The sequence below is a fragment of the Dermacentor variabilis genome, chromosome 9, assembly GCF_050947875.1.
Source record: "Dermacentor variabilis isolate Ectoservices chromosome 9, ASM5094787v1, whole genome shotgun sequence".
In the NCBI taxonomy this organism is placed as follows: Eukaryota; Metazoa; Arthropoda; class Arachnida; order Ixodida; family Ixodidae; genus Dermacentor; species Dermacentor variabilis.
Genome location: NC_134576.1, coordinates 16,527,887 through 16,599,975, shown reverse-complemented (window position 1 = coordinate 16,599,975; position 72,089 = coordinate 16,527,887). Strand labels below are relative to the sequence as shown.

Genomic DNA, 72,089 nt, shown 5'->3' with positions numbered 1-72,089 from the left:
GTTGCTGATGGTAATGTCTTATTGGCATCGGCATTGAAATTTGGAAAAAGGGCGGTGACAACTAGCCGCCTAGCCTGCTTGAGGTCAGCGATTCCAACGACATGCAACGTACAACTGCTACATGTGGCGACACCTAGTACAATACATTGCAAATGCAACGCGAAATTTTCAGGTAAGAGAGCAGCAGAACAAGCAAATCATATTGCGTGAAATATGGCGCGATCCCATACTGATGATGTTGCTGCTGATGATAATGGCTTACTGGCATTGCCTTTGAAACATATCCACATGGCTTACAAAAAATTATCTAAAATAAAATGCATATAAGACAAAAGCCGTAATTTTTATACGAACGGCACAGATTGCACATTGACACGCCTTAGAGATGAACAAAGTGACCATAGAATAGTGAATAAAGTTAAAATATTAGGTACATGCTTTTCTAGTGCCCTACACTGTAATCCACGTGCAGAATCTGTAGAAAAAAGATTAGCCGCATCACACGAATGCTAAACAAGAACAGATATTTTCTACCAATATCTGTAAAAATAATTATTTACGACTCATTATTTGCATTACACATAAATTATACACACCTTTTTTGGGGCACAACAACTGAATCTAACCTCAGGAAAATACACTTACTACAGCAAAAGATGATACGTATCATGGCAAACATACCTTATCACAGCCACAGAAAGCGCGTCTTTAAACACTACAACATACCCACAGTCTTCTCTCTATACAACCTCTCTCTCCTTCTTATATGGCACTGAAATTCAAACTCTGAAAAGCGCGTTGCCTGTGAAAAATGGAAATAAGGCAGTGACAACTAATCACCGAGCCTGCTTGAGTTAGCCTAGTCTTTGCTACATGTGGGGACACTAAGTAAAACACTTAGGCGTATTTAGTGAGAATGCTTGTCTGCAAAAAAAAAAAAAAAATGCACCTACCTATCTATATTACCCGTCACGAAGAATATTGGTCTGTAACCCCTTCAATAACCACCTGTGGCTTGGAAATGACTAAAAACAATTTACCCAGACTGCTTAATTCATATCATGACGCCGGCATTGACATCGCTAACAAGGCCACAACTGTTATCACTTATCAGAAACTTCTCCTAATTAATTAATTCAGCCTAATTTATTTTTTCACCTGTAATAACATATTCGTCTTTTTCAATGTTTGTAAGGACATAGTTTTCACTCATCCTTTTCTTTCTCCTAATCAAAGCAATATTAATCGAGCACCATTTCTTATCACCTTTAGTTATGCATCCTCAAGTGCATGCGATTTTCACTTTTATTTTCGTATAGCCCAGTGTATGTAATGTTGTAGTGTGTACTATCTGCATTCTTTTTACTAGCATTATCTAATTTCTTTGTCCGCTATTGAAAATTTTCTTGAATTGATTAATAATTGTACTTAAGATTTATATGTAATGTTTACTGCATGCGGTTGATTGCGCGACTCACTGCAACCATTTAACACGAGGGCTAACGGCACTTCAAGCTGCCCCACTACAGCTTTTATCATAGCCCCCACAATTGTATTTTTAGCAAAAGAAAGAAAGAAAGAAAGAAAGAAAGAAAGAAAGAAAGAAAGAAAGAAAGAAAGAAAGAAAGAAAGAAAGAAAGTCCCGCTACATGCAAGTTGCAACTGCTACATGTGGGGACTCGAAGTCTTATACAGCGCCACTGCAAAGCTAAGTTTGCACGGATCCGTGATGCGCCGAGCGCATGTCACATCGTATGATCGGTGGCGCAATTCGATGCTGCTGATGTTGCTGCTGATGATTATGGCTTATTGGCGTCTCTATTGAAATGTGAAAATAATGCGGTGACAACTAGTCACCTAGCCTCCTTGAGTTAAACAGGTCCAGCTACACGCAACTGCTACATGTGTGGATACTTCGTACAATACAACGCAAGTTCAACGCGAAGTTTGCACGTATCGGCGCTGCGGGGCACGCCTGTCATATTCCGTGAAAGGTGGCGCAATTCAATACTCTTGATGTTGCTGCTGATGATAATGGCTGCTTGGCGTATCCTCTTAAATGCGGAAGTAAGGTGGGGACAACTAGTCACCTAGCCTGCTTGAGTTAACGGAGTGCAGCTGCATGCAACGTGCAATTGTTACGTGTAGGGACACTAAGTATATTACAACGCCACTGGAAGTCGAAGTTTGCACGTATCAGCGATGTGCGGCGCGCATGTCACATCGGGTGATAGGTGGCGCGATTCAATGCTGATGATGTTGCTGCTGATGATGAAGGTTTATTAGAGTCTCTTTAGAAATGTCAAAATTGGGCGATGAATACTGGTCACCTATAGTCTGCATTAGTTAACCAAGTCCCGCTACATGCAACTACTACATGTGGGACACCTTGTATCATACAGCGCAAGTGCAAATCGACGTTGCGCTTACCGGTGGAGCACGTCACGCAGGTCCCAACGCGTGAAAATTGGCACGAGTTGATGCTGAGGATGATGTTGCTGGCGACAATGGTTGATTGGTGTCCCTGTTGAAATGTGCAAAAAGCGCTGTGACAACTAGTTACCTAGCCTACTTGCGTTACCCGAGTCCAGCTGCATGCAATGTGCAACTGCTACATAAGGAGACACTAAGTATTATAAAATGCAACTTCAAAGCGAAGTTCCCACATATCCGCGATGCGCTGCGCGCATGTCACATTAGGTGACAGGTGGCGTAATTCGATACTGATGATGCTGAGCTGACGATAATGGCTTCCTCGTGTTTCTTTTCAAATGAGAAAATAGGGCGATGACAGCCAATTATCTAGCCTGCTTGAGTTAACCAGGTCCAGCTACTCGCAACTGCTACATGTGAGGACATTTAGTATTATACAACGCAAGTGCAACGCGAAGTTTGCACATATCGGGGCTGCCGGGCACGCATGTCAAATTGCGTGAAAGGAGGCTCGATTCGATACTGATGTTGCTGCTGCTGAGAATCGCTCATTGGAGTCCTGTTTGAAAAGTGGAAATAGGACGATGTATATTGACCTAGGCTGCTTGTGTTAACCGAGACAAGCTGCATGGAACATGCAACTGCTACATCTGGGGACACTAAGTATAATACAATGCAACTGCAAAGCGAAGTTTGCACGCATCCACAATGGGGGCCGCACATGTCAAATCGAGTGACAGGTGGCCCAATTCGGTACTGATGATTTTGCTACATATAATAAGAGCTTATTAGATGTGTTTTTTCCCATGATCTATAGCTGTTTTGACAAATCATTTCCACTCAAGAAAATCGTGGTTCGTAGAAATAAAAAATGGAGAAAGCCTTGCATAAACAATAGTCTATATCAACGAATAAAGGATAAGTATAATTTATACCACGAATTCCTCAGTTGCCGGGATCCTGAAGTGTTTTGCAGACACAACACATTCCGAAATTATCTGAACATTGATTTAAGAAAAGCTAAACATAATTACTGCACTGCATGATTTGAGAACATTTAAGACAACCCTAAGTAGGTGTGGGAAATGGTAAATGCATTAACTAATAGAAAGAAACAGTTTGGTGATATAAAAGAAATGACTATAAGTGGTAGAACTACTTGTGGTGAGGATCTGGCTAACTCAATGAATGCCCATTTCATAAATGCAGGATGTTATGAAGAGCCTAATGCCACTGATTGTGAGACTAATATTAGGGCTATATCCATGTTAGAACAAACAATATTCATGCAACCAACATCTCCTACCGAAGTGGAAGCGTCCATAAAGCTGCGGAAAAGTAACGTCGCCCCTGGAATTGAAGAAATTGGCTCAAAAAAATTAAAACAAATGTATCACCTTGTTTCGTGGACAATTGCTCAGATGATCAATCTCATGCTAACAGCCGGTGTTTTCCTACATAAACTTAAGGTATCACGAGTAAGAGCTCTATTAAGAGGAGGCGATAGAAATTATTTATCAAATTACCGACCGATATCGGTGCTCCCCATTTTATCGAAATTCTTTGAAAGTGTGATTAACCAAAGGCTGATTTCTTTTTTTTTGATAAACACAAAATCTTGTCTAGTAGTCAATATGGATTTAAAGAAAACAGATCAACTGAAGAAGCGTTGTGCTGTATTAAAGATAGTTACTTACAAACATTGCCAGTAAAAAGGTAACTCTTGGTTTATTTCTAGACTTAAACAGAACATTTGACTCAACAAAGTACGATATCCTACTGCACAAACTGTCTAGATATGGTGTGCGGGGAGTTGTACTAGAGCTAATGAAAAACTATTTGAGTGACCGGTATCAAATCCTGCAAATAAAAGGCACCACATCATCACAGCTAAAGTTAACACAAGGAGTTCCACAGGTGTCAATAATAGGAGCGTTTTTATTTCTTGTTTGCATTAATGACATTGTCACTATACCCAACTCACCTGAACTTGTTATGTATGCCGGTGATACTAACATCTTTTTCAAGTCCACAGATCTAACAGATTTAGAATAAAGGGCCAACGCATACCTTGCGTCACTCGCGGCCTGGCTCCTGGAAAACAGGTTGCAGCTTAACACAGCAAAAACAAAGTACATAATACTTCGTGCAATTAACAAACCACTAAGTAGGGAAATAGTTTTAACTTTAGAAGGGCAACACATAACCAGGGTTAAGGAACAAAGTTTCTTGGTGTTTGGTTCCAAGAACACCTTTCATGGAATGTACACATTAATAATTTAGCTACCGAACTCTCCTGATCTGTTGGATGCTTGTATAAAATTGCACACTTAATACCTATCTGGCGGAAACAAAACTTACATACTTCACTGTTCTACTGCAGATTATCGTACGGCGTATTGGTATGGGGTACCACAACAAAACACTAAATACGACAGGCTCATTATTCTACAAAACAAAATATTGCGCATTTTTGAAAATTATCACGGACCATGTTATGAACTAAGCACGCTACCATTATTTTTTAAATACCGAATGCTTCAGGCTAACGACGTTTATGATTTTGAACTGCTACAGTATATATATATATATATATATATATATATATATATATATATATATATATATATATATATAAGAATGCACTACATACACACAATAACATTAACGAAGTTCCTTACGATATGCGACTAAGAAGAAAACGGACCCTAAACACAAGGACCAATTATGGTAAAAAAACAACTAGGTACCAAGTACTAACAATCCTAAATAACCTTGAAGATAACGTTGATTTCAGTATGACTGGAAACGCCTTCAAAAACCATGTGAAGAAATTGTTACTAACACAGTGTTTGAGAAGGTGATTGTTGGAACATAAATATATTATACCCGCTTTTTTCCTTTTTTCTGTTTTACGTGCATACATACGTGCTTACAGTTATATGCTGCACTTTAGTGTATTATGGTAATTTACATGTACAGCCTGTACTTTACTGCTTGTGGACCGGGAGAGGAAAGCGGACGAGGGGTTAAGGGGAACATTTTTATTTCACGGTGAATATTAGTAAACAAACTGTAACCCAATAATTTTGTCAATTCCGTCCTCAGTTTGTGTAAACTCGTGTACAATGTGTTAACATATTTAACGTTGTGCGTGTCCGCTCACTGCCAATGAACTACCACTAAATAATGTATAATAAAAGATTATATTGCGGGTACAGGGACAGGCGTTGTGCTCCTTTTGTCCGCTTGTGTCAGGCGCTGTGCTCCTTTGGCCTCTGCAGGTTTCTTGAAGATGTACTCAAGATGGAACAAACAATTAATTCATTCATTTATTCATTCGTTGCCATCCCGTTTGAAATGTGCAAATAGGGCGGTGACAACTAGTCACCTAGGCTGCTTGAGTTACCCGAGTCCAGCTACTCGCAACGTGCAACTGCTACATGTGGCGAGACTAAGTACGATACAACGCAAGTGCAAAGCGAAGTTTCTATGTATCGGTGATGTGCGGCGCGCATGTCACATCGCATGAGGTGGCGCGATTCGATGCTGTTGATGTTGCTGCTGATAATAAAGGCTTATTACCGTCCCTTTTGAAATGTGAAAATAGGGCGGTGACAACTAGTCACCTAGCCTGCTTGAGTTATCCAGGTCATGCTACGCGCCACCGCTACACCTGGAGGCACCTAGTATTATACAAGGTAACTGCAATGCGTAGTTTGCACGTATTTGCGATGTGCGCCGCGCATGTCACATCGCTTGAAAGCTGGCGTGATTCGATGCAGACAACGTTGCTGCTCAAGATAATGGCGTGCTGGCGTCCACTTCTAAATATGCAAATTGGGGGGCGACAACTAGTCAGCTAGTCTCTTTGAGTTAACCAGGTCGAGCTACACTGAACTGCTACATTTGGAGACACCTAGTATAATATAACGCAAGCGCAAAACGAAGTTTGCACGTATCCGCACTGCGCTGCACGCATGTGACATCGCGTGACAGATGAAACGATTCGATACTGATGATGTTGCTGCTGATGATTATGGGCGATGGGCGTCCCCTTAGAAATGTGGAAATAGGGCGGTGACAACTAGTCACCTAGCCTATTTGAGTTACTCTAGTCCAGCTACATGCAACATGCAACGGCCAGATCTGGGGACACTATCATGCAACGCAACTTCAAAGCCAAGTTTGCACGTATCCGCAATGTGCGGCGCGCGTGTCAAATCGCGTGACATGTGGCCCGATTCCGTACTGAGGATGTTGCTGCTGATTATAGTGGCCTATTGGCGTCCGCATTAATATGTGCGAAAAGGGCGGTGACAGCTATTTAACTAGACTGCTTGAGTTAAGGAGGTCCAGGAGCACGCAATTGCTACAACTGGGGCGCCTAGTATAATTCAAGGCAAGCGCAAAACGAAATATGCACGTATCCGCGCGGCACGGCGCGCGTGCGACATCATGTTACAGATGGCATGATTCGATACTGATGATGTTGCTGCTGATGATAATGAGTTATTGGCGTCGCCTTTGAAATGGGGAAATACAGCGGTGACAGCTAGCCACTTAGCCAGCTTGTGTTAACGGATCCCAAGGACTTGCAACCTGCAACTGCTACATGTGGGGCTAGCAATATATTACAACGCAACTGCAAAGCGAAGTGTGCAGGTATCCGCGATGCGTGGCTGGCTTGTGACATCGCCTGACAGAAGGCACGATTCGATACTGATGACGCTGCAGCGGATGATAATGGCTCATTGGCGTCCCATTTGAAATCTGGAAGGAGGGCGGTGACTGCGAGTCACCTACCCTGCTTGAGTGAACCGAGTGCAGCGTGCACTCGGTGCAGCGGGCAACTACATGCAGCGTGCAACTGCTGCATGTGGGGACACTCTAGAATACAGCGCCACTGCAACAAGAAGTTTCTACATATGGGGGCCGCGTGTCCCGCATGACACATCGCGTGAATGGTGGTGCGATTCGGTACTATTTATGTTGCCGCTGATGATAATGGCTGACTGGCGCAACCTCTAAAATGTAGAAATGTGGCGGTGACAATGAGTAACCAAGCATGGTTGAGTTATGATCTACGCGCACCTTGCAACTGCTATATGCGGGGACACTAAGTATAATACAACGCAACTCCAGAGAGAAGATCGCACGTATCCGCAATGCTCGGCACGCATGTCACATCGCGTGATGGTTGCTTGAGTCAATGCTGATGATGCTGCTGTTGATGATAATGGCATGCTGGTGTCCCCTTTGAAATGTAAAAGTAGGGCGGTGACAACCAGTCATCAAGCCTGCATTGGTTAATCAGGTCATGCGACACTCGACTGTTACATGTGGGGTCAACTATTATAACACAGTGCAAGTGCAACGCGATTTTTGCACCTATCGGTGCTGCGGTGCAAGCATGCCATATTGCGTGAAAGGTGGCGTGATTCAATACTGATGATGTTGCTGCTGATGGTAATGGCTTATAGGTGTCCCCTTTGAAATGTAGAAATAGGGCGGTGAGTAGTCGCATTGCCTGCGTCAGTTAACCAACTCCAGCTTCATGGAACATGCAGCTTCTCAATGTGTGGACACAAAGTATAGTACATCATCATCATTGTCATCATCATCATCATCATCATCATCATCATCATCATCATCATCAGCCTGGTTTATGTCCACTGCTGGTGGAAGGCCTCTCCGTGCGATCGCCAATTACCCCTGTCCTGCGCCAACCGATTCCAACTAGCGCCCGCGAATTTCCTAATTTCATCGCTCCACCTACACTTTTGTCATCCACGATGGCGTTTTCCTTCTCTTGGAACTCATTCTGTAACCCTAATGGTCCGGCGGTTATCTAACCGGCACATTGCATGACCAGCCCAGCTCCATTTTCTTCCTCTTGATGTCAATTAGGAAATCGTGTGCACACGTTTGCTCTCTGATCCAAACCGCTCTCTGTCTCTTAACGTTATGCCTAGCAATCTTGGTTCCATCGCACTTCGCGCGATCCTTAATTTGTTCTCAAGCTTCTTTGTCAATCTCCATGTTGCTGCCCCACATGTCAGCACTGGTAAAATGGACTGATTGTACACCTTCTTTTTCAATGCTAATGGTAAGCTTCCAGTCAGGCGCTGGCATTGTCTGCCGTATGCGATCCAACCCATTTTTATTCTTCTGTGAATTGCCTTCTCAAGATCAGGGTTCCCTGTGATTATTTCACCTAGGTAAACGCACTCCTTCACAGACTCTACAGGCTGTCGTAGCGGCGCCCGCCGCTATCAGTGCGTGATCGACGAAAGACCGGAGACAACTGTAGTCCAACAGGTTAACGACGCCAGGAAGGGCTGCCAGGATTTCAGACATCCTTGTTTTTTTTTCTTCTTTTTTACTTGCTCAGATTCAGATTCAGATTTATTGGTTCCAAAAAAAAGAGGTAATTACATGACAAATATACAGACGAGGGTCCCAAAGTGAAAGAACTGTAGTGGGACCCTCGGTTAATAATAACAACATTGATGGTGATATCAATAGTCAGCAAGTTAGAGTATTATAAACAACATCTACATATCAAATACATCATTATACATGTCATTTACAATCAAACACAAAAAAGCACGTTATAAAAGAAAGTTGCAAAAAAGCATGGATGAATTACAATAAATTAAATGTGAGATAAAAGTCAAAGGTACACCGCCAGATCGTAGTTAAGTTAACGCAGGAAATCATACTTAAGGTGATTTTTAAACATTGAAAGAGATGCACAGTATTTTATTGTTGATGCTAATTCATTCCAAAGAGAAATTGCAGCGAAGGAAGATGTTTTTTTGCCATAATCGGTATGAACCATGGGTAACAAGAATTTGTTGTTAGCCGCAAATCTGGTCATATTTTTATACTGCAAAAGGTCAGTTGCAATGAACGGGAACGTAAGGTTATTATGAAGCAACTTGTGGAGTAAGACGAGTATGTTAAACTGGAAGAAATTATTAATAGGCAAGATATTATACGCGCGAAGTAACAAAGAGGCATTGGATTGCATGGAGCTAGAAGTGATAATGCGTATTGACTGATTATGGATATGTTGAATTGATGATAAGTGACCAGCGTACGTGTTGCCCCATGAAACAAAGCCGTAATTATTGTGACTATGAAGGAATGCATAATACAACGCTAGCAGAGCCTCACGAGAAAAAAAAGGGCGAGCTTTCATTAATGCACGTATACCAAACGCAGTCTTGTGCTTGAGATGTTGGAAGTGAGAGCGAAATGTAAGGTTAGGGTCAAGATGTATGCCAAGAAAAGTGACATCGGTGCTAACGGGAATGAAAATACTCTGGAGCTGATGTAATCACGAATGGCAAGCTAGTGAAACAGTACCGCCCTAACGGTGTAATAAACGTGGTCGGCTCTTTTGCGGCCTTGCTAAGTCGCACCTGATGGAAGCAGGAATTTGCGTCCAATTTCGAAAGCCATATTGCACCGGCAACAGAGCCCAGTGTTTCGTCGACAGTAGGCAATGTGCATCTTTCTCTTAAGACAAACTTGTTCAATTGTGTAAGGTCTACACAGATCCTTACATCTCCCGAGTGCTTGTGTACAGGCACAATGCCGGCACACCACTCTGTTGGCTCTTCGACTTTACGAATGACGCCCATTTGTTCCAACTTCAAGAGTTCTCGGTTTACAGGCTCCTGAAGCGGTATAGGAATCCTGCGTAGTGTGCTTATTGCAAATGGAACATCATCTGGTTTAAGCCTTATTGTATACTCCCCGGGCATAGTGCCTAAGTTGTTGAAAATCTGAGGGCACAAAACTTCGTTGTTGGGTTCCTTGTGAGCCACAGAGTCAACGAACTTGACGACTCCCAAAGCTTCGAGAGCCGGCAAACCCAGCAGTACATGGCGCAAAGGACCTACGACCTAACATGTTTGGCGAGAAGTTTGTCCTCTCCAAAATATATACGCCTGAAACTTGCCAAGAACATTTAGGCGGTGACTGCTAGCGCCAGTCAAGACCTCGTCGGCGTTTTCCAAACTCGTGGGAGGTCCCGGAAACGATGCTGGAATTACGGACACTTCTGCGCCTGAGTCGACCTTTGCAATAACAGGCACGGAGTTAAGTAATACCTAAACGTAACGCGCTTTGGCGCGAGGCGCCTCGACCGTGCCCCAAAAAAACGTCCCTCGTGTCCTTTTGTGCAGATGACACTCGTACCTTTCTCTGGTAGCCTGGAGAAGTGCTTTTGAGGCACACATTGCAGAAGTGTCCCTTAAAGATGGAGTAGAAGCACCTCTGGTCTCTCGCTGGGCAGGCTGTCCTTCGGTGCGAATTGCCTCCGCGGAAGATGCACGGTCCCCCGGAACGAGCTGATGTCGGTCGGGTTTCCTTGCTGCGTTGCGGTTTCCTGCGGTAGCCCACTGCGTCGACATTGACGTCCTCACATGGCTTGCACGGTGTGTATTCGTGGACTTCTTTCGTTCCAGTTTCGAAGCTCTTCTTGCTGCTGCTGAACGGTCTCTTTTAGGCGGGCCCTCGCTAGAGCTGTTGCGAGAGAAAGCTTGGGATCCATTTGGAGCGACTCGGAAAGTTTTTCATCCCGCAGGCCCACGACGAACAGGTCCCTCATGAGGCGCTGCTTGAATTCTCCGAGGTCGCATTTGTCCGCCAAGACGTGTAGAGCAGTCATAAACTGGTCAATTGACTCGCCAGGCATCTGGTGCCGCTTGTGAAAGCAAGCGCTCTCGTATACAACGTTGCCCTCCTTGATGAAGTAATCGTCGAACTTGTTCTTGACCAGGTCAAATTTCCTAGAATCTTCTGCAGAAACATTGAACGTGGCGAAGATGTCTCTCGCTTGTCGACCCATGGTGTAGAGCAGAGTGCGTACTTGTGCCTCTTCCGAGTGCTCATTCAGGCCCGACGCTTAGCGATAGTCGTCGAAGTGCAGTATCCATACCGGCTACTCTGAGGTAGTGTCGAAGTCCAGCGGAGGCGGCTGCTGAAAGCCCGGCGGCGATGCAGTGGCGAATGCAGCTTCCTTTTCTGATGACGTCTCGATGCTCTTTTTACAATCACTTGGGTGGAAAAGTGGGTGCATCGCATCACTTCTGACACCATGTCGTAGCGGCGCCCGCCGCTATCAGTGCGTGATCAACGAAAGACCGGAGACGACTGGAGTCCAAACCACCGGCAAGCGGAAAAAGCCACGTCCTTATTTTCACAGCAGTTTAAGTATAACCAGCATGACGTCAGCGACAGCGACACGTGGTTCGATGCATGCGTCAGGTACCATGACTCGGCGCGTCATGCGGGAGCGTGCTTTCAACAGCAAAGATATACATTGCAACACAGAGGCCGACTGGCGATTCTGAACTCTTGTTCATTTGTCCTGCTATTTTTCATTATCTTCGTCTTTTGCATAATAATCTTCAACCCCACTCTCAAACTCTCCGTGTTAAGGTCCACAATCATTTGTTGTAACTCGTCTGCACTGTTGCTGAATAGAACAATTTCTTCGGCAAACCGAAGGTTGCTGAGATATTTGCCGTCGATCTTCACTCCTAAGCATTCCCAGTGTTACGTTTCGCCTCCGACGTGCGGTATAGCCGGCGCGGATGCAACGGACGCCGGGGCTTCGTTCACAGCGGCGGACCTTTTGGCCAGTTCAGCGCTGTCCCAACGCCTCCTGCCAAGCGCGTCCAGGAATGTTTCAATGCCGCGTGTCTTCGTGTGTGTGTGTGTGTGTTTGTGTGCATGTTGGTGCCCACGCTTGTCAAAGCGCGCAGCCGGTGAGAGGAGCTCCCCAACTGTGAAGCGAGGAGGTCTGACCGGCGCCGGCCTGGCGGAGACTTGTCGCAACGTGTTCCGTGCGCCGCCGTCACGTGCGCCTCTTCCGAGCCGTTCCTTCTTGCCCTCGACTGCGAGAGTATAAAAGCAGCTGACCCCGGACGCCAAGAGAGAAGCTTCGATTTATTCAGTCGAGTAATGTGGTCTCCCGTTTCTCCACTTTGGTCGACCTGACCGGCCGCTCTTTTGCGATGCTTGAATAAACAAGTTGTTCTGTTAGCAGTCGACTCATCCTTTGCCAGGACCTTCGGATGCTTCCAGGGGTGCCCCAGGCCGCCAGGCCAGCGCTACCCTTGGGGCTTGCGACCAATTTGCTACAACTGGTTGCCAGCGGTGAGATCGCGACAACGGAGGCCAGCAGCGAAGATATGCGGTCGACTGTATGCTGAGCAGCACAACGACCATCCGGGAGCAGTGCAACGAGCCCTGTGTGATGAGTGGTTGCCTGCAGCGGAACGACTGCGCTGAATTCTTGGCTGTGAGGTTTGGTGAGTGCGGAACTTTCATCTTCTGAGTTTTACCATGCTTTTGTTAGTGTCAGAAACAGCTGGTAATTGTGGTTGTCGTTGCTGCCTGGTTGGTTTGCGGCAAGGCAATAGTAGGCATTAGAAAAAGCAGCATTCAGAGCAGCCTGCATTTGAAGTCGTTGCGCAAACCGAAATTGCTGGAGCTTGCAAGAGAGTTGTGTCTGGATGTCTCAGACAAACTCAGAAAACCAGAACTGCTAAGGGCTATTCTTGAGTAAGAAGCTGAGGATGACGAGCTGTCGGAATGCCTTTAGACCATCGAGGACAAGGAGACGGCAAAAAGACAGGAGCGCGAACGTAAAGAGCTAAAAGAGAAAGAGGAGCGCAACCGTCAATACGCTTTGGAAATGAAGCGTCTCGATGTAGAAATGGAACGCGCTCGTAATGGAAGTTGGGCACACGGTGCAGGAGAACGAATATCGTTCAAAATGACTGACCTGATGCGGCCGTTTAAGCTTGGAGAGGACATTGGTTTGTTCCTGCTTAACTTTGAGCGAACGTGCGAGAAGCAGGGGTTCTCTCGGGAATCGTGGCCACAGCGCTTGCTCACTTTGTTACCCGGCGAGGCGGCCGACGTAGTCGCTCGCTTGAAGAGAGAGGAGGCAGAGGATTTCGACCAAGTGAAATCGAGTCTGCCAAAAAAGTACAGGCTGTCAGCGGAGGCGTTCTGTCGGAAGTTTCGGGAAAATGAGAAAGGCAGAAGTGAGTCATATACAGAGTTTGCCTACAGGCTTATGTCAAACATGCAGGAGTGGCTCAAAGAAGAGAAAGCGTTTGGTGACCACGAGAAAGTTCTGCAGCGTTTCCGGTTGGAACAGTTACCTGAGAACGTGCGGTACTTAGTCTTGGATAGGCCAGCCAGTGGCTAAAACCGCCGAGCTAGCCGAGGAGGTTGTGACGCGTCGGGCTCGCGGAGCGAAGGACGGTCAAAAGGGTGAATTTGGCTCCAAGTATGAGAGGCCGAAGTTCGCACCCATGAGAGCAAGGGGGGACACTCGTAGTGCGGATGCGAGTGAAAGCATTCCGACCGAACGTAAGCAGACGGCGGCAGCCGAAGCCGAACGCAGAAAGCGGTTCGAGAGGAGGCAAGCGCGCGTGTGTTATACGTGCCAGAAGCCGGGTCACATTTCGGCGCAGTGTCGCGAAACAAAAACAAAAGTCGTGTTTTTGTCATTATGCAGCACTGACGAGAACATGAAGCTTCTCGAGGCTTACATGTGAGACCTCCTCGTGAACGGGAAAGAGTGCCGATTGCTTCGTGAAACGTAGAACCCGATATGTTCACGGGTGAGTGCGCATGGATCAAGCAAGCCGTGGAAGCTCATAGCGTGTGTCTGCCCGTAGCAAAAGTGCTTATTGAAGGACCTTTCGGAGCACTTGAGACGGAGGCCGCAGTGTCATCTATGCTGCCCCCCCAGTACCCGTACCTATTTTCCAACAGGTCCGATCACCTCCTGCGCGAGAAGGGGCTTTTGTTTGGTGAGGCTAGCGTTCACGCCTTAACCAGTTCGATAGTTCGGCTGCTCGCTGCAAAGGTGGTAGTTGCGGGGCCGACGTTGTTGAACAATGAGAAAGGGTCGGAGGCGCAGCAAGCTGATATTCAGAGCACGTCCGAACTGAATAAAATTGAGCCTGTAGCGTTGAAGGCACCAGGTACTGGAGAGGAAATGCCCGACACGGGAAAGTTAGAAGAGCTATCTGCAGATTTGCTCATCGCGCCTACGTCAAATGGACTTAATAGGTTGCTAAAAGTCAGCCGGTCGTCTTTGATTGCCGAGCAAAATAAACGATGGCAACCTAGAAAACATGCGCTGCAATTTCAAGGAAGGTATCGCCAAGAAAAATACTCGTTTTGTTGCAAGAACTGGGGTCCTGTACCGGAAAAGTGTAGACCGCAGGGGAGTGGAGTTCGATCAGCTGATCGTGCCTCAGTGCTACCGTCAGGATCTGTTGCGCTTGTCGCATGGAGGTTCGTGGTCCGGACACCTAGGAGTTAAGAAGACTAAGCACCGTCTCTTGCAAGAGTACTATTGGCCAGGGTGTTTTCGTGACGCCGAGCACTTTGTGAGGACATGTGACACCTGTCAGAGGGTGGGCAAACCAGGGGACAAATCGAGGGCGCCGTTGAAGTTGGTACCTATCATTACGGAGCCTTTTAGTCGGCTCGTTATGGATACAGTGGGACCGCTGCCGGTAACAACCACGGGGTACAGACACATATTGACAGTGATCTGTCCAGCGACAAAGTTCCCTGAAGCAGTGCCGCTTAAAGAACTCAGCTCAGTTGAGATAGTCAGTGCACTACTGTCCATATTTGCGCGAGTTGCTTTTCCTGCGGAAATCCAGTCAGATCAGGGCACAGTGTTTACTAGCGCTTTGACGACAGCCTTTCTCGAAAGGTGTGGGGTAAAGCTGTTACACAGCTCTGTGTACCACCCACAGTCGAATTCCGTTGAAAAGCTCCACTCCATCATGAAGCGCGTGTTGAGAGCATTGCGTTTTGAACAACAAGCTGACTGGGAGCTGTGTCTGCCTGGGGTGTTGTTTACATTAAGGACCGCGCCGCACGCGGCTACGGGGTTTTCGCCAGCTGAGCTGGTGTACGGTAGCTCGCTGCAGTCTCCGCTTCGCATGCTTTGAGACCGTGGGAAGGCAGAGGCGACGACCCAGTAGTGGTGGAGTGCGTGCTTAGGCTCCTAGAACGCTTAAGAAGGGCACAGGAGTTGTCAGGTGAAGCAATGGCAAAGGCCCAGCAGAGGACCAAGGTTTATTATGATCGGACAGCCAGGGCCCGTCGTTTTGAAGTGGGCGATGAGGTACTGATATTGCGCACATCACTAAAAAACAAACTCGACGTGCAGTGGGAGGGCCCAGCACTGGTTGTTCAAAAACTGTCGGACGTTAACTACGTGGTGAGTCTGCCAGGAAAACGGAAAGCACAGCAAGTTTACCACTGTAATCTGCTAAAACACTATAGACAACGGGAAGCAGTGGTGTGTATGATGGTAAACGTTCCCGAAGAGCTTCCGGGACTAGGCTCAGTGACGAACAGGGAAGACACCGATCGAGTCATTAGTGACTTAATCAGTAAAGCACCGCTGTCGCCTGAGCAGAAAACCGAACTGCAGCAGCACTTACAATAGTTTCAAGGTCAGTTCTCTGAGAGGCCTGGTAGGACTTCTGTCCTTACTCATGAAATAGAACTTACCTCCCCAGAGCCAGTACGATCCAAGGCGTACCGGGTGCCACCCCGCCAGCGCGATATTATGGAGGCTGAGGTAAAGAAAATGCTACAGCTTGGTGTTATTGGGGCGGGTGAGAGTGATTATACCTCCCCTTTGATTTTAGTTGAGGTACCGGGCAAAGAACTTCGTCCTTGCGTCGACTACCGCAGGCTTAATTCCATCACTAAGGATCAAATTTATCCGATCCCTAACATCGAGGAGCGCCTTGAGAAAGTTAGTAGCGCTCAGTTTATTTCCACTCTAGATCTTGTCAGGGGTGATTGGCAGGTTCCACTTACAGAAGAGGCTAGTAGGTATGCGGCGTTCATTTCACCAATGGGAACATTCCGTCCTAAAGTTTTGAGTTTTGGTTTGAAGAACGCACCATACTGCGTTTCAAGCCTCATGGACAAAGTGTTGCGGGGACAGGAAGAACTCGCTTTACCAAATTTAGACGACGTAGCGATATTCTCCGCATCCTGGTCTGAGCATATGACACACTTGCGGGCAGTGCTAACCCGCGTGCGCGAAGCAGGCTTGACAGTCAAGGCTCCCAAGTGCCAGTTAGCACAGGCCGAGGTTGTCTACCTGGGTCAAGTGATTGGACGGAGTCGTCGCCGTCCCTCTGAAATAAAGGTGGCCGCTGTGCGAGACTTCCCGCAACCGCGCACGAAGACCGATATTCGGTCGTTCTTAGGTGTCGCCAGCTAGTATCAGAGGTACATCCTCAGGTAATCTGATATCGCGGCTCCCCTGACGGATGCTCTAAGAAAAACAGAGCTCCAAACAGTCGTCTGGGACGAGACAAGGGAAAGAGCTTTTAGCGCCCTAAAGAGCGCCCTAACAAGCCAACCTGTGCTAGGATCGCCAGACTACACAAAAGGGTTCGTTGTTCAGTGCGATGCTAGTGAGCGAGGCATGGGCGTTGTACTGTGCCAACGGGAAAATGGAGAAGTGGAACACCCCGTCCTGTATGCTAGTCGTAAGCTGACCAGTCGTGAGCAGGCGTAATAGCGCCACCGAGAAAGAGTGTGCGTGTCTCGTGTGAGCCGTTCAGAAATTGTCATGCTACCTAGCCGGCTCGAGGTTTATCATTGAGACGGATCACTGCCCTCTCCAATGGCTGCAGACCATCTCTTCCAAAAATGGCCGCCTCCAGCGCTGGAGCCTCGCTTTGCAACAATATTCCATTGAGGTGCGTTACAAACAGGGGAGTCTCAACGGTAACGCCGATGGCCTAAGTCGAGGCCCCTAACGTAGGAATCATCCTCAAAGTTGTTCGTTACTGATGTTTTCCTTCCTGAGGCAGGATTTTTAACATATTGCTTTTCTTTAGTGTTTTAAAGTCATGACGTGCTTTCTAGTGCAATTTTCCCATTTGTGGACGCGTTCTGAGTGCTGCTAGACTACTGTAAGGAACTAGGCAGTAGTATAAAAGGGCAAAGAGCCTGACATGACTTAGTGAGGGTTGTGTCGTGCTTGCTGACTTAGCGGTTGAGTTTCGGCGTAGTTCTAACGCTTGCTAGGAACGAGAAAAAAAAAGGCAACTCTCCCAAAGTCACTTTGCAGTGTCCTGTGTGAACCTGAACGTGAGAACGAGGCCTTCTCGGTGCGCTGGGCTTAAGAAACGCTGAGGGACGACCGACTTCGGTTATGAGCGTCATCGAGCGACATCCCTCCGGACAGGGGATGCAGTCCCCTGACCATCGGGATCTCCTTCTCCCGGCAGGGCGGTCTGCCGTGTTACGTTTCTCCTCCGACGTGCGGTATAGCCGGCGCGGATGCAACGAACGCGGAGGCTTCGTTCACAGCGGCGGACATTTTGGCCAGTTTATCGCTGTCCCAACGCCTCCTGCCAAGCACGTCCAGGTGTGTGTGTGTGTGTGTGTGTGTGTGCGCGCGCAGCCGGTGAGAGGAGCTCCCCAACTGTGAAGCGAGGAGGTCTGACGGCGCCGGCCCGGCGGATACTTGTCGCGACGTGTTCCGTGCGCCGCCGTCACGTGCGCCTCTTCCGAGCCGTTCCTTCTTGCCGTCGACTGCGAGAGTATAAAAGCAGCAGCCCCCGGACGCCAAGAGAGAAGCTTCGATTTATTCAGTAGAGTAACGTGGTCTCCTGTTTCTCCACTTCGGTCTACCTGACAGGCCGCTCTTTTGCGATGCTAGAATAAACAAGTTGTTGTGTTAGCAGTCGACTCATCCTTTGCCACGACCTTCGGATGTTTCCAGCTGTGCCCCAGGCCGCCTGGCCCACGCTACCCTTGGGGCTTGCGACCCATTTGCAACACCAGTTTATTAGTTCAGGACAACATTCATTCGGGCTAGATGGTGCACACTTGAATTAGGAAGGAACAGTGCCAACTAAGATGATCACAAATGTGGAGAACGATGGCGCTTGTCCTGTGTCGTTCTCCCCACTTGTGATCGTCTTAGTTGGTGCTGTTCCTTCCTAAATCCCAGTTTATTAGCTTGAATACTTCTAAGCACGCAGGGAATAACATTCGATAGATTGTGTCTTCCCTGCCTGATCCCTTTCTGTATATAGGTATCATCCTACTTTACTTGTGTACAATTAAGGTAGCTGTAGAACGTCTGCAGATGTTTTCCATGGTATTTACGTAAGCGTTCTGTACTCCCTGATTACGTAATGCTGTTATGGCTCCTGGTGTCTCTACTGAGTCAAATGCCTTTTCGTAATCCATGAAAGCTATATAGAGAGACTTATTGTACACTGCGGATTTCTCGATAACTTGATTGATGACATGGAAGTGATCCATTGTAGAGTATCCTTTCCTGAAACCAGCTTGTTCTCTTGATTGACTAAAGTCCAGTGTTTCCCTTGTTCTATTGGAGATTATTTTGGTAAGTATGTTATATAATACTGGGAGTAAGCATATGGGCCGATAAGTTTTTCAATTCTTTAACGTCTCCCTTTTTGTGGATTAGTATAATGTTTGCATTCTTCTAGTTTTCTGGGACCCTTCCCGTCGATAGACACTTCATATAAACTGCGCCTGTTTTTCAAACATTATGTCTCCTCCATCTTTGATTAAATCCACTAATATTCCATCTTCTCCTGCCGCTCTTCCTGGTATCGTGTCTTGCCAGGCCTTTTTGACCTCATCGTTAGTTAGAGCAGGAGTTCCTGCATCCTGTTCATTACTGTTTCTAATTGAGGTATCATGACTCCTCGGGGTACTGTACAGGTCAGTATAGAATTCTTCCGCTGCCTTTACTATATCTTCGAGATTGCTGATGATGTTACCCTGCTTATCTATCAGTGCACACATCTTCGTTTGTTGAATGTCAAGTTTCCTTCCCACCGATTTCAGGATGAGTCCATTTTTTACGGCTTCTTCAGTCTGTCTCACGTTATAGTTTCGAATATGCCTTATTTTCGCCGTGTAGATCAGTTTTGACACTTCCGCGAATTCTATCCTATCTCTTCAGTTGGACACTTTCATTTTTTGTTGTTTCTTTATTAGGTCGTTTGTTACTTCGGAGAGCTTGCCTAGTGGTTGCCTTGATGCCTTGCCTCCCACTTCAAGTGCTGCCTCTGAAGCCAGCCTGGTTGCGGCTTCATTCACTAGCTCTATGTCATCATCATCTCTATGTCTAAGGTAACATATTTGTTTGCAAGTACCAGCCTGAATTTGTCTGCTTTTACCCTTACTGTCTCTAGGTTGACCTGTTTCTTCTTGGCCAATTTAGCTCTTTCTTCAAATTGAGGTGAATTCTAGCCCTCCTTAACCTATGATCGCTGCCCTTTACCCTGCCAATCACTTCTACATCCTGCACAATGCTGGGATTAGCAGAAAGTATGAAATCAATTTAATTTCTTGTTTCACCAATAGGGTTTTTCCAGGTCAACTTTCTGTTGCTACGCTTGCTGAAATATGTGTTCATTATTCGAAGCTTATTACTTTCGGCCAATTTTACCAGCATCTCTTCTCTAGCGTTCCTGGAATCGATGCCGCAGTTGCTAATTGCTTGTTCACCAGCCTGATTTTCCCCCACTTTTGCATTGAAGTCGCCCATTACTACAGTATATTGAGTTTGCACTTTTCGCAAGGCTAGTTCAACATCTTCATAAAGCTAATCTACTGCCTCATCATTGTGACTGTATGTTGGAGCGTAGGCTTGTACTACCTTTAATATATACCTCTTATTAAGTTTGATTACTGCAGCTACCCTGTCATTAATGCTGTAGAATTCGTCAAGTTGCCCGCTATGTCCTTATGGATTAGGAATCGTACCCCGTATTGATTCTTATATAGCAGACCTCTATAGCACAGGACAGGTCCGTTATTCAGCTATGTATAAGCCTGACCAGTTCTTCTAATCTGACTAAGGCCGATGATAACCCGAACAATGTCTGATATTTCCTCAAAGAGTCCTGCTAAGCTAGCCTCACTGGAGAGCGTTCTGGTGGTAAACTTTGTAAGGATCCGTTTCCTTTGGCGACTTACCCCGATCCAGAGATTCTTAGCACCCAATGCTGCGTTGCAGGTCCGACCGCCGCTTTGGTCAGGTGCTCCGCAGCTGCTGAGGACTGAGGGACGTCGGGTAATTCAGTTAGTCATATTGGAGGGGGTGGCCGAATACTGCACCAGGCAGGCCAATTCCTGATCTGGTGAGGGAGTGTCTTCTTGAAGCTTTGAGGGCCTTCCTAATTTGGTTGTACCTGGATTAGTATAGCCCCACTCACTCTCGGCTTCTTGCGCCGGTGACAGGCGTCACTCCAAGCCTGCAGAAGTTGTGCACTGGGGGAGGTGAATTTCATGCTCACCAGCATAAAAAAAAACTTATAGAGGGATTCGAACTTCCGGCTATGGCAACCGAGCATTCGCCATAGTTCAGTCAGATAATCCCGGAGGCGGGGTGGCTACCTTATCGCCGATAAGTACAGCCCAGTGGGCTCTAAATGCCTAAAAACCTATTTGATTTGTCTGCGATACCCTATTGAAAAATTTGCATGAGAAATTGAACGAGATGTATGCATGTCGTACAGATTTGACGAGAAATTGAACGATATGTATGCATGTCGCACAGATTTGACGAGAAATGAACGATATGAAATGCGTATTGAACGAACTCTCATAGAAAACGAGCGAGATCTGTATGATGTGCTACGCAGACTTTTACGAAGTGCACGAGATTTATGCGATGTGCGATAAGAATGCGTAGAGCTTGTATGACATGTGTGCGATGAGTTGCGTAGACCTGACGAGATTATGTATGACGTTTGTGAGGTGGCGTGTGATGTGTACGCACTGTAGTCGTATGAGCAACTTGATCTTTGAGGATGACTATGAATTGCATACAAAGTGTGTGTACTCAAGTCGTAGTGCATACAAAAGCTCATTAATGACAGTGAGATTTATGATGAGTTGTTTGTAGTACATGCAAGAGCGTGATCAATGTGCTGTATGATCACATTGAACCATTGTGACACATATATACCAGCATAAACTACAGAGCAAATAAGATGTTCAGAGTTCAACTTCTGGAATTTCATGCAACGAACACATATACTTCCCCATCAAAGCTGGTGTCGGTACTTCTGATGCAATGATTTTCACTTGGGGACATATTCTCGGATGACCACTTATGGCGATACTACTGCCTTTGCATGACGCATTCCTCGACCAGCCAATAGGCACTTGATAGCACCATGATATTGTCGAAAGCTATCATCAGAGAATGAATCCTTTGTTCAGAGCAGATCTGCCTAAGATTTTATTGCAATATAGGAGTCAGGCACCATCAAAGTTTCATAATAAAATGCTATATGTTTGTTTGTGCATGCAATAAAATAATATGGCAATGTGATTATAGCACATTGGAAACACTTCAAACAAGGACGAGTTGGCAAAGTTTATTGCAGGAAGTTTGATCAGTGACAAATTATGCATGCACTTTGCCACATCCTAATAATATTGCTTTGCATCAGAGATATCAGTCAGAGGTAGTAATGGGCGAACTTGAACCTGCGTATTTTCCAAATAGCCAAGTGCGTCAACCACAATACTGTCAAATACAAATCTGCTAAGAGCATGTTAGTGCCTGTTTATGTCAAATTGTAGAAGGTAGGCATGGGATTGGCCATGCATGCCCACATATAAAAATAAAAAGCACAACCACAAAACAGTGTAATAGGTTGGTGAACAGATAGCCAAAATAGCAGTCAAAATCCATCGCACTTTGTCACAAATAAATAAAAAATATGGTAATAACAATAACAATCCCTAAATATGTCATGTGATCAATTGTGGTCATGATCACAGTTACGGCTGTGAAAAATTATTTGCACTAAGTGTTTCACAACTTGCTAAGAGAGCTTGACCTAGTAAAAAATCCTCATATGTGCACAGCAGTGGCAAAAAACGAGATGAGCGTCGCAACTTGGTGACCATTATCTGCCTACATACAACACAAAACTGAATTTGAATTTAAAGGAGAAATGACGAAGCAGTTCGTGTGCCAATGATGGTTAAGCGCACTACAATGCCTTGCCATGTGTTGAAAGCTGACCTCCAAGCAACCAAAATATAAGTGACCCTACACTGAAGCAGGGTCTTTAAATGACGAACGTGTATCACATCCTGGCGTTCGCGGACGCAGTCACCAAATGAAAAACACCTTTGCAAATCGCAATAACGACGAATGTCACGCGCGCGCACACAGACAGAATGCGAGCAGTTTCCGAAAGCACTCACGAAAGACTGTACGGACGTTCCAACGCATTCGACGCATATCAGAAGCGCGCGCGCACACACACACACACACACACACACACACACACACACACACACACACACACACACACACACACACACACACACACACACGCACACACACGCACACACGCAAACACGCACACACACACACACACAAACACGCACAAAAGGCGAGCAGTTTCCGAAAGCACTCGCCAAAGACGGCACGGATGTTTTCACAAAAAGCAAATCCCGCCGGCGTGGCACCATTTTCCGAAGCACAAACAACACCACTCATTAACAGTACACATCCGTAGAACGGCGCACAACAAGCCCGAACAAAGTGTACACCACTCGACGCCAAATCTGTCGTCGATTACGCCGCTGAGAAACACGAACACCTAACATTCACAAACCAAACCACGATGTGCTGCGAACTTCAAACAGATTTTACGGCCCTGTCCGGTTGATAGGGCTGTCCACAGGCTGTCCTCGCTGTTGAAAGCAATGTCAGCAAAGTTGTTGAAAAAGGTAGCCTAAAACATGCAAGAACATTGAAATAATACGCCTGTACCACGGAGCAAGAAATATCTAGAAGTGGAAACTCCGCTGTTTGCGGCGACCAGTAAAGGTCACAAGCCCGCGGATATATTTTCATGCTGGCGGCACCTGGCGGCATGGGAAGAAATTACCGCCGTTTTGGTTGCCAGGGCAACCGGTTGAGCGTGTTGCTCCGTTCGGCCGCGCGCGCCTGACTTCTACCACGGAGTGGTCGGAGCTGCCGGAGCCGCCGGGCCGCCTGTCGGGCGCTGCTTTTTTTTTTTTCCGCTGCGGCTTCTACGACGCGTCGCATGGTGCCGCCACTGCATACGGTAGCGTCGGCGCATGCAACAATTGTGACTTTATCTGGTCGCCCGCGCTCGCTCGCGCTGACGGGAGTTTCACCTCCTATATGTCTTACTCCGTGGCCTGTACTACCCACGCTACCCATGCGATCACGGTTACCGGAACCACAGACGGCGAAGTAAACAAAAGACGCCATTTCCCCTCATTTCGGACCGAGACTTATAGTTACTTTCTCAGTGGCACGACTCTTCCTTTCGAGCAAGGCGCGACTAGTTCCTGGGACTATGAGGGCGCTGCGGTCGAGCTCTGCACCAAGTGAGCGGTGCTGCTCTGCTGACATGTGCACGTTAGTTGCGGGTGTTTGCGCTTCTTGTGCTGTAGCCGATTTTATTTTCTCACTGCGTGTGCCTTGTTACTGTCCTCGTGCACGTGGCTGGCGGTCGGGGTCTTTTGCGTCCGGTCCAAGTTTTGAGCTCACGGAGACTTCAGTACCGGCGAAGTGTGGGTCACCGAGCGTTAACATTGCGTGCGCACTTTGGTTTGTAGACCCACTTTTTTAGAGCGCAGCTCTTTGGCGTCCGTTCCTGGGTTTCGCGTCGTCGTCGGCGTTGTCGTCGGCCTCGTAACCAGCTCCGCCCCCCTTTCATCCCCCCAGCGCTAGCAGCGACCGACTGATACCGCTGGATGCCGCTGACGCCGCTAGAGAGTCAAGATAACGTGACTGCATAGAACACCGTCGCCGCCATGCAGAAAGAGGAGGAAAGGGTCCCCCCCCCTGTTCTTGTGTGGCGGATAGGGTGCTCTTCAGTTGCCGACGCGCCGGTTATTTCACGTAGGCCCCGGCACGTCGACGAATACGTGACCACCTTCCCACGGCTAGACCTGGTTCTTAGCGCTGCGGAAGCGAGGGTATCATATTGTTTGTGTCGGCATCGGCGGCGTTGTCCCTGAAACCAACTCCGCAGCTGGGGTTGACTCACTATCGGCGTCAGCGGCATCAGTCAGTCGCTGCTATCTCTTCCCTCCTCCCTTTATCGTGTTGTCCGCTTGCTGCGCGCGCTTCTGCCCCCATCGTTTGCCGCTGGGTGTACACGCCGCCCCCCTCCCCCCTCTTCCTGCGAGTCTCCGGTTGTCAAAGCGCCGGCTCGAACTTAATTCCTTTCTTCGCTCCTCCTCCAATGCAACCCCTGTGCGGTGGCAATCAGAGAGCCGGATCGGTGGCGGCGGATCTGTATATGTGCACCGCCCGAGCCGAAATTGCCGCTGCCGTTCGCCCTGTGCGGTGGCAATCAGAGAGCCAGATCGGTGGCGGCGGATCTGTATATGTGCACCGCCCGAGCCGAAATTGCCGCTGGCGTTCGCCACTGCGAAATTATCTGCCAGTTCTTTCTGAGCCATGAGCGAGACGACCGATGGAAGTCCTCCGTCTGCTGCTGCTGCTGCTGCTGCTGCTGCTGCTGCTGCTGCTAAACGAGCTGCCAGAGCAGAGGCCCAGCGCCGTCGCCTTCAGAATCCAGAGGTGCGTGCCGCCGAAGCAGAAGCTTACCGTCGCCGCCGTCGAGATGATCCAGGAGTACGGGAAATATAAAAAAAAAATTCTGTGATAGCGCATACATGTGTTGCTCGATTTCTTTGCCTCAATCTATCGAAAAGGTGAAACAGCTTATTTGCTGCGCTCAAATTTCGCATTAGGAAGTAACGTAATCGTCGGTAATTTTTTTTTCATCTCATTCCTTTCTTCGGACCTGCACCCCTAGGTATGGTGTCTTTAAAATATTATACTTCAGCTTAAACAACAACAGCAAGAAATAACGGCTGCTTTATTCAGCGAGCGCCATGTAAATGCTGAGTGCCGCAGCAAACGCCCATAATCGTGCCAGGCTATAGCAGACGACGCTCGGACGCTTGGCGCGGAGGTCGATGGCAGCGCTGCGGTGGCGGGAACGCCAGCGGGCTAAATGGTGCGCATAGGCTAGGAGTTGGGGCACTTAAAGAGATCTATAAACGTTATTGCGGCGGACCGGGCGGTCGATGTGGTACTGATCGTTTGATCATATTTACGCGGTGCTTAGAGAACATGTGCTCCTTTTTTGTGTGAATTAACGATCACTAAGCCCTGGGTCCTGTGCAATGCTATTAGCTCGCTGTATGTTTCTTGCGGTGCGCCGTTGTTGGTTATCGTAGTGCGGTCCACACGCGCTTTCTTTGTGCCCGGCTCATGAGAAGCTGGTGTACTCTCGCCGCTCCCGCCTCGGCTCACAGTGCACGGAAGAATGTGTTGATAGTTGTGCTATCGCGTGCTGTAGTTCACCGCAATTCAACACTACGCTGGACGGACTGTTGGTGCAGTCGATGCGGCGTGAACGGACACGAAGGACCACTCGCCTCAGAAGGTAAGTCCGGCGCCTAGCGCATTCTTATGGTTCATGTAGTGTACTATCGGCCAAAAAAAATTACCGACGATTACGTTACTTCCTAATGCGAAATTTGAGCGCAGCAAATAAGCTGTTTCACCTTTTCGATAGATTGAGGCAAGGAAATCGAGCAACACATGTATGCGCTATCACAGAATTTTTTTTTTATATTTCCCGTACTCCTGGATCATCTCGACGGCGGCGACGGTAAGCTTCTGCTTCGGCGGCACGCACCTCTGGATTCTGACGGCGACGGCGCTGGGCCTCTGCTCTGGCAGCTCGTTTAGCAGCAGCAGCAGCAGCAGCAGCAGGCGGAGGACTTCCATCGGTCGTCTCGCTCATGGCTCAGAAAGAACTGGCAGATAATTTCGCAGTGGCGAACGGCAGCGGCAATTTCGGCTCGGGCGGTGCACATATACAGATCCGCCGCCACCGATCTGGCTCTCTGATTGCCACCGCACCGGGCGAACGGCAGCGGCAATTTCGGCTCGGGCGGTGCACATATACAGATCCGCCGCCACCGATCTGGCTCTCTGATTGCCACCGCACAGGGGTTGCATTGGAGGAGGAGCGAAGAAAAGAATTAAGTTCGAGCCGGCGCTTTGACAACCGGAGACTCGCAGGAAGAGGGGGGAGGGGGGCGGCGTGTACACCCAGCGGCAAACGATGGGGGCAGAAGCGCGCGCAGCAAGCGGACAACACGATAAAGGGAGGAGGGAAGAGATAGCAGCGACTGACTGATGCCGCTGACGCCGATAGTGAGTCAACCCCAGCTGCGGAGTTGGTTTCAGGGACAACGCCGCCGATGCCGACACAAACAATATGATACCCTCGCTTCCGCAGCGCTAAGAACCAGGTCTAGCCGTGGGAAGGTGGTCAAGTATTCGTCGACGTGCCGGGGCCTACGTGAAATAACCGGCGCGTCGGCAACTGAGGAGCACCCTATCCGCCACACAAGAACAGGGGGGGGGACCCTTTCCTCCTCTTTCTGCATGGCGGCGACGGTGTTCTATGCAGTCACGTTATCTTGACTCTCTAGCGGCGTCAGCGGCATCCAGCGGTATCAGTCGGTCGCTGCTAGCGCTGGGGGGATGAAAGGGGGGCGGAGCTGGTTACGAGGCCGACGACAACGCCGACGACGACGCGAAACCCAGGAACGGACGCCAAAGAGCTGCGCTCTAAAAAGTACACGGACCACGGCACCGCTGGCCGGAGCGGCTGCGGGGCCGCACCGGGGCGCTGCTATCTCGCTCCGCGCGCTGACGGCGAGAGTGCCCCGAGTGACGCCAGACTTCGCCCTCTCTCTCTTACGGATCCTTGTCACGCTTGATAAATTTCTAGTGCGCCGTTCGGTTGCTCTGCTGCTGACGGTCGCGACGAAGGGGACTGTGCATCGCCGGTAGTTTAGCACATGGCGCTGACGAACAGTAGTGGACGGCCGCGGGGCGTCAAACCGCGCCACTGAGAAGGAACGAAGACTCGTTCTTAATGTTGTTTTGCTTATATTCACCATACCTCTCATATGAGTGCATTTCGCTGGCGTCCACCGCTGCTCGATTTTAGACAACACAACGAAAGCTGCCGCAGCGGCGGCTACGGTGGCGCACGCTTGCAGGTGCCAAGCTTTACTGCCGGCGCGGGTTCTCTGTCGATATTACTTTTCCGGCATTGTCTCCAGCAGTGGGTTTATTACCTATAGTAGTGCGCCTCTTCACACTGCTTTAGTTCGCTACTACAATACACAGTCCGTTATGAAACTTTCTTTACAAAAGTACCGTCAGAAAGAGATGATTGGAAAGACTAATCGGAAAGACAAGTCTCTCGTGAAAGTTTATTCACGGAAGAAAATAAAAATTGGGGTTCCATGCGTGAAGAGGTCCTCAATGGGATGAAAATTCGCCGTCGTCCGCGATTCCTTGGCCTACTCGCCTTGGCATCGAGTCATAGAGCGCGGCCACTAGCTCCGGACGTCCGCGTAGTGCTTCCCACCCTTCTTTCGCGGTATGATGCAGCTGATCCGCGGTGCCATAGCAAAGGGGCCAATAGGACACCGGCGTTCAATATTTCCTTTTTATTCTCTGGAACGGTGTCGGCGACGCGCTTTGTAGTGCGCGCTGCTATCCAGATATGGTTGTGTCCAGCCATTGGACACTGGAAGACTAGGAAATGTTTAAAAACGAGAACGGTCGCATTCGTATCGTCGCAAAAATGCCATCCCGGGTGCCGATCGAGGAGAGAAGGCGCATCGTGCGGCTTAGCATAGAAGGTGTCCCTCAGCGTGAAACCTGCCGCCGCACCAGGAGGAGCAGAACATCGGTGAACCGCACTATTCAAGCCTATAGGGATGAATATGGTAGAATTGCTGATGCTCAGCGCAGTGGGCGGCCAAGGCTTACAACACTGGAAGAGGACCAACGGATAGTTGCTGCCGCTGTTGTTGACCCCTTTCTGAACGCCAGGGAAATTCGCGACGCACTGGACCTCAGTTGCTGCAGCGAGACTATCAGGAGCAGACTGCGAGAGGCAGGTCTCATGAACTGCGTTGCCGCTCAGAAGCCGCACCTGACGACGAAGCAGAGGGAAGAGCGACTGAATTTTGCCCGAGCGTTCGAGCAATGGACTGCAGAGGAGTGGCGGGAGGTCATCTTCACGGATGAGTCAACGTTCAGCACACGCTGGGACCAACAGCAGCGTCTGTGGCGTCCGTTGAACAGCAGGTACGACCTGTCATCCTTGCAGCTGAGGGAAGTTGCGGGTAAAGTTTGCATAGCTAGTCAGTGCTAAAAAATAGGGATTGTTTGCAACGCATACTAGCCTTAAGAATGCTGTACAGCCTCATTTCTCGTCTTACTGCATGACTACACGTAGGCGCAGTATTGACTACGAAGTGTTTCTTTTGCGTCATTGCATATCAGCGAGCTGAATGTTAGACAGGGTATGATTTAAGCCTTCATTATTTTCTTTTCTACAGCAGAGTGAGGTGGCTGCGCGTTAAGTTTTGTACCCGACATATGTTAATGACTGCTCTCTCATATGCCCAGATATGAGCCCGGCCACATCCACAGCGTGCTCAGCAGCGGCCGCTGCTCGGTTAGTGTTTGGGGCGCCATCAGTAAGGACGGCCTTGGCCCACTCGTGCGGATTGAGGGCTCGTTCACCAGGTCGAAGTACTGCGAACTCCTCGTCAAGCACTTGATTCCATACGTTCTGGACGGGCCATTCCGGGACAGGTGCTACATGTTCCAGCATGACCGCAGCCCTGTGCACAAAGCCCGCGCTTTGAGTGCACTTCTGGAGAGCTACGCCGTGCGTCAGCTTCCGTGGCCGCCTAACGGGGCTGATCTTGACCCCATCGAGAACATTTGGGCAATGTTGAAGAAGACTCTTGCCTCACGGCGCCTGTGTGGTGGCACAGCGGATCAGCTTTGGCATGCCGTGAAGGAAGAGTGGGAAGCACTACGCGGACGTCCGGAGCTAGTGGCCGCGCTCTATGACTCGATGCCAAGGCGAGTAGGCCAAGTAATCGCGGACGACGGCGAATTTTCATCCCATTGAGGACCTCTTCAACGCGTGGAACCCCAATTTTTATTTTCTTCCGTGAATAAACTTTCACGAGAGACTTGTCTTTCCGATTAGTCTTTCCAATCATCTCTTTCTGACGGTACTTTTGTAAAGAAAGTTTCATAACGGACTGTGTATTGTAGTAGCGAACTAAAGCAGTGTGGAGAGGCGCACTGCTATAGTTAAAAAAAACCCACTGCTGGAGACAATGCCGGAAAAGTAATATCGACAGAGAACCCGGGCCGGCAGTAAAGCTTGGCACCTGCAAGCGCGCGTCACCGTAGCCGCCGCTGCGGCTGCTTTCGTTGTGTTGTCTAAAATCGAGCAGCGGTGGACGCCAGCGAAATGCACTCATATTAGAGGTATGGTGAATATAAGCAAAACAACATTAAGAATGAGTCTTCGTTCCTTCTCAGTGGCGCGGTTTGACGCCCCGCGGCCGTCCACTACTGTTCGACAGCGCCATGTGCTAAACTACCGGCTATGCACAGTCCCCTTCGTCGCGACCGTCAGCAGCAGAGCAACCGAACGGCGCACTAGAAATTTATCAAGCGTGACAAGGATCCGTAAGAGAGAGAGGGCGAAGTCTGGCGTCACTCGGGGCACTCTCGCCGTCAGCGCGCGGAGCGAGATAGCAGCGCCCCGGTGCGGCCCCGCAGCCGCTCCAGCCAGCGGTGCCTTGGTCCGTTTACTTTTTTGGCCGATAGTACATACCTTGTCATGCGCAGCAGAAGATCAGTACAGCTACAAAAACAGTACCAGTGATTCCCTAATGTTCGTTCGATATCGTAGTGCACATTTAGCAAAACGTTTCACGAAAATTACCCCGAGATTGATGTTGTTGAGAGCTTCATCTATTGTTTATTTTCTTTTTGTTATGAAGTATGCTAGCGCCGGGGCATCGCTTGGTCTGAACGGGCACAAAAATTCAAGCAGGGAATGTCACTGCTTCTGTACGTAATTTCTCAGCAAGAAATCGTATAGACAATTCTAGAAGTACGTTGATGTGTTGTGCAAATGATCTGACTCCTGAGATTTTAGCTTGTATGCAAACTTTGATGCTTATAGATTGTCGCCAAGGTAACCTGTATTTCTTGTGTCTAGTGTTCTGTTTGTTTTCGTGCCTTTGACACGTTGAATAACTGCCTGTGATGTAAGAATAAAATATTTAATTTGTCTAAGCGGATGCAGCTTCTTGTAGCTGGCTGTACGAGAGCTTTCCACAATTTGACGCGGTGTTGTTAAATCACAAGTTTGCAGATTCAGCAGTGATTGCAATAAGCTGAACATTTATTGTTTATGGATGTCACAATTTCCAGAGACGGAGGCATCTCTGCACCACAAAGGAGACTGCGGCACTATGCAGCCTGAACAGCACGACAAAGCATCTGATCTGCCTGCTTTGACAAGGTACGCACAAAACAGTCACAGCCATTTATGTGTTCTACGTTCTGTTCGTATATTTGTTACCTGCCAACTTTCCCGAGTAGTTTCTGCTTTTCCAATTGTGCTGTTTGTGTACAGCGTGTCAAGGTAAATAATGGTTAATAATGTATGCATAGAAAAATGTGGGCGCTGAGAGCGCTTGGGCGCTTATACTCTTGCGCTGAGAGAAAGCTTTAGGAAAGTGCGTGCTGTCTTTCCAACACAGGATTTCTGTCTAGAATTTTTGCAAAATATGAAGTGCAGAGGCTGGCAGGTTTGGCAAACAATGTTCAACACTTTTGCTTTAGAGTTTAATGTAGCCAGTTCATTATCTGTCTCTAGTATAGCATAGCGTCAAGCTTGAAGCTGATCTCTGATGTCACGTCAGTTGCAGGATATAATAATGTGGTATCACAAACTGCATGTTACGCATGTCAGTCAACATGGTGCGGTGGTCACAGGTGCGAGTATAACCAAAAGCTGGACATTCTTTGCCCTTCTGCACATGATGTGGGATAGAGCTTGAACTATGCTATAGTGGCACCATCTCCCTCACCTTCTCTTCCTCATTATTCTGTTAATTTGCACTAAAATGCACAACTTCTAGAGGCTTAATTATGGTGTTGTCTGCTGAACTTGGCTGATGCGAATTTCAGTAGTCTGGGGTACCCTCAAAGCCATGCTGTACTTTGCATGCATTTTAATATGGTCAATTTGAAATATGTGATTGGCTGTGGCATTCTCAGAGAAACAAGGCCTCTTGTGAATAATGCATACATGCATTATTCGCATTTTCTAATACTCTTTCAAGAAGCAGCCTGTAGGCTGCTCCCCGAAGAAGTGACCACCTTTGCTTACTCTACGTGGCAGTCTGGTGCAGTTTACTTATCCTGTCTGCCATCTATGCACGAGGAGGACAGAAGCGAAAAAAAGGGACCTTCGATTAATGTTTTTGCACAGATGGCTCATACATTGCACTTATCTTGCAGGCTTTGTTAACTCAAAGCTTTCTATGGGTGAATATCAGCATTTCATTCATATTTATACCTAATAAGAATTACTTTGTTCATAGTGTCACTTTTTATATTATACTCTTGTGAGAATAAGCTCACTTGTTTTAATGCAGATGTGGCTGGGCCTGCAGAAAGAGTGTAAGCAGACTACTGTGTTGCTGATCAGTGCTGGTGCTGATCTCTACGTCTGAGTTGGGCTCACAACGTCCAGGCACCACTGTGCTTTGCTTCTTTGACAAGGTAATATGATATAGACAACTTGCACCTCAGTATCAGTTTTGAGAAATATGCTAAGACACAAGAGTTGGCCTTGGTGATAAATACACTCGTGTTCTTTTTTTAAAGCGTTCTTCTTGCAGTGTTCCTCATGTACATGTTTTCAGAAGATGCTTAAATGCAAACGCCATGGAACTTGTTTATGCCTTAAAGTAGCACTCTTTCACCAAAAAAAGCCTTATTTAATGCACAATTCATAACAAAAGTGAGGAAGTGACAGGACATAAGTCTAACAACCATCCAGTTTTACTGCTTGCACAGCACTATAAAGTGAGAGGTGAAAGGGCAAGAACAGATAAATCGAAAATGCATGTTGCTCACACTGCGAAAAGGACACATGGCATGGCTACTATGACGCTTCTTTTACAATGATAAATAAGCAGTCTTGCTGTCTGATAGTCCACTGGAGGTGGAGCCAACTTGCAGATTCCCTGTCACACATATAAGGAAATCTTAACGAATTTCGCCAGCACTATGGTCCTTATACATTGCCACAGTTGCACAGTTTTCAAACAAAATAATGCAAGTGAACTTTGCACTACCAAGTGACCACAAAATGACCTGAGCATTCAGTTAACATGGTTGGAAATCCAGTCATTTATACATTGGCCTGTTTTGCCGACGTAGTGTCTACTGCACGACAGTGGTATTTAAAGGGCCCCTGAAACGGTTCGGACAAATTTTGTAGACGCGTAGGGTACAGCTTAAGTGGAACATTCGCACCACAATTTAAGTGAAGCATTACATATTAATGGAGCTACAAGCGATTAGAAGCTACCCTCCTCCCTAGCCATGCTTTTCCTCCTCAACTCGCTCGCCGAGCGAGTGGGGCTAAGCTCCGCCTTCACTGGTTCAGCGTCACGATGCGACGTCACATCGTCCACTTCCGGTTGTTTTGGAGCCCGCCCTCGCCCGCGCGAGACTGCTCCGCTAGCCGCTTGGCCGTCGACCCCAAGCGAGAGCTATCGAAGGAGCGTGCGTTGCGAGCATTCTGTCGTAGCGCCGAACGTGTCTTGTATTCCGGTAACCACAGGCAAGCTGGTCATTTCGGCAAATGACTGCAGGCATAAACTCAAGCTGATGAAGGAACTTAAGCGTAGACGTACGTGAGCGGCCTGATCGGTCTGCACGGTCCATACACTTGTTGGTGCAGCGCTTAACCAGCCAAACAAAGCGCTAATATTGCTCTAACCAAGTGTAAAACATTTTAAACATTTATAAAAACAACGCGTTCATAATTACACTCCTGCGAAAAATACACACCAGCAGCAAAGAATACACTTCGTTGCTGCTACTGTGTATGGTTGAGCTCTGTGCCACCAGGTGGCTGCACCGTGCAGAGCATTCGCATTTGCCCTTCTGCTCATCTCATGGCTCATCCCGTTACGGCAAAGTCAAGCGGCCAGACTCTGTCCCCTTGCGCTTGCGTTTTCCCTAATACCGGACTCGGGAAACGCTATTGCGTTAGTAATCTTCCGGTGTAAAGTGACGGCCACAAATGCGCAAATCCTGGCGCCGATCGGATAGCGGCAGTCCGATGCGCAGCAGCCAGTTCGCTCGTACGCTGCCTTGCAGAGGGACACGATGTCGCAGCTTGACATATTGCCAGTCGCTACGTCTGCAGTCCACAAGGCAACAAAGTCGAATCATAGTGCTCGCGAAAAGACTGGGACCGACTCTGACCACGGAGCTCTCTTCAAAATTAAGTACGTTGTAACACAAGCAGACGACACATGCTGTGTGCCGGAAGTGCTTAAGTGTACTGAAAAATTATTCTTTTGCATTCTCTTTATGTTACTTTCTTTTCATAAAAACAAATTAACTAACATTCCAACTATTACGAAGATCATTTGTTTACCAGAAAGTTGGAAAAATTATCGATCACGCGCCCTTGTCAGCCAATCGGATAGTTCGCCCCACTGACGTCGTATGGGTGATTTCGGTCATATGGGTAGGGGCGGCTTAAAATTCCGCCGAGCAGTGCGCTGCGATCGGCAGCGATGTGCATATTTAAAACCTTATAATAAATTACACGCTTTACGCGGAGCACTTAGATGTGTCGATTAATGATCAGAAGGACCTACTTTAACGACTCAATACGTTTGTAGAAAATCGTCAAAAGCGTTTCAGGGTCCCTTTAATATCCATCAACACCCCTGTGCTCTACGTACTCTTTCTTGCATCCTTTTTTTTCACAGGTAGTGGAACATTACTTGATTCCAGAACAATTTGGTTTGTTCTACACATGATAGTGAACTTGCCAGTCTTATATTAAACACGGAATTGGGTAGAAAGATGTGGTATTTCTTATGGTGCCCTGGTGCGTTCAGCTTGTGCAGATGCTTCAAGCTTGTATTGACAAAAATTGGGATGAAGCCATAGGAGGAGAGTTGTAAAAGTGTAACAAAAGCCTCCTGATAGATATGCTGAGTTGTGCTGCTGTGGACACTTATTGGTTATCCCTACTGGGTAACGCTGTTAGGGTTATGGATGCTTTGACACTGTAGGGCCTACAAGATGGCTAGCATTACAGAACACATTAAAACGACTAGGGATGCGTGTCGTGCTATGCTATCATAATTGGCCCACAAAGTGACCAACTTTGCTTACACTATGTGGTAATCTGGCCCAGTTTACTTAACTCAACTGCCATCTATGCATGAGGAGGAGAAGGGACTAAAAATATGAAGGGACCTTCGATTAATGTTCTTGTACAGATGGCCCATACATTGCATTTTTCTTATCTCGCAGGCGTTGTTACTTAAAGCTTTCTATGGCGAATATCAGCATTTCATTCTTATTTATGCCTAATAAGTATTGCTTTGTTCACAGTGTTACTTTTTATATTTACCTATTTACTCACATAATGATCGCACTAACGTAATGATCGCAGCCCTGAATTTTGTCGTCGAAATTCGATTCTTTTTTATTTCCTCTGTTGATCACACTCCGAACTTGCCGCAGCGATCTGTCTTGTGCCAAGTCTAGCTAATAATGATAGCGCTTACCATCTGTCGGATGCTACGCGAACAACTTTTCAAGACAAACCAAGCAGTCTGCACGCACCAAACATTCTTAAGCAGATGCCCGATTTCATTCCTTTCATCACTTTCCGCACGTCCATGACAAAAAAGCTGCAACCAAAATTGCCTTCATTTTGTGTAGGCTTTGTAATGGTTGTGGTCAAGAACAACAAAAAAGGTACCTTTCGATTCTTCTCATCTGCACTCGTGGGCACGCAACAAATCTTGTAACACTTGTAACACAGCTAAGATATTCGCCCACCCTTAGCGGAAACGTGCTGTATTAGGATAGTAGTGAAGACAGATGCCGCAGTTTCCGCAGCATGCCCGCCGTGTCTTTCTACGTCACTGGCAGCTAAGCGCGCCCATCTGTTTCTGCCCCCTCATAGTGGACATGGCTACGTTATTGCCACAAACTTACTGATATTAATGATATTATTCATTACGGATACGGAAGAAACTTTCAATGCATGTAATGTACTCGCGAGAAAAAAAAATCGCGTTCGGCGCATTTGGTGTGTTCACCTTCCTGCGCCGGCCGCCATTTTTGTTTTGGTGTCCCGTACTACACTCAGTGGCAGCCACCTATTTGTTGACCTGTTGCCATCCCGCAGCAAACGCGGGATAAAAAAAAATTCTTTTTGCAGGAAATTTAACCGGCGTAATGATCTGAATAACATCTGAATTTTCGACCATTTTTTTACAAAAAAGTGCGATCATTATGCGGGTAAATACAGTACTCTTGTGACACCAAGCTCACTTGTTTTAATGCAAGTGTGGCTGGGCCTGCAGAAAAGCTGTAAGCAGACTGCAGTGTTGCTGATCAGTGCTGATCTCCACGTCCGAGTTGGTCCCACAACATCCATGCACCACGGTGCTTTCACAAGGTAATATTATATGGACACCTTGCACCTCAGTATCAGTTTTGAGTTTGACTTTTGATAAATATTTAATAAGACACAAGGGTTGGCCTTGGTGATAAATACCCTCGTGTTCTTTTCTTAAAGTGCTCTTTCTGCAGTGTTCCTCATGTACATGTTTTCAGAGGATGCTTACACTCCTTAAATGCAAACTGCCATGGAGCTTGTTTAGGCCTTAAACTAGAACTCTTTCACAAAAACTGTCATTTAGTTTCTATAGTAGTATTAAAGATGAATTAATCTTTCCTATAAACAATTCTGCAGTGGCATCTATGCAGTGTTTTCGGTCTGCATATTCCGCAGTGCGGTAGCAAAGAGCTGTGCTATCTGTGTATTCACTTGCATGAGCTTGTTATACTTGTTCATTTAATGTAAAATACTTGTGGAAAAGTATTTGATTATTTCTGTGGTCTTGTATTGCACTTCTGCAGCCATTTATATTGTTTGTAAAATACGAACATTTAACAGAGACAGGAGCAAGACAATGCGAGGACGAGCACTTGCTTTCAACTGCTGTGGTTAATGTTGAAATATCACTTTACATAGGTAGAAAACTCATAAGCCTCCGTGTTCTCTTTTTCCTGTTTTTCTGTGAGATTTTCACGCTTTACACACAATATCATGCAAGAACCAGCCCATTCAGTTATGCAGTGGAGCCACCTATTGTGCATGTCAGTTCCAATGGCTTGTTAGAATCTAACAGGGCCGGTTGCTTTGTTTACATTTTTTTGCAGAGGCATACGAGCACTTTGTGTCAAAAACGCCGAGCACTGTGGATACAGAGGCAAGGAGGCTGAAGGACCTGAACAAGCACCTGGCCACCATGCTTCGGGATGCAAAATAAAGATGGTTTGTGTTAATTGTGTGCCCTAAAAAGTGTCCTCTTTGTCTCCGAGCTGGCATATCGGCCGACTCATGTGATAGAAATTAACTCGCTGTAATGTTGGCAGTAGATGTTACTGTGTGGAACTTCACCAAAAATATTGCATCAACAAAAGAACTCATTCGACACAAATGAGAACACCTGTAGAATGCAGCTAAACAAGAATAGTGTCATTTTCCATAGCTGAACGAGAACATTTTCATGTAGCATACACAAACGAGAACGATATCGTTGAGCATAGACGTGCGAGAACTATCTCGTCAAGCATAGCTATGCGAGAATAATCTCGTTTAATGTACCCATACGAGAACGATCTCGTTCAGTGACGATGTCCTCTCGTACACATGTGACATACGACATCGTTGAGTCTACGGAGCAATAATAGCGTAGAGAAGTTCTCGTAAAATTCTCATACAAATTTTTTCAATAGGGTAGAAATAGTGTGTTCACTATTAGCGCGTTCAAGGCGGTACACCAAACAACTCACGGTCGCGAATGCCTGTCCAATGCATCGGAGAAGTCTTTTCTAACGAGACGGACCTGGTACTGATGCGCCGCGCAAGGCTGAGACGTCGGATGTGAGGAGGCTGCACTGACTGAGACCTTCGCTCAAAGGCCAATTCTGAGTTTCCACACGGGCCGCCAAACAATAGTTCTGAGCCGCGCGTAAACTATGCGACTTTGGAAGCGGCCTTGCTCTATGGTTGGAAAGCGCTTATACGACGCCTCCTTCAAGTTACAGCGTAAGCTTCTGCTTCGCGCGTGAAGCGTACTGACGTCCCGTTTGCCGCGGAACTTTCAATACCTGTAATTCCGAAGTTGCGAATGCGCGCTCGCCATCTTGGTAAATACAAACGAAAACCCGCTAAAACTAATATAAGTGCGAATGTAGACGAACTTGATGGGTGCGAACTACAGCGCTTTCTTAGGTGATGAAGGTCTGTATTGTGAACTTTGCTACTGTTGTTGCTACGTTATTTTTCTTATGATGTGCGTGATATTGTAAAGTGTCTCATCATATTTTTTGTCATTTCGCATGACAATTATTTCTGTTTGTTTTTTTTTTCCTCTGCGGTACAAAGCCCATATTACTATTCCTGTTTTGAATAATAATAACGTGCACGATGCGCTCGCTTTGATTGCAGAAAGGGGCATCTCAGTAGGTACAGTCGGCAGCGAGCTTTGGAAGTTATTGCAGCTTATTCCGTAAATGTTACATGCCTGAAAACTTCTTTGATTTTTTCGCGATGGAAGTGTTTTCCTGATCGTGATCAGTAACTCAATATACAGCGATTTCTAAAGGGTTCTTGCCTAGTAGTTCCGGAGTCGCACTTGAATAGGTGACACGGCGGAGCGGTGTTCAAGGGTTCAATCATTATGGTATCGGTGTCACTCGTACGCATGCGGCCATGAGCGCGGCTAGATATACGATACATTTCCGGCGAATTTGAAAAAAAAATATACTTATACGTCGTGTGGAAAAAAAAAGAAGATGAGAAGAAACAAAAAAAAAACTTTCGGCGCTTATCGGGAATTCACTAGTAGTGTGTTCAAGGCGGTACACCAAACAACTTATGGTCTCGGCTGCTTGTCCAATGCATCGGAGAAGTCTTTCCGAGCGAGACGGACCTGGTGTGCAGCCTGCATGTCTCATTTTGTGAAAGGTGGCGGGGTTCAATATACATGATCTTGCTTCTGATGAGAATGGCTCATTGGCCTCTCCTTTGAAATGTGCAGATATGGCGGCAACAGCTAGTAAACTAGCCTGCTTGAGTTAAGCAGGTCTAGCTACACGCAACTGTTACTTGTGGGGCTACCTAGTATAATACAACGCAAGTGCAAAGCGAACTTTGTACGTATCGGCGCTGCGGGGCACGCATGTCATATTGCCTGAACAGTGGCGCGATTCAATACTGATGATGTTGCTCCTGATGATAATGGCTCATTGGTGTCCTTTTTAAACGTGGAAATATGGCGGTGACAACTAGTCACCTAACCTGCTTGAGTTAACTGAGTGCAGCTATATGCAACGTGCAACTGCTACATGTGGGGACACAATGTATAATACAACGCAACTGCAAAGCCAATTTCACATATCAGTTATATGCGGCGCGCATGTGACATTGTGTGATAGGTGGAGCGATTCGATACTGATGATTTGGCTGCTGATGATAAAGGCTTATCGGAGTACATATTGAAATGTGCTAATACGGCGCGACAACTAGTCACCTAGCCTGCTTGAGGTAACCAGGTCCTGCTACGCGCAACTACTGCATGTGGGGACACTAAGTATAATACAACTAAAGTGGGAAGCGTTTGCACGTATCTGCGATGCGCGGCGCGCAGGTGAAATTGCGTGAAAGGTGGCGTGATTCGATACTGATGACAATGGCTTATTGGTGTCCCCTTTGAAATTTGTAAATAGGGCGGTGACAGTCACGTAGCCTGCTTCAGTTCCCCAGCAGAAATAACTTTCAAAGAGACTTGCAAAAATAATTATGATTCAGTTATCATTTTTCTGTGAAAAATATCGTATTATCACGAAAACACAGTATGGCTGTTAAAAAAACAGATCAACACAGTTAGCACTTCTAGACCAGAAAGTCCATATACTGCAAAATTTTCAAGGGAACCTACTGATAATAGGCATATTTATACACTTTACTCAAGCCTTCGGTCATATTAACCCTAACTTATTCTTAAGAAAGCTTGAGACGTATGGTATCAGGGGCCTCCCACTGCAGTTAATGAAGTCATATTTAGAAGAAAACGTGTCAATATATACTCATAAATAACTTTATATCGTTTCCTGGAGAAATAAAAACAGTGTCCATCAAGGAAGTATCCTTGATCCGCTGCTTTTTAACTTATATATCAACGATGCTGTTCTGATCTATCCGAATGCAAAATTTATCATATATGCAGACGAAACTAGCGTGTTTATTTCATCGGCATGTTATGCTAGCTTAATAAACCACGCAAACGAGTTTCTCCAGAACATATCTGTGCTGTTATCGCCTGCCTGTGTGCGGCGTGTGACGTCACGAAAGATCGCTGGGCGAGAACTGCGTGCGCCAAGCTACTTTTACCTCGTGACTCCCCCCCCTCCCCTAGGGTATAATATCGGCCAGCACAATAAATCCGAGGCTTTGTCCTTTCATCACCTCGAGCGCGGCTCGTCGACTGTTCATTCCGACGCCCATACGTGTCGCGCTCGTATGCAAAGTCACCACATGGTGTCAGAAGTGGGTGGTGGTGAACTATCTCGCTGAGGCCGTGGAAGGCAGCATTTCCAGAAAATAGCCAACAAGCCCGCAACGGTGATCCCGGGGCTCCAGCAGCCACCACCACAGGACTACGACAAAACGTCAGAGTTGCCGGCGTGGATCGACCAGTTCGATGACTACCGCTTCGCCACAGCTCTCGACGAACGTTCGGCAGAGGCCCAGGTACACGCGCTACTTTACAGAATGGGATGCCAAGCCCACGAAGTCTCTGCAACATTTGAGCTGACCGACGATGAAGCTAAAATATATGATGTTGTCAAGCAGAAGTTCGACAGTCATTTCGTCAAAGAGCGGAACATTGTTTATGAATGTGCCTGCTTTCACAGACGACAACAACGGCCAGAAGAATCGGTGGATCATTTCGCAAGCGCAGTTCATGTGCTGGCAGACCGCTGCGACTTTGGGGATATGAAGAAGAGACTCAACCGGGACAGGTTTGTCGTCGGGATCCGGGACGTGCAACTATCCGAGGCCTTGCAGATGGATCCGCAGCTGACTTGGCTACCGCGCTGGCCAAGGCTCGCCTCAAGGAAACCGTGCGACAGCGGCAGCAGAGCCTTCGACCAGGAGGTGTCCACATCGGGAGCCCACCAGAACTTCAGAACGAAGGCGCCATCGTGGACGCTGTGGGCCACAAGAAACGCCCGCAGCACATAGAAGGACGGTGCCCCCTACTGCGTCAGCGACGCTTACCCGAGGTCCACGTGCCCAGACAAATCTTCCGAGTGCCACTACTGTGGTAACAAGGGACATTTTGCGAAAGCATGCCTCAAGAAAGCTTGGTCAGCGCAAACAAACGTACGCGTCTCGGCTGTCGAACATGGTACCGGAGAAACTTTCATTGGCGCGATTGACGCGGCCGGGAAAGTGCGCTATGTGCTGGTTCTGATAAACTGCGTGCCTATCCGTGCTAAACTTGATTCGGGTGCAGAAGTGTCGGTTCTACTTCCTACATTTCTAGGATTGCCCACCCACCTGGGTAACGCAGACAAGGTACTACAGGGCACTGGCAGCAACAAGCTCAATGTTCTAGGCAAAGTTGTCGCAGAAATTGCGCGGAAAGGGAGGACTGCCCGTCAAACGCGCTATCTCGTTAGCCCGCTTCGCGACGTAGTTCTCAGGCTGCCAGCCTTACAGGGTTTAGGTATCGTTAAATTTGCTGGCTCCCTAACTGCAGACAATGGTATGAGACTTTTTCCGCGCATGGGTTGTAGTCTAGGCACTATACCCAGAGATTACACTATCAGTCTACAACTGGGCGCACTTCCACATGCCATAACCGTCCCGCGGCGAGTGCCGATTCCGCTCATATGGAAATGCTAAAGCATAAAATTGAGACTCGTGCGCATGGGAATAATCAGAAAAATAGGCGGCAACACGGATTGGTGCGCAGGAATATTCCTGGTAACGAAACAGTCGGGGGAACTGAGAGTACGCGTCAACCTCGCAAAGATAAATAGGCGCGTCGTTCGTGAGCGCTTCACGCTTGATCGACCGTAGTAGCATTAGGCTCTCTGGCGGGTGCGAAATTGTTTTTGAAGCTTGACGCGTTCTCAGGATTCCATCATGTCCGAATAAGTAAAGACCCTGAAGAACTAACTACGTTCTTGACTCCATTCGGGAAGTAGTGTTTTACCAGACTGCCGCTCGGAATTACATCCACTCGAGAGTATTTCCAGAAAAGGATGTCCGAAATCCTATGTGGCCTGACAGGGGTTGTCAACGTCATGGATGACATTTTAGTGTTTGGTGATACAAAACGCAGCACGATGAACGTTTAGATGATGTTATGTCACGCCTAGATAGCGCAAACGTGACTCTGAACAAAGAAAAGTGCCAGTTTGGCGACGATAAACCGAGATTTTTGAACCATATTCTGAATGACAATGGAATTGAGCCTGATCCAGTAAAGGTCAGCGCTATTGAGAACATAAACGCACCGATAATTATCACCGAACTGAGAAGCTTGCTCGGCATGGCCAATCACCTAGGTCGCTTTTTGCCTCAAATTAGCGCTCCGATGCGTGCTCTTTTGCACAAGAATAGCAAATGGGTCTGGGGGTGTGACCAAGCAAAAGCGCTCAACCAGCTTACAGGGCTAATTTGTTCTGCGCATGGTATGGCCATGTACGATGCAACGCTTCCTACCATCGTTTCAGCGGACGCATCCTCTTTGGGGCTGCGAGCTGTCCTTTTTCAAACGCAGAAAGATGGTCACCGTAGACCAATAGCCTTTCGAGTTTCGTTCACTCACGAACACAGAACGGCGATACCCCCTGATAGAAAAAGAAACGTTCGCGCTGACGTGGGCAGCCGAAAGATTTGCCGACTACATCCGTGGCCTAAACGCTACCTTTGAAACTGGTCACAAGCCTTTAGTGTCTTTACTGGGCCAGGTGGCCATTTATGATATGCGCCCTCGAATTAAACGCTTCCGGCTACGCCTAATGCGATATGTTTCACGGTCCAGTACATTCCCGGCACATCGCTAGTCACAGCCTACACCCTTTCGCAGTCCCCTGTTACACGAAGCGATTCTGAAAAAGGCTTGAGTGTCTCGGATATCACAGCGTATTCTAAGGCGTGTTTGCTTGGCTTGGAAAGAGGGGACAATTTTTGATCTAGAGTGAGACAATGTCAAATTAATGATCCCGTTCGCAAACACCTGCGCAGGCTGTGTAAAAGCAATTGGCCAAGGAAATTGAATGTTCCTTCTTTCCTCCTGTCTTACTGGCAAGATAGAGCATGCCTTAGGATAACTGATGGTCTCTTGTTGAAAGCAACAAGGCTTGTAATCCCACAGTCTCTAAGAACAGAAGTGCTGCGCAGGCTGCAAGATGGGCAGTAGGGTATCGTGCGTTGTCGCAGTGTTGCTATAGGTTCTGTATGGTGGCCAGCATTGAGCACTTAACTCGCACATGTTGTGAATCGGTGCACTGTTTGCGCACAACATGCCCAGAAACTAGCCGAGCCCATGATAGCAACCCCAACACCATCGTTTCCTTGGGACAGAGTGGGAGTAGATCTGTGCGTAATCAATGGCCAGGCATACCTTGTCGCCGTGGAATGTCTTTCACATTACCCTGAGGTAGCCATTCTTCCTTCCAGCAAGACTGGAACGGTCATCGATAGAGTGAAAAGTATTTTTCTAGGCATGGAATCCCTGAGTGCGCGGTGACCGACCACGGTCCTGAGTTCGTGGCAACTGAGTTTGAACATTTCGCTGTGTCATACAGGTTTTGCCATGTCACCGTGAGTCCGAGGCACCCGCAAGGCAACGGTGAAGTGGAGCGAATGGTTAAGACGATTAAGCACCTCCTTCTAAAGTCTAAAGACCCTTAGCTGGCATTGTTGGCTTAAAGGGAGACGCCCGGCATTCTTGTGGTCAGTCCTGCGGAAATACGTTTGGGTAGGCGACTGAGGTCAAGAGTCCGAATGCTACCACATCATCGAAATCCTGGAAAAGCAACCGGAAAGTAGTCGTAGCCAGCGACCAGACGGTGAGGCGGCGGCTATGCCGCTACTACAACCGAGGCCATCGTGCCAGACAGCTTCGCAAGCTAGAAGCAGGTGACCTGGTCTGGGTGACCGACATGCAATCCAAGGCCACAGTCTTCGCACGAGCACCAAAACCGCGTTCATATGTAGTGCGAACAGACGATGGCGTTGACCTCCGGCGAAAGAGAATGCTTAACCGTCTCCCAAAAGAAAGGGCGCCCATGGAAACTTACGTATTTCCAGAAAGAGGCAGAGTAGCCGTGCGCAGCACAATTGACTCATAGCCCAGATGGCACGACTGGAACAGATTCAGTGGTGCCTCCAACTCGCGCTGTGGCCAATAGGGACTCCACTGCAACGCGGTTTGGTAGAGTGAAGAAACCCATCCGACTGGGCTTTGTCCCAGTCGGATGGTATATAGTAAAAAAGGTATATAGTAAAAAAGCTTAGCCGTATCACGAGATTGCTAAACAAGAACAGATATTGTCCCCCAATATCTGTGAAAATAGTAAGTTCCCACTCATTATTTGCATTACACATGAATTATACACACTTTGTGTGGGGCACAACTAATCTAACCTCAAGAAAATACTACAGAAAACGATCATACGTATCATAGCAAACGTGCCATATCACAATCAGTCAGCCCCTCTTTAAACACTACAACATACCTATAATCTACTCCCTATATACCCGCTCTCTCCTTCGTATATGGCACTCGCACTCTGAAACAGAGAATTTAATGAAATTACTTGTCTGCAAAAGATACAGCTACCTATATTACCCGTCATGGAGAATATTGGTCAATAATTATTGTACTTCACATTCATATGCAATGTTTTCTGCATACGGTTGGTTGCGCGACTAATTGCCACCATGTAACACGAGGGCTGAAGACACCTCAAGCAGCCCCACTGCAGCTTTAATCTTAGCACCCGCTATTACATTTTTAGCAATGAAAACGAATAGAGTCCAGCTACATGCAACGTTGCAACGTGCAATAACTTCTACATGTCGGGGCACTAAATCTAATACAGCGCAACTGCAAAGTTAAGTTCGCACGTATCCATGATGCGCAGAGTGCACGTCACATCGTGTGACAGGTGGCGCGATTAGATACTGATGTTGCAGCTGTTGATTGCTACTTATTGGTGCCCCTTTTGAAATGTGCAAATTGTGCGGTGACAACCAGTAAACTAGCCTGCTTGAGTTAACCAGATCCAGCTACATGCAACTGCTATATGTGGGGAAAACAAGTAAGCAAGTAAAACTAGTAGGCAAGTGCAACGCGAAGTTTGCACGTATCGGCGCTGAGAGTCCCGCATGTCAAATTGCATGACAGGTGGCGCGACTGGATGATTGTGGTGTTGCTGCTGATGATAGTGCCCTATTGGCGTCCCCTTTGAAATGTGGAAACAGGGCGGTGACAACCGGTCACCTAGCCACTTGAGCTAACCAAGTCCAACGACGTGCAACGTGTAACTACTACATGTGTGGACACTAAGTTTAATACAACGTAACTGTAAAGCTAAGTGTACGCGTAACCGCGTGACAGATGGCACGATTCCGTACTGATGATGCTGCTGATGATGATAATGGCTTATTGGCGTTCCCTTTGGGGTGTGAAAATAGGGTGGTGGCTACTTGACACCTAGCCTGCTTGCGTTAACCGAGTGGAGCTACATACAGCGTGCAAGTGCTGCATGTGGGGACAGTAAGTATAATACAACGCAACTGCAAATCAAAGTTCGCACGTACCCGAGATGCGTGGCGCGCATGTCGCATCGCGTCCCAGGTGATGCGATTTAACGCTGATGATGATGCTGCTGCTGATGATTATGGCTTATTGGCGTCCCCATTGAAATGTGAAAATAGGGCGGTCACATATAATCACCTAGCCTGTTCGTGTTAACCGAGTCCAGCTACATGCAACGTGCAAGTGCTACATGTGGGGACACTATGTATAATGCAAGGCGAGTGCAAAGCGACCTTTGCATGCATCCGCGCTGTAGGGCACGCATGTCTTATTGCGTGAAAGGTGCCGCCATTCAATACTGACGATATTGCTGCTGATGATAATGCCTCAATGGCATTCCCTTTGAAAAGTGTAAATAGGACGGTGACAACTAGTCACCTAGCCTGTTTGAGTTACCCTAGTCCAGCTACATACAACGTGAAGCTGCTAAATGCGGGGTCGCTAAGTATAATACAACGCAACTGCAAAGCTAAGTTTGCACGTATCCGCGATTAGTGGCACGCAATGTCACATCGCGTGACAGGTGGCACGATACGATGCTGATGATGTTGCTGCTGATAATTGCTTATTCGTGTCGCTTTTGAAATAGGAAAAATATGGCGGCAACAACTAGTCACCTAGCTAACCGAGTCCAGCTACATGCAACATGCAAATGCTACATGTGCGGATAGTAAGTATACCACAAGGCAACTGCAAAGCGACGTTTGCATGTATCAGCGACGTGCTGCGCGCATGTCACATCGGGTGAGAGGTGGCGCTCTTCGATGCTGATAATGTTGCCGCTGATGCTAAAGGCTTATTAGTCCCTTTTAAAATATGAAAATAGGACGTTGACAACCAGTCACCAAGCCTGGGCGAGTTAATCAAGTCCAGCTATGCGCAACTACTACATGTGGGTACAATTACTAGAGCTTAATGGCAAGTGCAACGCGATGTTTCGACGCATCGGAGCTGCGGGGCACGCATGCCATGTTGCGTGAAAGGTGGCGCGATTCGATACCGATGATGTTGCTGCTGATGTTAATGACTTATTGGCTTCCCCTTTGAAAAGTGGAAATAGGGCGGTCACAACTGGTCACGTAGCCTGCTTGAATTAACCAAGTCCAGCTGCAGGCATCATGCAACGGCTATATGTAGGGACACTAAATATAATACCATGCAACTGCTAAGCGAAGTTTGCAGGTGTCCGCGATGTGCGGCCTGTATGTCTCATTTTGTGACAGGTGGCAGGATGTCCGGTATGAACATGTGAAAATAGGGTGGTGACAACTTGTCACCTAGCCTGCTTGAGTTAACCAGGTCCAGCTTTACGCAGCTGCTACGAGTGGGGACACCTAGTATAAAGTAGCGCAACTGCAACGCGAAGCTTGCACGTATGGGCGCTGCGGGGCACGCACGTCATATTGCGTCAAAGGTGGCGCGAATCAATACTGATGATATTCCTGCTGTTGATAATGGCTCGTCGGCGTCCTTTCTGAAAAGCGTAAATAGGGCGGTGACAACTAGTCACCTAGCCTGCTTTAGTCAACCGAGTCCAGCTACAGGAAACGCTCAACTGCTACATGTGAGGACACTACCCGACAGCTAAGCTAAGTTTGCACGTATCCGCGATGTGCGCCATTTATGTCCGATTGCGTGAAAGGTGGCGCGATTCAATGCTGACTAAGTTACTGGTGATGATAATGGCCCACTGGCGTCCCCTTTTAAATTTAGAAATAGGGTGGCGATAACTTGTCACCTAGCCTGCTTCAGTTAACTAGGTCCAGCCACATGTATCTGCTACATGAGTGGACACCTAGTACAAAGCTGCGCAACTGCAAATCGAAGATGGACGTATCGGCTCCGCAAGGCACGCATTCCGCATCGCGTAAAATGTTGCGCAATTCCACGCTGATGATGTTGCTGGTGATGGTAATGGCGTATTGGCGTCGAAATACTTAGGTGGCAACTGGTCATCCAACCTGATTCAGTTAACCAAATCCAGCTACATCTAACTGCTACATGTAGGGACACCTAGTATAATAGGACGCAAGTGCCAAGCGAAGATTGCGCGTATTGGCCGGCACGGCACTCATTTCACATCGCGTGAAAAGTGGCCCGATTCGATCCTCATGATGTTGCTGATGTTCATATTGGCTTATGGGCATCCCTTTTCAAATAAGAAAATAAGGCGGTAAGAACTAGTCACTTGATGATGATATGAAATGAGGAAGAGTGGCAGGAGAAGATGGTATAACAGTGGATTTAACCAAAGATGGAGGAGGCATACTGCTTGGAAAACAGACGGCTCTCTATACGAAGCGTCTATTGACTGCAAGGGTCCCAGAAAACTGGAATGCAAACATTAAACTAATCCACAAAAAGGGAGATGTTAATGAAATGAAACATTTATTTTTTATTTATTTATTTACTTTCAGGGCCCGGAGGCACTACAGAAAGGAGTGGGGTAAACATAACAAACAATTTGTGCAAACAACATTGAATTTAAGTAAAGGCACGTTAAATGGCGTTCTTGAAGTTTGTAGTGTCTGTGATGGCGGCGATGGCAGTGGGAAGATGGTTCCATTCCGTGCTTGTTCGAGGAAAGAAAGAATCACTTTAACGATTAGTCTTACATGACGGCACACCTACCTTAAAGCAATAGTCTGATCGAGATGAAACATAATACGGCTGTGTGAGAAGCTGCTCTTTTAATACAGGGTTAAAGGGGAAAATTTTATGAAATAGCGAAAGGCGAACGCGTTTTCTACGGGATGAAAGGTCGGGTAAGTTTAGGGCATTTTTCACTGCTGTAACACTGGAATGACGCGAGTAATTTGATCAAATGAATCTATCTGCACGGTTTTGGATTGATTCGAGGGCAAGTGTTAGAGTGGTTTGAGCGGGATCCCATATGGCGCATGCGTATTCGAGCTTTGATCACATCAATGTTCGGTAAAGAATTACTTTAAGGGATGAAGGTGCAGATGACAAATGATGACGCAGGTATCCAAGCATGCGGTTAGCATTATTACAGACGCGCTCAATGTGAGTGTTCCATGAGAGGGTATTTGTGATATGAAGACCGAGATACTCGTATGAGCCAACAGGTGTTAGCTGATTACTATTAAGAAAGTATAGGCGCGTGTCACTGCATTTTGAACGGCGGGAAATTTGCATAGCTTTACATTTAGTTACGTTAAGTTGCATTAACCATTTACTGCACCAGAGTGACACATTATTCAGATCGTTTTGAAGTTTGCTTGCATCGGTTGGATTAGTAATTTTATGGTAAAGTACATAGTCGTCAGCGAAGAGCTTATAGGGGAAGAAGTAATGCAGTAAGGGAGGTCGTTAATATAAACGAGGAAAAGCAATGGACCCAGCACCGATCCTTGTGGCACTCCCGATGTTACAGCAGAGGAAGGAGAAGAGTAATCATTGGCTGTTACATAATGTGTTCTGTTAGTCAGGAACTCTCTAATCCAATATAAAAAGTTAGGATTAATATTAAGGTTGCTGAGCTAAAGGATTAGTAAATTATGTGGGACCGTATCAAATGCCTTGGCAAAATTCTGGAAAATGCAGTCAGTATCAAAACCTAGGTCAGCATCAAAGAACAGGTCATTGGTAAATGATAATAGCTGAGATTTACATGAAAAGTGCTACCTAAAGCCGTGCTGACAAGGGTTAAAAAATGAATTGGTTTCTAGGAAAGTAACTAGGTATGAATATACGACACGTTCGAGAATTTTGCAAGGAATACTGGTTAATGAGATAGGGTGATAGTTCTTGGGTGAATGCGTAGTACCTGACTTGTGAACAGGAACCACCGTCCCATCTTTCCAATCGACTTGTAAGCACTGTAAGGACTGTTCAAAAATTTTAGAGAGAATAATAGATGAATACACGGTAGTAAATTTCAGAATTTTCGACGTGATTTCATCGGGTCCTTCTGATGAAGATATTTTTAAGCCGTTAATTAGATTGGTTAGACCGTCCCAATATATTACAATGAGATCCATAGGTGGGAAATTCAGAATCGCAAGCAAAGGGTTACAAACAGGCGACACTTTATGAAAAACTGATGTGAAAGCATTATTCAGCACATTGCAGCATTCATCGACAGGAACAGCGATATCGGAATGTTCCAAATGTATTTGCCTGTTAGTTCTCCTGCCAACTATGCTCCAAAATTTACGGGGGTTACTGTGCAAGCACGAAGGAAGTGTAACAGTAAAGAAAACGTGTTTTGCTTCAGCAACCGCTCGAACATAAGCAGCGTTAGCAGCTTGATAATCTGACCAATGTATTACGTGGTTCGAACGTTTCGCGCATCGAAACAAGCTCTTCTTTTTGTTGCGCAGGTGGCGTAATGTTGTATTGAACCACGGGGAACATTGGTCAAATTTAATAAATTTAAATCTGACCAAGGTAGATGTATTACAGGCCCATTAGCTTACTCCAAGTATTATATAATATATTTACCAAAATAATATTCAATAGAATAAGGGCCACACTGGAATTTCGTCAACCAAGGGAATAGGCTGGGTTCAGGAAGGGACACTCTACAATGGATCACATCCATGTCATCAATCAAGTTATCGAGAAATCCGCAGAGTACAATAAGTCTCTATGTATGGCTTTCATGGATTACGAAAAGGCATTTGACTCAGTAGAGACACCAGGAGGCATAACAGCATTACGTAATCAGGGAGTACAGAACGCTTACGTAAATACCTTGGAAAACATCAACAGACGTTCTACAGCTGCAATAATTATACACAAGAATAGTAGGATGATACCTGTATACAGAAAGGGATCAGGCAGGGAGGCACAATCTATCGAATGCTATTCCCTGCGTGCTTAGAAATATTCAAGCTAATAAACTGGTAAGGCTTAGGAGTGAAGATCGACGGTGAATATCTACGCAACCTTAGGTTTGGCCATGACAGTGTTCTATTAAGCAACAATGCCGACGAATTACTATACACTATTGCGGACCTTAAGAGAGAGTGTGTGACAGTGGGTTCGAAAATTATATGTAGAAGATAAAGATAATGACGAATAGCCGGGCAAGGAAACAAGAGTTCAAAATTGCCATTCAGCCTCTAGAGTCTGTGAATGAGTACGTTTACCTAGGTGAATTAATGACAGGGAACTGTGATCATGACAAGGAAATTCGTACAAGAATAAGGATGGGTTTGATCGCATATACGGCAGACATTGTCAGCTCCTGACTGGAACCTCACCTTTATCATTGAAAACGAAGGTGTACAATCAGTGCATTTTACCAGTGCTAACATATGTGGCAGAGACTTGGAGACTGACAAAGAAGCTTCAGAACAAGTTAAGGACCGCGCAAAGAGCAATGGAACGAAGATTGATAGGCATATTGTTAAGAGACAGGAAGAGAGCGGTTTGGATAAGAGAGAAAACGGGTATGGCCGATATGCTAATTGACATCAAGAGAAAGAAATAAAGCTGGACAGGTCACGTAATGTGCCAGTTAGATAACCGTTGTACCATTAGGGTTACAGAATAATCGGTACCAAGAGAACTGAAACGCAGTCGAGGATGACAGAAGACAAGGTGCAGTGATGAAATTAGGAAATTTGCGGGCGCTAGTTCGAATTGGTTTGCTCAGGACAAGGATAGTTGGAGATCGCAGGGAGAGGCCTTCGTCCTGCAGCGGACATACAACAAGCTGATGATGCTGATGATGATATGTTATTATGAAACTATGTTTCTGTTACACCAGCAATATGTGGCGAATGGGTGGATAGCAGTATAAGAATAGGAAACTTGTTAATTAAGCTTTTGGCATTACCATTCTGTGCGCATAGGGATATCTGGGGGGGTTATGTGAAATTAAATATGTAATATTGGCGACGTAAAGAACTTTTGTTGGTCGCAAAAGAACCTTGCTGACGGTGTTAGCATCATCGTCCCATTTGCACCTAACTTTATCATGAAATGCGTGGTCAAAGCTTAGGTAAACGATGAAGCCAATATCCCTTAAAAGTTTAGGTGCTTACTATATCTTTTTTCTGATTGATCGTATGCGCATTGAAAAATCTTCAGAAGTATGCAAGTCAGAACGTTTAGATTTGTGACAGTTTTTGAAGACATTTGTCCTTTCGCGATAGTCGAGCAGTCTCATTATGACGGGGCGTGAGCGATCTGCATGCCTTCGATCCATTCTGTGGCACCTTTCAATACTCGGGCAATCAATTGGAAGGTCTTCTTTGAACCACGAGGGAATATTAGATTTCAGAAGAGGAAGGATTTCATGAGGTGTCGCAGTGAAGCAATACCGCCGAAGGCAAACTCTGTTTTCTAAATTATCATTATGCAAAAACAGGTTAGTTATTTCTATTAGGAGCTGCTGAAGTTCGCTATTCATGTTATAATTGCTTCGGTAGAAGGAAGTGTATCTCGGGGTTTTTACAATGCGTACACAGGCGTCTCTAAAGCAGAAAACCTTGAATTAAGAACGTGATGGAAGTGCCGGATGTCTGCTTTTTCTTGTGGTATACGTTTCTGACCCTAAATAATTGAGCAAGAATTTCCGTCACGGATGACAAACCAACATCCTTGCCGTTCATGGTACCCATTTTTATCGGCAGTGGACGAGATTTGCAAGCGAACATCAGCCACCGGACAATATTTATTAGGAGGCCCCGGATTCAGTTCCACATCACCGCTCAAGAGGCGACTGCTCACGCAGTAAATAAGGTCAGAGCACAGGGACACAAAAAAATAAGCACACATGTAACTGTGCGGGCGAGAAAACAGCAGCAGAAAGCGAGTATTCGAACGAATGCACTTAGCAGTTTTGAGATAACCTACCTGCGTAAAAACCAGAAACCTGTTCAGCGTCCCGCTAGCACTGCTCTGAACTCGCCCACTCAGGAAGGCTGCTGTCGGCGACGTTTTAATGTGTCCTGCTTGAGAAGTCGCCATGCTAGACTTGCCGAGGATTGGAGGAACCAGGATGACGTCACCGAGGATGCTGGCACGCAGACTATCAGCTGTCGAGGCTATGCGCAGGCTAGAACTATCTTAAGCGAAGTAGATATGGCCGTCCATGTCCCCATTACCGAGTTATCCAAGTGCTGAAACGTAGTCGAAGAAGGGTTGCCGGTGTCATTGGTATCGAGGCAAAGAAACGCGGTCGTGTCGGGGACAGGAGCGGCAAAGCAGGCCAAGAACTGCGCGAAAACAAGGAAGTGCTTCAGCCTCCCGCAAGTGATGCCGTGAAGTCGCCCATTGAAGAAGGCAGCTGTAGACGACGTTTATATGCATTGCTGGGGAAGTCACTAGACAATCCAACGATTGGAGGAGCCAGGATGACGTCACCGAGGGTGACTGCACGAAGAATATCAGCTCTCGAGGCGACGAACAGGCCAGAGCTATTTTCAAAAACTATGCCGCCGTAATTATTGCAGCTTCGTTATTCCGCCATCGTCGCGCGTTTCACGCCGTCACACTGAACCAAGTTTTCTAATAGCTTGGGGCACTATGTTAGTGCTTGTAGTTGTCATTCTGCTGTGCTTGTTGGACTGTCTTCATTCTAGCTTCATCATCAGACTGTCGTCATTTCATGCCCTCTTCGCACACCAACATTGTTATAGACTTGTCTTGCATTCGTTGTTATACAATTGCCGTGATTCCATCATGTTCTTTACATCGCTGTCATTCCAGCTTGTTCATGCTATAGCGCGTAGAATATACTGGCTAGTGGGTCCGTGGTCTCACGAAGGCAATGAACGTCAGCAGCTGCCGCTAGGAGCGGTGCTGTGCAGGTGGGGTGCTGTCATGCAGGCGGATGCCGGAAGGGCTTCTGGACTTCGTAGCCCGCCGTGTTTCCAGATCATCCACAAGCAGGCTGCTGGACTCTGTTTCTTTAGACCATAGCAGTAGCGCAGTTGTCATGCGGGCAGCTGATTACTGATTAGGGTTTCTCTTTAATATAAAATGCTTCCTGCATAGAAAAGACGGCGAATGCGGGAGAGGAGCAAAACGTGAACGTCAAGACAATGAGCAAAACGTGAACAAGGTGAATACAGGAGCCAACGTTTCGACAAGTGGACTTGTCTTCTTGAAGGGGACATATGCTTTCATCGCCACAGTATATATAGGTGGGGTTCTTCTAAAGGGGAGAGGGTGTGGCGCGGGAGGATGCGGAAACGATGGAAAACGTGTTAGCGTGTCGTATTGAGAGTACAGGAACCCGGCGCACAAGGTCAAAGCCAGGGCACCCTCCCCCCCCCCCCCCCCCCGGTCTGTCAACGCATGCGCATTAGGCGGCGTGTCAAGGGCATTTCACACGCTGGCTGGCAAAAAAATAAGAAAGGGAAGGACAAAAACGGGGGGGGGGGATACACCAAGAACACAAACTAATCGTTGTTGCCTATAGCTTGAAGTTTAGCATAGTGAATAGATGCTAAAGCTCCCTTTGAAACGTTTATGCCTATTGTTTGCAATGTCTTGAACTTATGGATAAGGTATGATTCTCTGTATTTTCTTTCTCGTTCAGAACGGAAATTTCGATGTAAGATGTACAGCTGAAGTTCATCAAAGTTATGACCTGGTTGGTTGAAATGCTCGGCGGTGGCTTTGGGAAGCTTTTTAGCAACGTACACAGCTAAAAGCCTCTCAAAGCCGTCGCCGAGCATTTCAACCAACCAGGTCATAACTTTGATGAACTTAAACTCTACATCTTAGAGTCAAATTTCCGTTCTGAACGAGAACGAAAATACAGAGAATCATACCTTATCCATAAGCTCAAGACATTGCAACCAATAGGCATAAACGTTTCAAAGAGAGCTTTAGAATCTATTCGCTATGCTAAACTTCAAGCTATACGCAACAACACTTAGTTTGATTTCTTGGCGTATCCCCCCTATTTTTTTTCCTTTCCTTTCTTTTTTTTGTCAGCCGGCGTGTCAGACGCCCTTGACACGCCGGCTAACGCGCGTGCGTTGGCAGACCGTGGCGGAGGGGGGGGGGGCGCCCTGGCTTTGACTTTGTACACAGTGTTCCTTTACTCTCAATTCGACACGCTAACACATTTTCCCTCGTTTCCGCATCCTCCCGCCTCAAATCCTCTCCCTTTTAGAAGAACCCCACCTATATATACTGTGGCCAGGAAATCATACGTCGCCTTGAAGAAAAGTCCACGTGTCGAAACGTTGGCTCCTGCATTCAGCTTGTTCACGTTTTGCTCATCATGCTTCTTGCATGTCACTTGCGTGAAAAGGTTGGCTAGCTCAGCTTCCAGAATCCAACCTCTAGTGTTTCTTTGCTGGCGAAGGGAAAACGTTTTTTTCAAAGGCGAAAGCCTTTGATCTCTGTTTCAAGGTGCCGTTGTGAGGTAAAAAATATCACGTGGCCAAAGGAGTCAGAAGCGAACCAAAGCATGTTGAGCCGTGTATTACAGAATAATAAAGACTAGCAAAGTTAATAATGATTGCTAATTGATTGGATTAAGGTTGATTGAGGTGTAATAGGTAGAATTCCGGTTGATTAGGGTCGATTTGTATGAAGAAAGGTGGATTAAGGCGGATTAAGGTGAATTACAGTAGGGTTTAGAAGGCTTTCGCCTGCGCATCTCTTAGGCAATAGCGAAGGACTCCTGCTTTTTTATTCCAGCGATGATGGCACCATATTTTTGTAAAGGTAATTTCTAGGGAACGCTTTTATTCTAATGAAGTAGAAGAATGCTAAGATTATATTACTGTTCTAATAAAGTTATATTAATGCATAATCAATCTAGACCGCTGCACGCGGTCATATTTTGAAGTGACTCGAACGTAGAGTCAATAGAAGAAAGGCCAGTGTCTTCAGCAGACTTGAAAATTCAGCTAGGCTCAATTCATGTAACTTGCTTTTACTAAATGAAAGACCAGAAGTATCTTCCATGGCTTTTACATTGGTTGACAAGTTCTGTCTAAGACAGACATGGCCTTCATTGTCAAAATGAGTAGTGAAGTATGAGGCAGCGTCGGCTCTACCTTCAGCTTTACTTATGCAAATGCAGCGTGCACACGGTGGAGAAGAATTTTCGGCAATGATCGTTTGTGCAACATAACCTGTAGTAAAGTATAACAAAGAACTGCTGGTCCTTTTTTCTCTGTGTTGCATTTTCATTACTGGACACAAGAGAATGAATGATATCCTCAGCGTCATTGACACTTCGGCAGTCAAGAAGGCTGTATATCCTGTCCAGATGGTTTCTGCCCGTTCTTGCCCACAACTCATTTGGATTCAGCACTACTTTGACCAGGTGTAGTAATCAGTTTCTTCCTTGCGGTTGCTTGGCTAGATTATAAAATGCCAGTGAGTTGACCGGTACGAGAAACTGCAAAAAGATTTAATAATCGTTGCACCTCGATGATTGTCTAATAATTAAACAAAAAGGTTTTCTAGCTTATCTTTGCCTAAGTCGGATGCTAAAAAGTATTTGAAGCCCACGGTAGATGTCAGGTAGGGCAACAGATCGTGGTAGGGGTAGTCGTGATGGTAACTCAGTGCGGAAGCTGTGCTTTCTGTAAGAAAAACAACCCTCGCCAGTTTTGCATGATGCTGCCGCTGTTGGAATTTGTCAAGAAGTGCTTTAAAAAATGCATGCCTGGATTTCCAGGCTTGAGCGCCTTTTCGCTTGTCCATGATATCTGGACACGAATCAGGCGATTAATTTCTTTGACAAAATATACAGTTGGCTGCACATTCCTATACGAATACTCAATGCGCTCCCAGTAGACAAATAGCCCTTTGATGACCTGTTCCCCGAGGAGCTGAAATGCGATGTACACCTTCTTCGTTTTTTTCGAAACGGTTCGGCTTAAGGTGTGCAATTGTAATGCTTGGCATCAATGTCAGTGTTACACTTTCCCGATTTGTTAGGGAAGGTTCTTCAATAATACCCCTGTCAACAGGTTCAGCTGTTGTCGGGTACCTTTTTTCAACTGTGGAAAATCTTGACACAAAGAACAGTTGCCTTTTTGGATCGACTGGGTGCTTGGTGCTTCTCCCAATGTGGCTTGCAGAATCTTGTAAAAAAGAAAGAAGATATGCCAAGGAGAAGCAGTCATTAACCTTAAAAATGAAACTGTGGGGTTTTACGTTCCAGAATCACAATATGATAATGAGGTACGCCATAGTAGGCGACTACACTAGTGGAATAATTTTCACCACATGGGGTGCTTCAGTGTGTACTCGTACCCGGGCGTTCGTGTATTTCGCCCTCATCGAAATGCGGCCGCTGTGGCAAATATTTTATCCCGCGCCCTCAGGCTTAGCAGCGCGACAGCAGTCACTGCGCCACCACGGCTGGTCAATAATTCATTACAAGTTAAAAAAATATCGCACAGTGTGTGCTGCAGTAGAACTACGTTGCAAGAAAGAATTAGCATATTAACCTAAAAAATGACCTCACCCTGTATCCTGAATAGCCGGCACATGCTCCTATTCCAGCTGGTGACGTTGTGTTTTATGCAGTCCAAGGATAGCCGTTTCCACAATAATTTTCGCCAGTGTCACGAACTTCACATTGCCCTTGCAGGCAAAAACGCCATGAATTTGGGTCCAGTTTCCGGCATAAAGGTATACGTATTTTCTGAGAGCATACGTCTTACACAATGGTTGCAAAGAAAAAAAGAAAAAGGATTCAGCTTACCAGTAACCAGTAAATGGCTGAAACAGCACTACCATGCCATGATGTGTCAGCAGATTCTTCTGGTCAGCAGGTGTAGGATCCCCAACGCCGACAAAGCCTTTAATCTGACCCTAAGTGTAAAGGAGAAGCAGAATAGTACATGCAGTTTGATTTTACGTATCCCAAAAAAGGTCACTATATATATATGTCCCTCTAAAACATTGTAAACATGTCTGTTTCACATGAAAGGCACGGAATTTATAGCGATGGCAAAGCATTAAACCACTACACGAAGTATTGAGCAAAACGTGAACAAGGTGAAAGCAGGAGCCAACGTTTTGACAAGTGGACTTGTCTACTTTTCTTCTTCAAGGCTCGACAAGTGGACTTGTTTTCTTGAAGGCCTTGAAGAAGACAAGTGCACTCGTCGAGCCTTGAAGAAAAGTACACTTTTCGATACGTTGGCTCCTGCTTTCACCTTGTTCACGTTTTGCTCATCGTCTTGAATTTCCATATCCCGCATTCACCGTGTTTTCCTTACACGAAGCATTTGGGTTCATAGATTCATTTGGGTTCATAGATTGCAGTAAAGATTCGCTAATTAAATTTACAAGAACGGGGTCAGGTTCACGCAGGCACTTCTTGGGCGGGCATCGCTCGGTGACGAGGGACATTCGCTGTCACAACTCTGGCATGATGAAGAGCTCAAGCAGCGGGGAGGGAATACTTCGTGCTGCTTCTCGTTTCACCACCGTTCCGGAAATTGAGATTACTTGATCTCCAACTCTAGGCGCGAAGGAACAGAGAGATTATGTAGCCAGACGCCATCTCGGGTTGTCATTAGGCTGTGCGCGCGTCGCATATAGCCTCCAAGATGCGGCGCGCAAACAGCCATGTGCCGCCACAGCCGCCGAGAGAAGCCGACGCACCTTCACATGCTGCTCCAGCCCCTTAGCTCCCGCTTGATAGCGTCACTTCCAATACTGGGCGAACGGAAAAACGGTGTGCATCAAACCATTATCATTTTCGGCTTACCCTCACAGGCACACCATACAGTGCTCGCGGTGTGATAGGATCTCATCGCGCTTGAACATAATAAAGAACATTGTGGCGGCGCCGAAATGTTATCTGGCGTACGTGTTCATTTAATTTATATCGCAGTAAAAATCAAGACATTCCAGAACATCTTAGGCATGGGGGCTTTTGATCGTAAGATATTTTCCCTAGGGAAAATCACAGCAATTAGCAGAACAGCACATTTTCTTCATCTACGCAGGAATTTCCAAGAACACGAAATGAACCTTTACTCACCGGTTGATTTTACATTTAGGTGCCCTGAAAGCATAATCTCATAGATGATGAGGCCACGGTGTTGACTGTAAAAATCCACGGGCTTGGTCATTTCAGTCAATAAGGCATTGAAAATAATATTACGTAATAGTGACGCCAGAGAACACAGTAGCAACACTGTCAATGACGTACCTAGTTTTATTGCGCGAACCTGTGCTCACAAAAACTGGCTACACTTAAAGCACAACGATAGCGGTGAACACAATCGGCGTTCGTCGAAAATCTTATCAGAGAATCAAGCGCGTCAGCTTTTAAACATGAGCCATCGAAGGTTCCACAGTAATGACTGGTGCCCGCGTGTCTTCCAGAAATTTCTACACAATTCGCGCCGTACATGCAGTTAGAAAACGCAAGCTTTGCCGACAGCAGCAATAAGCTCCGATAATTTTCGAAATATTTCCAGTAAATGCGGCCACGTCCCATGCTGAGCGATAACATTTTTGGCATGGTGAAAAGCGGTCACCCGAAAAAGACGTACAAGTACACGTGTCAGTATTGGTACTTAGGCGAAAGCCACCCTTGAAGCGCTGCACATACTTCTGCAGGCACGTTTTTCCAGGCAGTATCATAGTGGTTTCTATGCTGCGCATCTTCATCATCATGAATTCTACGATCTACTTATCGCTGTATCGCATGCTTTTCTGTGACTTCTGTCTTGAAGCAAGGAAACGACTCTTGACAGCGAGTTGCGCTTTCAGAGGAAGAAATTTAACTTTATTTTCGAATTTTTCTTCGCTAACAGCCTCATTTGCCCTGTCGTGCGTGCCATCTGTTTTTTTTTTGCATTTGCGAGTAGTGTCTTGCTTCTCGTCAATTTTTGAGAAACATAGCTACAGTGTTTATTTTAACTGTGCCTTCCTGCGCTTACCTTTTACACTTTCTTTCTCCTGCCGGCTTGGTTTTGAGCGAGAACTCTTTGGTACTTGCAGAAAACACAAGTATCCCCATAACACTTCGTAGATAAGAAGCATTTTTCCGCCAAATACTTGACTCTGTAGGAAGTGTGCTCCTTTTAAGCCAGATTTAAGATGCATTCACCCAAACAGCTCTCAAGGAAACGAATTTATTCAGGGATTCGGCCTCATCACGAGTTGTGAAGACTTGTTTCGATTTCCCTCTTTCTCTCAAGTACACCGCGACTACTACTAATGGTTGTTAAGGCAAAGTCTTGTCGAACAATACCATTTTCTCAATGAAAATTTGGTGAAGTTATTTATTTCGGCTTTACAGTAAGCGTCAGGTGCGGATTCTGCTGGCACAGGTGACACTTTCATCCAAGCGAATGAAACAGAGAGGTCGCTGAGCGGGTGGCGAATTTCACTAGTCTTTTGCGGGCACGGAGCTCCATCGCTTAGCGCACTTGCTCCTTCGGATCTACTACGTGGGGCGCACTCTTCAGGTAAAGCAACATTCTGGTCGGCACCACATTGTTCGAGGCGCTTTGATTTGGCAATCTTAACGGCAAAGCGCAGCTCAAGAGGCAACTGACTCGGTGCGCTTGCACCACTTTGCGGAAGCTCTAGATATTTTTCGCACAGATTTCTTGCTTTTCTTTTTGCTAGCACTTTAAGCACATGGTGTGATGATGTTCTTTCAATTTAATAATCCTGGCTGAGGCACAGCCTCAGCGCATGATTATCACACTGCAAGCCAGTCATTTAAGAACATCCAGCAAAAAGAGGAACAGAAACTCTACAAACTAATCAAACTCACAGAAAAACTAGTTAAGTGTCCAAAGAAAGTGTCAAAGTGAAAAAGGGCCTACAGTTTCATGGTCTGCAGTGCAGTTGCGAGATGAACTCAAGGTGGCGACGGAGGCAGCCCTCAGATAATAGAATCGGTGCTGAAGACAGGCACTGTTGAAGAAAAATCGTGGTCCCCCTTATACGAACACCCGGGATCTACTGATGCAGCAGTAAGTCCGGTTGCGACAGTGAGAACAAGAGCAGGTGGCCTTCGCATGGCAGATTGTCTCGATGCCGGACACGAAGTCAGATGGCTTCACCTCTGCTCCCGGTGCATGGACTTCATTTTCTCGACGTCACTTGGTATCATCCTGCGTGCAATCATGACAACGCGGTTCATGAGAATGCGTTGATACGCCCCTGAATGGTCGCCCTGGGCCAGTTGAAGGCACAAAGCACGGGCCTGACGCCCCACGACTCCACTTCTGCGCCTGGAGCACAAGGGAACTCCTTTCTTGACGCAGGCTTGTTTTTCCACGCCTCCCTGGCTTTTTCCTCATTTTTATTCTCGGTTGTTGTTGTTGCTGTTCGAATTATTTATTCGGAGCGCTCCTGCCACCACTGCACCGCCTCATCGTCGCCTTCGCATGGCTGACCCACTCCGATCACCGCACTCACGCACTTGACACATCACACTAGGTTCTTAAGGTACTCAGGAAATGGCGTGACTATGTCAACGGGTTTCAGGTGTGGTTTATCCCGAAGAACCTCGTGGACAATGCCGTCCACGGTGATAGACAATGCGCGCTCGACTAACTTGCTTTCGAAATGATTTTCGCAAACTACACTAGTTGGCGTCAGATTTCTGTCCATTTTCCTGATCATTGTTTCCCATTCTGCTAGCCCCGTCGCATGAGATGGTGCAGTGAACAAGGATGCAAGTTCTTTGTTCGAGCGGTAACCACTTCTAGACAACCGCACAAAGCAGCTCTTCTCTTTGGACTGTCGCTTCGTCTTCGACATTTTTACACCGCGGCCACATAGTTCGCGTAAGGATAGGCATTCGAGCACAGCAGCCACGCACTCAGTCTTTGGCAACACTAAGAACAAACACGCAACACTGTAATAACACTCAAAACACCAACACAGAAACTGTTGTGCGAAGCCGACGACATGCACAGTCTGCACCCATCTGTATGGCTGCGACCTCTGCCGGCCAACGTGGGCATTCACTGGAGGCGGCGCCACGTTCCTCCACTGAAAAGGGCGGATGCATGGCACGCTAGCCAGTATTTTCTAGGCAATATAGTCTTGCCGGCATCGTCACGCCGTAGTCGCCATAGATTCGTCATATATTCCTTGTTATAGCGTGGTCGTGCTCTTTCCATCGTCATTACTGGCAGAAGGATCTTAGTAAACGTTAGTTGAGTTATGGTAAACGGAAATGTTCTACGCGAACTAGACAAGGACGAAATAGAAGCAAATGAAAACAGGGCCAGCGCTGACTTTTAACTAATTCAGCTGAAATTCCGCGCTACTCCTCTTATGTGTCTTTATTTCACCTTATGTAGTTCACGCTGAAAAATTTTGTTTTTGTCATTACTGGTCCGTCATCCAATACTGAACGCGCCGTTATCCTCACACCCTCATTGTCACACAGCCACCGTAGCGCCGCGATTGTCATACCTTCATCGTCAGCCCATTACCCTCATACCGTTATAACGACATAATCCTAAGTGCCTCGTGCTCATGCAGTCGTCATCATACATTCGTTCTATGATCCTTGATCCGTTGTAAGAAACTTACATCATGGCGATGCCGCCCTGAAGTTCTCTCGTCATTCTATGCTCGTCATCCAAATCTCCTGATGGCGCCGTCGTCAAGCCATCCTTATCATGCCGTCGTAGTCAAAGGATTATCGCAATGCTGGCATCCTGACGCCTTCACCATCAGTCTTCGCGATAGGTCGACGTCACGCCATCCTTGTCATGCAATCCTTGTGATGGCATTGTCCTCACACTGCAATCATCATACCCCATTTGTCATTTCACCGACGTCATTCCTTCTTCATCGTTCTATCGGCGTCACTGCGTCGTCGCCATGCTTTCATCCACATGGCTCACATTGGAAAGCAGGTTCCACAGAAAAATTATATTCTGCCGTTTTACCAGCCAAAACCACGCTATGAATATAAGGCACGCCGTACAGGAGGACTGCCGACTAATTTAAACGAACTGCGTTTCTACAGCGCGCACCAAAAGCTCTAGCATGCGCCCAATGCCGCAACAACAAGGGTCGAGACTTGAGAAAAGTGTGAACGCCTACAGCCGGAGTAATGTAACTTTCAGAATGTCCACTGCAGATTGCAAACAATCACTTGTGTCGGTAGATTGCTTAAATGGTAATCGCATTACCGTCGATAGTCATCGTGAGATGCTTTCTCCGCGGCTTTTCGAACAAATTAATCCATTGTGCAGGTGACTTTCCGTATCAAAAGCGTCAAGCTTAGGTTTAAAGTGCATTAAAACAGTGAGAACTTGACATCAATAAAAAGGCATGGCTGTTTTGCACTTGCCTGCGCATTAAGAAGGTGTGGCTGCCCCAACATACAATATAATATATAAATAAGTAAATTAAAACAGGAATGTTGTGTCGTCACCGGCTACAGAGCACAATCAAAATTGCTGAGACCGTATGTATTTTCAATACATACGGCGACTACATTAACCGCAAGCCGTCTGTTATCCCTTAGTTGAAAAGAATTGCTGTTCCTAAAACATAGTGTATTTCTTTGGATTTAACGCCCCTCGGACAAACGTTTCAGTTTTCATGTGCGTTTTTGATTGATTCTTTGTTTTTTTTTCGTTTGTTCTTGTTCGAAATTGTTTTTCACCTACGTGTTGTTTTCTACATAAGCAGGCTCTTGTTTTGCTTTATTTCTTGTTCTACCCGCTTGAGTCTGCAATGCATTCTCGGCTCGGAATATTTGTCATGTTTTAGAGTGTTTATATATTTGTATATTTTTTTCGCACATAAACATCTAGTTCAGAGCCCATGTTCGTTCGTGAACCTACTTGGAATTCTCCGTCATCGACATTTCTAGCACTGTTTTTCATGCCACATATAAACAGGCGCCAATTTGCTCAAGTTTTCACGCTATTGACCTAATGAATATACGCATGCCCTGAGTGATTCATGGCTAATAAATGAAAACTTGTGTACCGAAGTCACATTGTTAATATCATCTCTTTTTCTCGTACAGTTCACAACGCGCAAATGCAATTCGTACTGTCACTTAAGCATTTTCGTGCTACCCTATCAAACGATCTCACTTGAAACTAAAGCATTACTTTGCTTAATCAGCTAAAGAAACGCCGCATTTTTTAAAGTGCCATCTACGTACAATGCGAAACTCGTGACGTAACTTACCGTATAGCAATTGTCAGACCAAAAGAAAAATATGCCCTGCCCATCTATGCCTCTATTACAAATATTTCATTAACTTTGTAATCTTAGAATCTTTGTGAAGCGAATTTTTCGTGAAGGGGATAATGAAATGCCACAAAACAGAACCATTTCTTCCGTGTGTCGTTGGCGTAAAGAAAACAGGTGTAGGCACAATTCTCTCCTGCGTCTATTGGACGCCTCGTTATCGACGCGGCGAGCCATATCAAAGAGCTAGTTGGCTTGGCTATGTAGAAATACACGTACGATTTGGCGTAATGGTTTGAGCACCGAAATGCCGAGCGGAGGAGCAAGTGTTGACCCTAGCATAGGGCTGTGATTGATTTTTTTAAGTACAATCTAATCGGGAAGACAGCACCCAGCAGCCACGGTCACGAAAATCTGAGATGGTTCGCAAGAAAATCGATGCTTTAAGAATGACCTCCAACAACTTCAGTATCACGGAGCTTGTTTTATCCATGTTTCCTATTCCTACGACATCATTGGATCACCTCTGTTCCTCGCAGGGGCGTCTGCGTTAACAGGCGTTTGGTGTGGTGTGACACCACGTGTCCCAGCACACGAGAGTTGGAACCTACTGCGTGTAAGGGCGTGCATCCAAGCCGTGTCAGGCGAAAAGAGAATCCTGGAAGTTGAGCCAACGCTGGGTTTCTGCATGTTTACGGCCGCTCGACGGCGGCAACACACGCTTTTGGCCTCGTCTTCACGCAGACGGCAGCCCCGGATGGACCCACCTAGGGGAAATCGGTAGTTACCTTTTCCTGTCTCTCTCTCTCTTCATCATTAATTCTTCGTCTCAGTTTACATCTTTCCTATCTTCTCCTGGCTTCCCCTTACTTCCAATTCTTCCATGCAGCAAGTGTTAACCTTGCGTGAGTAGCCAATGTAGTCTATGTCATATTCGGCTATAGTGGCAACGTACAGCTGGCATTTACAGCACCTGTGTCACAGGTCCTGCATCATCCCTTTGTAAGGCTCCACGGTGGGTGGCTGGCGTCACTGCCGCAAAATAAGACTCACTTTTGGCTGCTTCCTTTGCCCCTCCCCCCCCTCACCTGATCACTCTATGAAGATGGGGCGCACCGATGAAGTCTTGGATTTTTTTTTGTCGTCAAAAATATTTCCCTCGTTTGCATGTATTTCACTCTGAAAAACAAGACAAACCCGCGCAAACAATCTCACCATTCTTCGTTTCTAAGTATCTCACCAAAGTTTTCGGTACAGGTTACAAAGCATCCCGGATGACAAACGGCGATCTCCTCTTGAAGCTCCGCAACAAGAAACAATATGAAAAGCTACCCAATCTAGCGTTATTTGAGAACGCCCAAGTAACACTAGCCCCCATCGTACTATGAAGCGGAACTCCTAGAGGATTTCCGTGAGCAGCACGTCATCACGGTTAAACGAATTAAGATGAGGCGTGACAATAATGAAATTCAGACAAAGCACCTGATGGCACAAGTGTCCTGCCCGAGTCCATCGAGGCTGGGTACATCAAGCTTTTTGTTCGGCCATGCATGCCAATCCCCTCCGATCTTTCAAATGACAGCGTTTCGGCCACAGTTCACAGAGCTTCCGAGGCTGCCAAACCTGGGCGAAATGCAGTGCCCCTGAACATACCTCAGAAATTTGGAAGAATTCTCTTCCATGTCTAAAGTGTGATGGAGAGCAGGCTGCATACTCGCGGGCATGCCAATCTTGGAAAAAAGAAAAGAAAATTGTAACAACTAAAGTAAATAAAACTGATGACCCGTGACCATGAGAGTCACGGGTTATGGCACTGTGACGGTCAATGAAATCTTACGGGTGTGGATTTTGAAGACTACGTTCTTAGATGGTTCATGCTGTTTCCCGGATCCTGCTGCTTCACCGCCATCGGGCGCTGCTGAAAGGCATTCGTTTTCGTCTGCTTCTTGGTCAAACCTGGTTGGCGACAGGTTTTGCACCTGGCAACGTAGATTTTCAACTGCTATCGCTCACATCGACGACGCATATAAAAGTGATCCTGGAACCACCCACCTCGGGCAGGGCACCATGACTGTCATGGACATCTTACCGCTGTCGATTTTGCAGGTTTGTTACTTAGGCCTGTGTGGAGTGCAGCGATTATTGCCTGTTTGCGGTGTCGTGCCATGAAGAGAGTATTGATGCACTGAGGTGTGTTATGTCTTTGCCATATTGCCTTCAATAACTTTTTATCGTATGCTACTCTCGCTGTCGGGTGACGTAGAAAGTAATTGTGGACCTTCGAATGCAACTGAAGCGGCAACATGAGAAACTCTCTTGCAGACTGACCAAAGAATTGAAACTTGCCAAGCTGCCATTCTAAACGAAATCATAGGTGTTAAGGAAAGGCAGGATGCCACCGGTAATGAAGTCAAACAGCTGACGTCGAGAGTGGCAGCCCTTGAACCAGCCACCTCATTGTATAGGCCTTGTTCTTTTTTAGCTGACAACACTAAGCAAGACATTTCTTCTCAGCTGCCTACCATTTACTCAAGTCATGATAATGAGAACGGATTGCGGCGAAACAACTTTTTTTAGCATTAATGACGTACATGACGAAAGGTGGGCCGATTCTGAAGAGAAAATTATTCCATTTTGTTCTGACTGCCTGGCTTGTGAATTTCAGAGAGTTTGCTTCATCATCATCATCATGCTATTTCATGTCCACTACAAGACGAAGGCCTGCGCTCTCCAATTACGCCTGTCCTGCGCCAACTCATTCCAATTAGCACCCGCAAATTTCGTAATTTCGTCGCACCACCTAGTCTTCTGCAGTCCTCTACTGCGCTTCCCTTCTCTTGGTATCCATTCTGTCACCTTAATGGTCCAATGGTTATCTAATCTGTTCATTACATGACCTGCCCAGTGCCATTTTTCTCTCTTAATGTCTATTAGAATATCTTCTATGCCTGTTTGATCTCCGATCCAAAGCGCTCTGTTTCTGTCTCTTAAAGTTATGCCTAGCATTCTTCGTTCCATCGCTCTTTGCACGGTCCTTAACTTGTTCTCAAGCTTCTTTGTCAGTCTTCAAGTCTCTGCCCCATATGTCAGCACCAGTAAAATGCACTCCATTTATACCTTCCTTTTACAATAATAACGGCAAGCGCCCAGTCAGGAGCTCACGATGTCTGCGGTATGCGATCCAAGCCATTTTTATTCTTTTCTGAGTTTCCTTCTCATAGACAAGGTTCTCTGTGATTCGTTGACCAAGATAAACGCACTCCTTCACAGACTCTGGAGGCTGACTTGCGACCTTTAGCTCTTCTTTCCTTGCCTGGTTATTTATCATTATCTTTGTCTTCTGCATATTAATCTTCAACCCCACTCTTACACTCTCCCTGTTAAGGACCTCAATCGTTTGTTGTAACTCGTCCACAGTGTTGTTGAATAGAACAATGTGGATGAGACTAGGTAAATTCAAGTCTCATAAGCACAGACCGATTACAGCCAAGATGACGTTTTTTTTAAAGCTAGACGGAACATCGTTTCTAATGGAAACGTGCTGAAAAATACCATTTCTGCTATACGCGAGGATTTCTCTGCTGGTTCTCGTGAAGCGAGTTGCCAGTTGCCCAAGTTTGCAAAATCACAGTCCAAGTCATCTAAATTAGCGTTTGATAAATGTAAAATTGGCCATAAAACGTATGCATATGACCGCACCACTGATTCGGTCCCTTCAGTCAAACCATAACTAGGAAATGTATCGAGATCGCGGAAACGTCCTCATCACATGTCATACAACTATGCTCCGACACTGTCCCTTTCATTTGCTAATATCCGAAGCGTGGTGACTAAATGCGATCAGCTTTGTTCCTTCCTTCAAGCTAGTGAATCTGATATAATAGCTTTAGCGAAAACGTGGTTGCACACCAATATCAAAAACAGTGAAATTTTTTCTGATGGCGATGCGTACAATATCTATAGACATGACCGAACAGATAAAATAGGGGTGGGGTGCTTCTTGCTATTAAAAGAACGCTACCATCCATCGCTATCACCTGCAACTCTAATTTCGAAAAGATATCTGCTACCTGCAAAACTCCGATCTAGAATTTCTGCTGCTGTTCACTATTGTTCGCCCAGTGACATCTACTTGTTTGGTGATTTCAATTTTCTGCAAACAGATTGTGCTAATTTGTCTTCACGCAACCATGCTGCAACTGAATTCTTCAACCTAACTCTATATCTATACCTATTTCAAGTGATTAGCTTTAATATCCGGGGTTGTAACATACCAGATTTAGTTCTTGCCACTGCTACTGATCATTGGGCAAGTTATTGTCTTGACGGATTTAGATATCATAAGCTGTTGCAGTTTGATATACTGGTTCCTTGTTTCCTTGCAGGTAAATCAACTAAAAAGATTAGAGACTATAGTAAGGCAAAATATGGTGAAATTAACGCTGAACTTTCAACACTTTTCAATGAGGTATTTTTCCCACTAAGAAACCAACGATCTCAGGAAGAAAACTGGTTGCTTTTCAAACACAAACTGTCTGCACTGATACAGAAGCACGTTCCTCTCAATACAACACCTACTGATCAAACTAATCCATGGTTCAACAAGGCCCTACAATAACTACAGAATAAAAAGAAGCGCCTGTACAGAAAAGCTACATCTGCTTCCTCTCTGCCTCTGTTAGATAAGTATAAACAGTGTCACAAAACATACTGCTCTCAATTACCACTGCCAAAAACAAATATTTTACTGGCATTCTTCCGAGGCTATTGCAAACTGTTCCAAGGAAGCTTTGGCAAGTTATAGCTCCCGAAAATAACAAGACCCCATAGCACTACACCATACTGATGGCTGACCACCAACTGACACTGAATGCCCAACTGCGTTACACAACTTTTTTTTCTGTCAGTGTTTACACAGGAAAATCATACCAGTATGCCCGTTGCTCCTGACTGCGACTACCCATTCATGGAGCCCATCAGGATAAGCCCCGAGGGAATTGCATTTCTAATTAACAACCTTAAGTTATCCTCATCTGCCGGAGTGCCGAACATAAATTCGCAAATTCTTAAAAACACCGTTTCAATTTTCAGCCAGATTTTCTATCATAACTTTGACCAATCATTGCCACCTGGAAAGGTGCCTTCCGAGTGGAAAATAGCAAATCTCATTCTTATCTTCAAAAACGGTAACAAATACTCGTCTGATAACTATCGTCCCATTTCTTTAACATGCACATGCTGTAAATTACTTGAACATATTATCGCTCCTCGCATCTACAACAATCTGGTACGAAATAACTTTTGCTTGTTAAATCAGCATGGCTTTAGAAATGGCTACTCATGTGATACCCAGTTATTTGAATTTACTACTGACCAGCATTCAAACATGAATGTAAACCAGAAAACAGAGTGTATATTTTTTAGATTTCACAAAAACATTTGACACAGTTGCAGATGGCGGACTTTTTACTAAATTATGAAGCCTTTGTCTTAATTCTCTCGCAATATGTTGGCTTCGTAACTTTCTCTTATTTCGTCAGCAATTCACAGTTGTCAACGGGTTTTGTTCTCATCTATCTGACGAAACCTCTGGTGTACCACAGGGAAGCGTCCTTTGACTCTTACTTTTTCTCAATTACCTTAACGACCTTCCCAATAACATTTCATCCCCTTTACGTCTGTCGCAGGCGACTGTGTTGTTTACCGTAAAATCAATTCAGATACTGACCCCCTGGCTCTTCAAAATGATCTTTACACTATTGACACGTATACTTATCTTTATCGGGCGACCACGTTTCGCCGCCTAACAAATGTAATCGCACAGCGTGGGACGCTTCTGCATGTATCCGAAGTTTCTGGAAAGTTATCGATGCTTCTACCCGGCTGTCTGTTGTCGCCGAACCTTATGTTATCTGATTTCATCGCGTGACGCGAAGGGTGTAGAACTTTGTGGAAGGCACGCGGGTCCGAACAATTAGTCTGGAACATTCGACGACTGCTGTATAAAAGCTGACGCGCTTGACCCGCTGATGAGATTTTCGCCGATCGCTGACTGTGTTCGCCGCTCTCGTTGTGCTTTAAGTGTAGCCTGTTTTGTGGGCACAGGTTCGCCCAGTAAAAGCAAGTTTTGCCTTTCACAGTACTGCTGCTGTGTTTCACGAAGATGGATGCGTACCCCCTTCCACGGATAGACAACGCATTGGATCGGCTCTGCAACGCTAAATACTTCTCATCGATGGACTCCAAGTCTGGCTACTGGCAAATAGAAGTCGGCGAGACAGAACGCGAAAAGACTGCCTTCCTCACGCCACACGGCCTCTACGAGTTCGTGGTCATGCCATTCGGGCTGTGCTCGGCGCCTGCAACGTTTCAGCGAGTCATGGACACGGTGTTAGCCGGGCTGAAGTGGTAGACGTGCCTTGTTTACTTGGATGACGTCTTTGTCTTCTCCGGAAATTTCGACGATCACCTTAGCCGGCTTGCGACAGTGTTAGAGGCCATTAAGTCATCAGGGCTCACTCTGAAGCCGGAAAAGTGCCGCTTCGCTTAGGATGAGTTTTTGTTCCTAGGCCACGTCATCAGCAAATCAGGAGTACGCCCCGACCCACAGAAGATAGTTGCCATCGCAAAATTCCCGCAGCCAACCAAACAGAAGGCAGTGCGCAGATTCCTTGGCATGCGTGCCTACTATAGGCGCTTTGTCAAGGACTTTTCACGCATCGCGGTGCCGCTAACACATTTAACCAAATGTGATGTCGAGTTCAAGTGGGAAACGCCGCAGGCCAAGGCATTTCAAGAACTCAAACGACGCATGCAGTCACCGCCGGTACTTAAGCACTCTGACGAGCACGCCGATACCGAAATCCACACTGACGCCAGTAGCCTAGGCCTCGGTGCCGTGCTAGTCCAGAGAAAAGATGGACATGAACACGTGATAGTTTACGCTAGCCGGTCGTTGTCAAAAGCGGAAGGCAATTATTTTACCACCCTAAAGGAATGCCTCGCCATCGTTTGGGCTACAGCGAAATTTGTCCCTTACCTATACGGCAGGCCATTCAAAGTGGTCAGCGACCATCACCCGTTGTGTTGGCTAGCTAACTTAAAGGACCCTTCTGGACGGCTGGCGCGGCGGAGCCTCAGACTGCAAGAATATGACGTCACGGTAATATACAAGTCCGGAAGAAAACACTCCCACGTCGATTGCTTATCGCGCGCCCCCATCGATCCCCCGCCGCCAGACGACGAGGATGACGACGCCTTCCTTGGGATAATAAGCGCGGAAGACTTCACTAAACAGCAACGAGCAGACCCGGAGCTAAAAGGCATCGTCGAGTATTTGGAAGGGAACACCGACGTTGTCCCTAGAGCATTTAAGCGCGTGTCGTCTTCGTTCACGCTACAAAACAACCTGCTCGTGAAGAACTTCTCTCCAGTCCGCACCAGCTACCTTCTTGTTGTACCGTCAGCGCTGCGTCCAGAAATACTGCACGCCCTACACGACAATCCAACCGCTGGGCACCTCGGATTCTCCCGGACGCTGTCGAGGATACAAGAAAGGCATTACTTGCAGCGTCTGACCGCCGACGTCGCCCGTTACGTCAAGACATGCCGAGACTGTCAACGACGCAAGACACCACCGACAAGGCCAGCAGGATTACTACAGCCGATCGAACCTCCTCGCCGACCATTCCAGCAGATTGGGATGGATTTGTTGGGGCCGTTTCCGATGTCAACATCCTGGAATAAGTGGATCGTCGTGGCGATGGACACGCTCACCCGCTTTGCTGAAAATAAAGCTGTACCAAAAGGCAGCGCAGCCGAAGTGGCGAAATTTTTCGTCGAGAACATTCTGCTGCGACATGGTGCCCCGAAGTCCTCATCACCGACAGAGGAACGGATTTTACAGCAGAGCTCACCCAAGCCATTCTGCAGTACAGCCAGACAAGTCACAGGAGGACAACTGCCTACCATCCGCAGACGAATGGTCTCACGGAGCGCCTGAACCAGACCCTCGTCGACATGCTAGCAATGTACGTCGACGTCGAGCAAAAGACGTGGGATGCGGTCCTGCCGTATGTAACCTTCGCTTACAACACGGCGGTGCAAGAAACAACACAGATCACGCCGTTTAAGCTGGTTTACGGCAGGAACCCGACGACGACGCTCGACGCCATGCTGCCCCACGTCACTAACGAAGAGAATGTTGACGTCTCTAGCTATCTCCAGCGCGCCGAAGAAGCCCTACAGCTCGCCCGCCTACGGATCAAGAACCAACAGAGGACCGACAGCCGACACTACAACCTCCGACTTCGGTTCGTCGAGTACCAGCCCGGCGA

At 46.7% G+C, this 72,089-nt stretch overlaps 1 long non-coding RNA gene across 1 annotated transcript; it reads left to right on the top strand.

Moving 5' to 3' along the window:
* The first annotated feature begins 36,054 nt into the window (after positions 1-36,054).
* On the top strand, positions 36,055-37,082 carry LOC142557928 (uncharacterized). Its single transcript, XR_012822899.1, has 2 exons — positions 36,055-36,188; positions 36,956-37,082. It is a non-coding gene; the product is annotated as an uncharacterized LOC142557928 (long non-coding RNA).
* The last annotated feature ends 35,007 nt before the right edge of the window (positions 37,083-72,089 follow it).